At 35.8% G+C, this 72089-nt stretch overlaps 5 protein-coding genes across 10 annotated transcripts; 3 read left to right on the forward strand and 2 right to left on the reverse strand.

Annotated features, from left to right (window-relative positions):
• Window positions 1-7758: 7758 nt before the first annotated feature.
• Window positions 7759-14486, forward strand: LOC121255540 (30S ribosomal protein S21). Of its 3 annotated transcripts, XR_005938792.1 has the most exons (4): window positions 7759-8070; window positions 9936-9987; window positions 12167-12506; window positions 14051-14079. XR_005938792.1 is itself a non-coding variant. In XM_041155900.1 (3 exons), exon 3 carries the CDS (start codon window positions 12175-12177, stop codon window positions 12508-12510), a length of 336 nt encoding a protein of 111 aa, XP_041011834.1. In that variant the 5' UTR covers window positions 7760-8070; window positions 9936-9987; window positions 12167-12174. The 3 variants fall into 3 exon arrangements, 2 of the variants coding, with proteins under 2 accessions (XP_041011834.1, XP_041011833.1); XM_041155900.1 differs by lacking the exon at window positions 14051-14079 and having other exon boundaries at window positions 7760-8070; window positions 12167-12510; XM_041155899.1 differs by lacking the exons at window positions 7759-8070; window positions 9936-9987 and adding an exon at window positions 14165-14486 and having other exon boundaries at window positions 12145-12506; window positions 14051-14073.
• Window positions 14487-16083: 1597 nt separating this feature from the next.
• On the forward strand, window positions 16084-20625 carry LOC121255538 (transmembrane protein 53). Of its 4 annotated transcripts, none has more exons than XM_041155896.1 (6): window positions 16084-16248; window positions 17355-17480; window positions 17693-18564; window positions 18671-18776; window positions 19266-19471; window positions 20232-20625. In XM_041155896.1, the coding sequence occupies exons 3-6, from the start codon at window positions 17813-17815 to the stop codon at window positions 20500-20502; spliced, it is 1335 nt and encodes a 444-aa protein (XP_041011830.1). In that variant the 5' UTR covers window positions 16084-16248; window positions 17355-17480; window positions 17693-17812; the 3' UTR covers window positions 20503-20625. The 4 variants fall into 4 exon arrangements, with proteins under 4 accessions (XP_041011830.1, XP_041011829.1, XP_041011832.1 ...); XM_041155895.1 differs by having other exon boundaries at window positions 16094-16248; window positions 17352-17480; XM_041155898.1 differs by lacking the exon at window positions 16084-16248 and adding an exon at window positions 16657-16675.
• A 562-nt stretch (window positions 20626-21187) lies between these two features.
• On the forward strand, window positions 21188-24515 carry LOC121255560 (F-box/LRR-repeat protein 2). Its single transcript, XM_041155930.1, has 2 exons — window positions 21188-21815; window positions 23328-24515. Exons 1-2 carry the CDS (start codon window positions 21485-21487, stop codon window positions 24233-24235), a joined length of 1239 nt encoding a protein of 412 aa, XP_041011864.1. The 5' UTR covers window positions 21188-21484; the 3' UTR covers window positions 24236-24515.
• Window positions 24516-26713: 2198 nt separating this feature from the next.
• Window positions 26714-28081, reverse strand: LOC121255561 (GEM-like protein 4). The gene is made up of 4 exons (XM_041155931.1): window positions 27716-28081; window positions 27551-27640; window positions 27143-27417; window positions 26714-27055 (listed from the first exon to the last, which is right to left on the reverse strand). The coding sequence occupies exons 1-4, from the start codon at window positions 27807-27809 to the stop codon at window positions 26876-26878; spliced, it is 639 nt and encodes a 212-aa protein (XP_041011865.1). The 5' UTR covers window positions 27810-28081; the 3' UTR covers window positions 26714-26875.
• A 15277-nt stretch (window positions 28082-43358) lies between these two features.
• Window positions 43359-44868, reverse strand: LOC121256334 (protein MIZU-KUSSEI 1-like). Its single transcript, XM_041157102.1, has one exon. It carries the CDS (start codon window positions 44212-44214, stop codon window positions 43438-43440), a length of 777 nt encoding a protein of 258 aa, XP_041013036.1. The 5' UTR covers window positions 44215-44868; the 3' UTR covers window positions 43359-43437.
• Between the last annotated feature and the right edge of the window lie 27221 nt (window positions 44869-72089).

Below are 72089 nucleotides of genomic sequence, written 5' to 3' on the forward strand. Positions count from 1 at the left end.
CAGAGCCACCAAATTAACCACAAATAGATCTCAGCCACCAACTTGTATGGTAGCAACATATGGCCAATCAACCATTTCATGTAGTCAAATCATTATTTGGAAATGATGTACAAGAGAATCGATCAAAGAATCGATCCAAATTCAAAGCCCAACTTTTGGAAATCTTCATTGTTTTTAAAATCTAGTAGAATGGAGAAACAATTATAGTCAAAGAAGACATAAAAACAGTTACTCCCAAACAGGTTGTGTCCCACAGGTCAACAAGTTTCTAATGATATGAATCCAACATTACCATATCAGAGTAAGATATGACATGTTTGTTGACATGCATTTCTATTATGATTTGTTGAACATCATATTAATGGTTCAGTCTAGCATCTTAACATATATGCCCTACCAATATTGAGAATGGAAAGAACGAGTTGTTCTAGCACCAAGAAGGATCAACTATACATGGCCAGAAATTTAGACTATCAACTAAAATAAAAGTATGCTTGTAACAAAGGTCATACTTCAGATGCTTACTAGTTACTACAAAATAAAAAACCAAAAGAAAAAGATTTGCTTTCCTATCTGTAAGAAAGGGGCACCCATAGTGGGCACCCCTTCCCATTCTCTTGGTATTATGAAGTGGCTCTTAAACCACTTCATAAGCCTTGATAGCTGGACCTTAATAGCCAGTCTGAGGTTACACTTAGATGACTTACTTGCATCACAAACAACTTCTCTCTCTCAAATGGTTCTCTATAGTCCCGGCATCTACCCCATGAAATATGTCGGTGCTGCTCTGGTATATTACCACATAGCACACTCTACCATTGCTGGAAGGATTTCAGATAAACAATAATGACGACAGAGAATATATGAAACAACTGCACTAGATCTACAATTTGACAAATAGGTAATATCGCTTCCACTACGTATTCTGATCTAGTATTTCTAACATAGATATCATAACGTGATTGGTTGGTCTTGATTTATATTTTGTCGTGCATGTGGTGATTTCTTTTACGGAATATTTTTCTGTGATGAGAAATTTTTTTTTCCCGTAACCATGGTTGGCTGCAGCCGGAATAATGAACTAGTCGAGCTTGCAAAATCTTGATTATGAGACATCAACATGCATAACACCCAGGTGCTGCAAGCACTACAAGAGGCAGCAACGCACACCACATGGGTGTTGTGTTGTGTCTACTGTCTCTGTGTAGCAACCACTCCAAAGAGTAGCGCCCTGTGCCTGAGGGGCTACGATAGATTCGTGTATTAGGCCACACAAAGAGCTACATGCTCTACCGTTGGTGGCTGCCGAGCATCGTTAATGCAACCACAAGACCGCTGCACAGGTTGCGGTTGTGGCCACATATAGAGCAGTGCGGGGACTTGTGTACTTGAAGATGTTGCACACATCAACGTCGGGAGCGCCTTAGGCAGAAGATTGTACTAGTGGTGCAGTGCTTGCCTCAGTGATGCTCTCTGTTTTTTTAGAGTTGCACAATCAGTGATGCCCTATCGAACCAGGGTAGTGGTGCACCATCAGCACTGTTGCGCAAGGAGCTACACGTACTACAGCCGCTGCTCACAATCCATTGCGAACCCATGAGAGTGTAGCGAGCACTGTAGCATGGGCATACCAGCTGGGTGTTGCGCTGCCCATGGTGTTGTGCACACCAACTGGGTCGTCGCCCATGGAGCTGCCTACATGATGCATCTCACTCAGATGCCTGTGTAATACTGCCAAGGGTGCAACGCTGACTGTTAGGGAGAGGCGGTGCCAGCGTGGATCACCTAGCACTAGCTGGGTGTATCGTCTGGTGTATCGCGTTGCGATTGTGTGCAATGTAGCCTATGACGCAATCGTTGGATACTACGTGCCCATGGTGTTGCACGCACAAGCAGCTCAAGTGCAACGGTGCTCCCTGTGCTACGTTGAGCTTCATGCACTAGGTTGGTGCCGTGTGCTCTATTGCTGAGCTGCACGCACTAGGCTGGTGTAGTGAGGTAGCGTCGCCATGCTGCTCTGTTTTCGCTAGGAGGTGCAGCCATGACTTAGAATTTTTTTTTCTCTTCCGTTATGTTGAACAATAACTAAACAGATGAGGAAGAAGAATAGTTTTTTTTCTCTTGTGATGAATTAAGATGAATTGGGCTGTGGGTTACAAAACGATTTGGGCTGACATTTTCTTTTTGGCTAAGATGGATTTGGGCCATTGTTTTTGGTTGATGGGAGCCGAGACTGTGTATTTGTTGGGAATCTAGTTGGGCAGCCCGTGGGCTTTCTGGTTTGGCGCAGTGTGCTATATTTAAAAAAAAAAAAAAGTCTTGAGGCAAACTGGGTTGCAAGCTTAGTCATCGGCCTGTTGGCTGTGAGAGAGTCCACACAGCCCATCCAAAAGTTTTGTGTTCTTTTTGGGTCATTAAGGGAAAAAAAGTTCTATGTGGTATTTTGAACCTAAGATTTCACACATAAGGGCAATGAGTTCAACCATTGGGCTAGAGTTTATTGTTGGGTTAATTTTATTTAAATCAGTTAAAATTGTGGCACATGAATATTTTTTCATAGAAACCTTTAAAAGATCTAAAGTAAAATTGGAAGTGTGCATAGGACGCGTGCAATACAATTTTTCATAGAAGTTGATGGGATCAACTATCAGATAGAACTAAACCATTATTATGCATTTGAGAATTTTGTGGGTAATAACGAAAGTTGCGCATTTTTTTTTTTTTTTTTTTGTAACGCAAAGATTAATGACTCCTAGATTTAAGGTTGATCACTATAATCTTGAAACAACTTAGATTAACTCACAGATAAGCACATACTCTCTAAAACTTGCTAGTATGTCTAGTAAGTAAGGACATTAAAATATGAGTGTGCAAGAGTGTTGGAGACATTCTTGATTGACACATTCATTTTAAGTTTTCTTTTTCTAAAGCGAGAACAAATGTGTTCTTGCAGATATATAAACTTTGGAGCACCTCTTGAAAGTAATGTAATAGCAAGTACCTTGGAGGTTTGCATGATAACTGTGGTAAAAGTCTGAATAATTAGGTATGCTAAGATTAAGCTTAAAAATCGCTCATGGTTGCACTAATGCAAGATAGATTTTAGGCTAAGATAATTTCTTACAATTTTTTTTCCTCTCCTATAGGGAAAATATTAATATGAAAAATATTGAGTAAGTGAGAAATAGAGATATCGCTAGTTAGTTGCTAAAACATAATATACTGCATTTATTGCACAAGAAGATTTTTTTGTACTTTTAATGTGATATTGGTGAAATCTAGTCCTAATTTGATTTAAGACTCATTAAAAATAGTGGTGTTATTGAGAATTTCTAGAGGTTTAGGAGTTGGATAGTCACTTAGTGACTCAGTGATATTATTTCTCAGATAGAGAGATGGTATACTAAAATCTACCGTTGAGGCATAGGATGGTGGGAGTGAAGCTTGAGAAATTGATTGTTTTCTCGCTAATGAGATTCCTCTACTTTATTTAGAAGAGTAAAAGAAAAAAGGAAATATGAGCATTTTTTATGTGAAAGTTCCTATACATGCACACTAAAGACATGAAATAATAAAAAATATTGTTTCATCATATAAATATGATTCTTTTTTTTTTAAGAAAAATATATTTCTCAGTTAAAATATTTTTTCCAAATCGGAATTGTATAAGTTATATGATGAGAACAATTATCTCGCAGTTTAATGACTTGTTGAGAATGGAGTTATAAATGAATTATGGCACAAAAGCAGTTATTGCATCGCACTTGGGCTGATGTAATATGGAGTTGCGACCTTAATTCTGACTTGTCATTCTTAGATAAAATTCATTCGCCTTTTAAGAAAGGCTGAGTGACTATTTTGTACAAACGTAAATTCTATTAAAAATCTAGAGGATCTAAGTTTGATAATTTTTTGGTTGAGTCAAGAAAACTACTAGTATTTTCGGCGAGGGTGGGGAATCTTGGATTTTTTTGCAACACTTGTTTTTTAGGAAAAAACGTTTCATTACGTTTAATTCCACATTACCTTAGCCTTAATATTTTCAATTTTTTTTTTCTATAAAAGTTTGCCGAAAATAGTGAGCGTAATTCAACAACTAGTGTGAGCATATCTTTGAGTGATGGTGTACTACTAGTAATAGTGACTCCCAAAATTCATAGAATATAAAGATCCTCATAAATAGTGTGATAATTTTATATCAGTATTCTCTCTTCGTTTAAAGACTAGAAGAGAATATTTGTAATATGACTCCGTTAAAGGTATTGAATTAACATAGTAGGAATCCCAACATAAAATTTTAAATTTACTTCACTTAAATGATCCAACCTAGGGTTGTTGATCTAATTGATAAAAGAAAAGTGGAGTTGATAGAGGTATAGATCCACCTCTTAGCACTCATTGAGTTGCATTTAGATAACCATTGATCTCACATTTATTTGAACTTTTCTTGAAAGATTCAAATAGTTGATTCTCACAGGAGAATTAGATGCTTAGATTTTTGTGATGTTTATGCATAAAGTACTGGAGCGCGTGATTGTTGCTTGTACCTTTTTTTGTTTACATGCGGCCTAAACGAACCATTTATTCAAAGATACCCAATGTACCTAGTTCTTTTTTTATTAACGACCTAATGAATAAAATGGGGTTCTTTGAACGCTATTGACCAATTCTATGACTTCACGTCTTTTAAGACTGTGTATAAGAAAACAGTTTCTATGAGCTCTTATTCAAATTTATAGACAATTAATGAGATTGAAAATAACAAAGAATCTAATTTTTCCTATACTATTTGATGTTTCCATTATAGTTTGCTCATGGGAGTTAAAGGTTGAGAATTTGTTAAAGGATAAATATGGCTTACTTTATTAAGTGAGTTTGTGATGTGATTTGAAAAAGTCATTAACAGTAATGATTAGACTGTTCTGATTGTCCTTAGGGGCAAAATGCCCTAATTGTTTTACCCTTAATGAAAAAGTTATCTCACATGTTGTTGAGTACAAGAGATACTTATGAAACCTTGAAGTCATAAATTAAGTTTGCTGAATGAGATTTGTGGTCATCTTGTAGATTCTTAAAAGTCATAGTTGGACTTGCTGACTAGAATCTAAAGTTTATATTGTGAGTTTGATCTTAAATGATATTCACAGTGAGTTGTCGTTGACTTCGTGATTGTGCAAAGGACTTTTATATATAAAAGTAGAATCTCTTAGTAGGAGCATTTTTATAAAGTTACTACACATGAGAATGTACATAAAGAGAAATGGTTCTAAAACATGACTTGAGAATTGTGGTTAGATTATTTTTAGTTGACCATGTGATTTCTCTCAGTCATGGTATTGTTTGTCGTGCACATGATAATGATGTGTTCTATGATCATGTGGCGCAGTTTAGAAATACACACATTCACCATAAATTTGGTAGTTATAGTGAAAAAGGTATGTTGATAGGTTTAGATCGGCTCACTCACACGAGCGATCACCTTTGGTGCTACAAAGGGTAGTGAGCAAAGATGAGACAATGTGTCACTTAGTACTTGTCTAAATAAGGATAAGTTGTAACACACAAAAGATATGTTGCCTTAGTGGGATTTAAAATGAGGTCCATCATGTTTAAAAGGACCGTGCATGATTACCCACAATCTATGTAGTCTATAGTTTAGCCAAATGTGAGATTATCTGTGCCGTTTTGGATGGCGAGCAAATGGAGGGACTCGGGTTAGGCATTAAGATAACGACTAGACTAAAATCTATATAGTGAATTGAGATTAGATATACGTTCTTTCTTTGGAAAGGGAATTCACTGTAACATGTATTTCATACTACATGTGCTCTTACAACAAATAGTAGAGGTGAGTGAATGGAACCCTGTTTTCTCACCGTGTGAGTCCTGTTGGTCATAATTAATGACCTTAATTTAGTTATACCCTTAGGAGACTTTTGACTATGTCACGAAGTTAACACATCGATAATGATGTGTACTTACTGCCGACGAGTTATGTTGCTTCTTGAGAGTTGCAACATAGTTGTAAGTACATTATGTATTATGGAGATTGAGAATTGCTTTGAGTCATTTAGATTCGAGAGGGATTAGGGATGCTTATTCTAATGTGACTTAATGAGTTTGGGCATAACGAGACATTTTTAGGGATGTTGCTATGTTAGTCTTTTCTTAGAGAGATTTGGTATAATGCTCCTATTTTTCTTTTACAGTTGTGCTCAATGGTCGCACGACCTATTTGCCAAGTGTGAACAAGATTGAGAACATATTGAGAAATGCAGGCCTGGGGTTTTGCTCACTATGTGCAAGTGTGAGATGTAAGAAAGGGGCATCTTAAATTAATTTTTAGTTTTTGGATTGGACTATGGAGGATTAGATTCATGAATGGGTTTGGAGGATGGGGTTGTGATTTGTTTGCTGTGGGAATATTTGTGTGAATTTGTGATGATATTTGGTGGTATTTGTGATGTAAAATTGTAAATCTAGGGTTTTAATCTGAAATCCTAAATTAGTTTAGGGGTTTCAATATCAGGTTGTCGCTCTCGCCAACCTTAAATATTTTATTTAGGGTTTCAATCCAAAACCCTAAATATTTTAAATTGAAATCTCTAATTTAATTTAACAATCTGTTTTGGGGGTTTCAATATTGAAAGCCCCAAAATGTATTTAGGGATTTCTAATTGGTTTTCTTGTATTCTTTTCAGTTTTTATAGTCTCATTGGCATATGTCCAATCCTAGTGATCTCATCTTCAATATCAATCTCATCTCGGTTTGTAATTTTAATTTTATTACTTTATCACATATCTATATAATGTTTATATTTATGATTTTTTTCTTATTTTGTTTTTGAGGTTTCATAGTCTCACACCCTCACTTGCCTAAGTTTCAATCCTAATCTCAAATTTCTAATGATCTAATCTAGAATCCTTGATGGTCTCATTTGGTTTGAACTTGTAGATTATGTTTTTAACTTTTTTACATATGTATATATCATTATATTGTTTGTAATTCTAATTTATTTTTTTATTAATGTTTTAGGTTTATAATCTCACAGTCTCATTTGCTCATCACCCCCAAATTCCACTCTCAGGACTCAAAGTCATCTTGCTAGTCTGCTAGATACAATTTCTAATATTGTAATATTATTCATTTCAATTATTTGACAATTTGTAATATTTTTAGATTAATTTGTAATAGTTTTAGATTAATTTGTATTATTGTAATAGCTTAGATTATTTAGATTTTTATGTTTTATGCTCTAAACAACCTTTTTTTATTTTTATGTTATATGTAAGTTGTAAAATATAAATTTTCTTTTATTTTAAGACTTTTTTTTAAAAACAATCTGGATCGAAAATGGCCTAAGAAGAGGTTTTGGGCCCATTTGCCTTGGACGGGGGTTGAACGAACCATGGCTCGAAATCTGCCCCTTGTCACCTAGAAGGGAGGCCCCAACCTTGGGATGAATGGTCGGATCTCGCAGGAAAAACCCACCCCTGTTAAGGCGGGAGTAGGGTATGGGGTGTGGTCTACCCTGTCCGAGAGGATGCAGGTAGCACTCTTATCTAAGTCTTATATTTATTCATTTTTTTAAAAAATATGTGACGTTTACACACTTTATAACTATAAATAACATTTTTCATTCATTTTCAACCCACCTTTCTATTTTCCATGGCGGTCATTTCATTCTTTCTATTTAATTTGAATTTAAATTTTCCTTTTTTTTCCTCTCTTTTTGCGGAGCAGTTCGAGTCCACTCTTTGTTCCGGTCCATTCCGGCCCAATTTGGTATTTCGGTCCGGACTTAAGATGTCTGACAATTTGGTAAATTGTCTGAAATGGTAGGATGAACTTGTAATTTTGAATTCTTTTTCTCCTTCCTTGTGAGCCTGCGATGAAGCAAATCAGTTTCACTTTCCCTCAATTTCCTAATCCCTAATTTCTCTCCTACCCTACGCCAGACACCTTCCGGCCTCCAGCCTTCCGCCACAAGCAGCAGCTCGTTTACTCAGTCTACTCCGCCGCAGCTCCTCTTGTTCCACCGCAGGTCGTCGTTGATCTCCATTCCGCCGGTTCTTCCCGACTTCTCTCTCTCTCTCTCTCTCTCTCTCTGTGATGGCTTATAAATCATTGGTTCTGTTTTGGATTTGTAAAAACTGTATGAGATGCTTGAAATTTCTTCAATTACGCCTCCATAGTTCATACTTCATTACGTCCCCTAAATTCCTAATAGTTCATTACGTCTACAACTGTACAACTTCAACCTCGTTAATTCAGAGAGCATACTGCCAAAGAATTTGTTATTTCTATTTTTTTTTTTTTATTTTGTAGTATAACTCTAATCTGTGCTATTTGATTCTCTTTTAATAACAGCATAGCCTTCCTATTTAATCATTATTCTATCATCATTCCAGTTTTAATAGTGATATTTTAGGATTATGTAATTTGATGACAATGTGGATGGTTGTTGACACGCATAATTAAGTTGAGACATTAAAATTACAAGATGTAGAGATTACCTGCAAACAACAAAGGCTGTGAAAAGCCAATTGTTTCGAGGAGTGGCAGCAGCAGCACTAGTTTTCTTGGGTTTTACATATTTATCTCACCAACTCCATCGGAACCTTTAGAGTTGAAAAAAAGCAACCCCTGCCATGTCGATACAAGTTTAATCCCCTTGAAAACATCCCAAGTACAATCTTTGAAGAAAAACATTATTTTTGCTTCTTCTACCCAAAAACCCTAACATCTTCAGCTACATTTTCAAATGTGATACCTTTAGAAAGATGCACTTTCAGCGCTTACAATTAGAGACACCATGTAAGTTATTTTCAAATAGTTCTTTCAATTCGTGGGGAGATAATGAGAAGGCTTTGAAGAGTTAATGGCCATGTTTACAGCCATTGAAGCAAGCCATTCCCCAGGGAAGATGTTCCTAGCCTAAATCAAGTGCTAACTTGTATTGATGTTATTTTGGAATATAGTTTATATATATATATATATGTAATTATTTATATATATATATAATTTATCCATATAACAACTATCCCGAAATGGTACACCGAAATGTACTGGTATCGAAATATTCCGTTCTAGTACCTCAACCAGAATCGAATTCAAAACTTTGGTTTATATTGCTGGAATTTCTTTTGTAAAATATTGCTGGATGCTTGAAGCATTATATTGCTGGAAAAAGCTTGGTTGGACAATCTCCTCTGTTTGAACAAGAAAAAGAGACATGTAATTTAGGTTTTAGATATGATAGTTGGATACAAGAAAAGTTTGTACAAAGTTAAATTAATAACTTCTTAAAATCTGAGATATTTACCGTTAGATGCTCACTTGCAAATGATAATCATTGAAAATATAAGCAAAAAACAATAATTTAGTTATAATGAATAATTTAATTATTATGATATAATAATATACTGTCACATCTACTACCACTTCATTTCACCATTTACAATGCAACACATTGAACCGGCTGACTTGTTGTTCAACTGATATGCCCTCCCTTTGTAGTAAGTTAGTAACAAATGGGGAGTGTGAGGTTGTGGGTTCTAACCCCCACAGAGGAGTCCTCTCTTTTTAGAAATAAAAAAAGAGAGATATAGTTTATGGATCTACTCACCACAGATGGAGTCGTGGTTCTAATTGCCATGGTGACGCCTATGTGCTATGGAAAGGATACAAAGTGATGGAGATAAGAGGAATTTTTGTCTTTAATATGTTCTCATGAGTTTGTAAGTGCCGTTTGGAAAATTCAAAAAGAAAAAAAATGCAACATATTGAAGTGTCTAGGAAAATAGCACCGTTGGCAATTTTGGTGTTTATTTGCTTCTCTAGCTTGAATTTATCTCTCTGTATGAATCTTCATTTGCAACTTCTTTCTAACATATTAAATAGTTGATTAAGGAGATATTCCTTTGAATTGCAGGATAATTTGAGTAGGAATCCTATTTGGTATCTTTCTTGGTGTTATAGAAAAGGTAAGAGACCATCCCTTTCGACTTTACAATGTGTATCTTTGTCCTTCTCAGAAACTTTTCCCTCCAAATTACTTGTATTCTTTGTGCTCATTGTGTACATATGGTTCTTTTGAGATGGTGTTGTTAGTCTGTCTGGGATCAGGGATGTACATGTCTCTGCACCTATAAAAATGCAAAGCCTTTTGTTTCTGTAATGATACTTAAGTACCATTGTGTCATGTGTGAGATAGCGTTTCTCTGTAGAAACATTTCTAATGTACCCATTTTTTCCCCAATAATTTTGCCACGTCTAATTCTCTACAGATTTTTTTTTTTTTTGTTGGTCCTCGTAATTGACTGAATGTTTTTGTGGTCCAATTAACTTTGATATACCTGACAAGGTTGAATAATTTAGTGGGGCATGTCTTACATTCTGAACTTCTTGCACCTTACCTTGGATGGTGGTGGGTTTGTGAAAAACCAACCAATAAATATATATTGAATAACAAGGATGCTTATTGTCACGTAACCAAAAAGTTTTTAAATCTTTTCAAAATATGGACACCATTGTCGTGTAATAAGAAATTTATTAAATCTTTTTAAAATGAGGACATGTATTATAGAATCACCTAATAATCGCTCCCATATTGATTATCTACTTCTGTTTATATTTATTTTGGCGAAAAAATTAGGGGTAGATTAAAAACAGCATTACCGTAAGTACAAGTGATATATTTATAATCAAAGTCCCAACACTGCCCTTTTCAATATGATAAATTCCAAGCCAAAATACAAGGAGGCCTAAAACAACTATACAGCCCAAAATCCTCAGCCCTAAAGAATTCTCCAAAACCTCTCTCCTCTTTCTATTTCCTCCATTTCCTTAAAAATCATAGGGATCTCATTCCGCCATAGCTAGTGATTCCCTTTCTCTCTTTTGGCTGGTAAATTCCTCATTTATTTGTGAACCTTTTTTTCAGGGTTTTTTTCTCTTCAAACCTTTCTCAAGGAAAAGGTGATCATGAAGTTAGTGATTTTGATTACACAAGTGATTTTCTCGTGAGCCTCGGTTTTCCAAACCGCTTCTCTTAACTGAATCTTTCTTCGGTTGGGTATCCGGATTCATATCCGCATCTTCTGGATGCGGGTACTGTTATATAATGCAGCTACCAAGATTAATACTTGGTAACTGACTACCGTAACCGGGTTGAACTTTTAAAAAAAAAAAAAACTGACTTACGATCATTTTGATGTTCCAAAACAAGAGAGATTCTTCCACAGAGGAAAATAAAAAATAAACCCTAAGGAGTGAAAGCTAGCTATGATTTCATTCCGACATCCCTTTCCGCATATTCAATTTGAGATCTCAATCCTTCGTTCTAAGGTAAGCCTTTTATATTTTAAGGAAAAAAAATGCATTCCTTAGTTATAAAAAAATAAAAAAAAAAATAAAAAAAAGAAGAAGAAGAAGAAGTAAAAAAACACATTCCTTGAATCCTTTTATGCTTTCGAAACCCGAATCCGTTTCCAGTTCTATTGAATCAGTTCTAGTTATCTTTCATTTGGTTTTTAATCTCATACATTGTGACATTTCGTTTTGCTAAGTCTTTAAATTTTGGAGCTGTGTCATTGTCTATTTCTCTACTTGTGCTCTGTTTGTTTGCCAAGGAAATGTTAGAAAGCACAAGAAACTTAGTTTTTTACTTTTTAGATTCCTAATTGTTTTACATGTTTTAACCCCTAGTGGTTGGCTCAAGTGGTAAACGCCTTGGTTTTGGTGGTATGCTCCCTCTCGGTCAAAGGCTCAAATCCTCTTGGGTGCAAACAATTTCTAGGGTCCATCAGACTGGGGGAACTTCCCCTTGAATTACCCGAGGTGCACTTGCAGGAAACTCCTTGTAGAGGACCTATGCACCCCCAGGATTAGTCGGGACTTTGTTCTTGGACATCCGGTGCCAATAAAAAAAAAAAAAAAATTGTTTGGGACCTGATAAAGAAAGCAAAATCTCAACTGAACTGAGCCTGGCGCAGTTGGTTTGTTTAGCTAAGGATATAGTATCCAACAATTATTACTTATCAAAAAAAAAGTATCCAACAATTATTTTTCGTCTTTTCCTGTTTTATTGTCTGCCAAACAGAAAACTGCTTTATCATTCAGTTAGTGGCACACATGTTGTCTGAAGATTTGTAACCTGTACAGCCCTAGAAATGAACTCAGTGAGAACGCTTGCGTCGAGCCTCTTACGGTGGCCGAGTCAGACCATTGAGTGGTGCAGTTGTGCGCCTCATTACCAACCGCTGCAGCTACAGCAGTGGAGGGGGATCCGGGTGAAGGTCCGGGACGGGAACCTGGAGCAAGCGCTGACTTTGTTGCAGCGGAGGATGCAGTCAAGTGGGATTGAGCGGCTTATAAAGCGCCAGCAGACTCGCCACCTCAAGAACTCTGAGAAGCGTGTCTTGGCCCGCAAGAACCTTGAGCGCAAGATCCGATCCCAGGACCTCGCACGCAAGCTCAAAGCCATTCTTGTCAAGAAAGTCAGGTAAATTAATTTTGGACGCCTAGATTCTTTAATGTTTTTCACTACTATTTTTCCCCCCAAAACCCCTGTAAATTGTAGTTGAGGAATGCGCACAGGGTTTTTCTTGAATTTTATTCTTAAAGTGATTTGATCTGTTCATAGGCACTTGATATTAGTCAATTTTTAGTAATTTGAGTATTCATTCAATTTTAAAATGTAATTTGAGTTTGAACATTTGCAAAACTTCCCTGGAATGGTGTAAAACTGATAAAACCTATGGTGCTTCATTGTTCTCTAATCACATAGGTCCCATGCAGAGGGATAGATATGGCTTACACATCTAGTAGTTTTGTTTTGTGTTGCTACATGCTGTTTTTTAGTTTTTATGCCTTTTTTCCAGTTTATAATGTCTAAAAAATCTACCTAGACTGCATCTTAGTCATCTATATTGTTAAAGGGATTCTTTCTGTCTTTTGTTTTTTTTGGAGATAGAGAGCTTTTGTTGATACTGAAGTTTTTATTATGTGAACCTGCGAGAATGTAAATTTTGCATACGTGCTACTTGAGGGTAAGGCTTTGGAATCCACTCAGGACAGATAATATTTGAGATAGTCAAATGGGCAACTTCCAATAATATCCATGGAAGCATTCCCTTCCAAACCATCCTCAGACACCTGTTTGTAACTTGCCCTGTTTGCTAGATTTTAGTCGTAGAAAAAAAAAAAAAAAAAAAAAAAGAAGATAATGTTTGAGCTAGTTGATGCTAGTCCCATGTGAAATCACTATTACGTGAATATACTGTTTAATGGGCGTTATATAAAAATCCATTTTTTTATTGTTGATGGGTTATCACCAATATTGCATATTGGTTATAAAAAGTTGATGATGATGGGTTTATTGTATCGATCTAGGAAAAATTAAGCTTCTGGCCTCTCCTTGGGCTCGCTTTAGCTGTAATTTCGGAGGCATTTTTTGTCCTGGTACTTTAGGGTTATGATGCCTGAGATAGATGCTAATTGGGCACTCCTCTTTTAGTTTGGCCTGATAATTATTTCCTAATATCTGGGTTTGGGTATTTAAATAATTGGTTATCATTGCTTGAGCCAAAGCATATTTGAGCAGTTTGAGACAATTTTTTTTTTTTTTTTCCTTCTCTTAGTTTTTTGGAGAGGTAATAAAGAATGCAATTCTTGTAATCTTCCCCAATTGGAGTTAAAAAGGTGATAGTTTCATAGGTTACCTGTGTACAGCAGGTCCTTGGTGTTTTCTTTCTTTTTACTTGGACTTGGAGAGGTAGGCAATGGGCTCTGGAGTTTGACTGTTTTGTTTATTCACTCAAATCCTGGAACTGGTAATTTGGATAGGGATTTCCTTCCAAGAGGGCTGCCATCTATGTGATGTATTGTGGTGGGATTTCCACATTCATATTTTTGTCCGTTTTATCTTCTTATGTTTTCTTTCCTCTCTTTCTTGAGGACTCTTCTCTTTCCAACAAATCAATTCTCTAAAATATGTTAATTTCTTCATTTATTTCTGCTCATATGTGCTTGATTGGTTTTTTGCAGGGGTCTCTAAGGACAGCTTCGGAGTAGTTTCTTCATAGGAAATGGATAACACAAGTACCCTGTTAATTTTGCTGGCGTGTTCTTTTTTTTTTTTCTTTTTTTTTTTTTGTGGAAGTCAGGGGTTATGCAAATCTGCAAACTCTCTTCCCCACTCACTACAATCAAATAAATAGGGATTAAATTGGCTTTCTTTTCAGTTGTTCACAAATTCATGCAGTTTGACACTTGATGCTGAACATGCATTGAGATTTTTGAACGGTTCATCACTTGGCAATCTTAGCGCAATGTGCTCAAGGTGGAAACATTTGTATGTGTTTCTAAATTTTCATGTGTTTTAGCTAAACTTTCATTCATGAGGGGGAAGTTACTAAATATAGTGATTTCCCCCTCAAGTTCAATCAACCTATTATTTCCTATTTTGGGATTTTTAAATTAATTTTTGGCCTTTTAAAATGCCACGTCATTCTTCTCCCTCAGAAAAATTATGAGATGGATAGAATTGCACACACCAGTAGAATTGGTGAAGAGCGAGAACCTAATTAGTAAAATGTGAAAATTAAAATTTGAGAGTATTTTATAAAACTTGTGGAATTAGGGGTTAATTTTCCTTATCTTTATAAACTGCGCGAGACTTGCTGTCTTATATACTACCTTAGGACCATATAAATCATTTTCCAACAAAGAATCATTTCCCTTTACCCCTTGTCTTGTCTTTGCTTTATTTATAATAATCCATGTATAAGGTGGCTTTACTTTTGACATGCCGATTGAGTTGAGTTTTTCACTTACCCAAAGCTTAGTGGAAATATTTGGCTTAAATGATCATAGAACTGATTTTAGCATTGGTGGAGGTGGAGTTTCTGCACCATGAACTACACTACTTATTTAGTTATTCCCAAGGAGGCTGACCTGGTTCTTGCACAGCCTCAAGTCAGCCATTTTCCACTTGCAGCCAGGATGATAAACAGTAAGATAAGGAATACCATGATATAGTGACAATTGACAAATATAGCTTGCATGTATTATCCCTGTTTTTATGCCATGCCAAGAACTTGCTCAAGAAATAGAAGAACTGTCATAAGTTGGAGGAGGCAGAGGGCTACAGTTGCACATTATCAGAAAGAATCTTGGAATATATATAATCGGTACTATGTCTAGATAATCTCATCAATAAAAGTTTGTGCTTTTTTAGGCAATTTTAATACCATGAATTTTATGATAAATTGGGAGTACAAGCCATATTCATTTATATATAGGAAAATTATTTTTATTATAAAATATATGTAATATATCATATGAATTTACATCAATTTGTAATTTTTTTTATATATATAAAATTTCTTTGTGGTTGATGTACTTGTCGAAAATAATTTTCCAAAATAACGATATTTTTATATAATTTTTACAAATTTCAACTTCTTGAAGAAATGATTTGTAGAAATCTCAAATAAACAAGTTCTGTATAAGTCTTTATAAAAAAAAGTATATTCTACCTAAAAAAAAGTGTTAAAAAAATTAAAAATGATCTTTTATTAGTGAGATTTTTTTTTTTTTTTTATAAAAAATTTATATAAAATTTATTTATTTAAAACTTATAGAACAGCTCAACTCATTGCGTATAAATCCAAAATTTTTGAAAAAGTACAAAACAGATCAACAGAATTGACAGGACATGAGAGAGAATATCATGGGCATGGATGGATGAGACTTTCACTACTGTCAGCGATTTCATTCCATGAAATATCTTTAGAGAATATCCAATTAGAATGCTATTGGAGTGTAGGAAAGGAACTCTTCAGCTCTCCATATTATCAACACGGTAGACAACAAAATCATTGGCTACTGTTTGAAACAATAATGAATTTTGATTCGCTTTTAACCATTGGATTTTATTTGTTTAACAGTTTTTGAGTTTCATACCACTACTACTTGTTTTAAAAGTTGACAGTTATGGTCTAATAAGGTGGGACAAATTGTTTAGAATGGGCTAATATCTTAAAACTACAACCCATTACAGTTAGAAGCCCAACCCACTTTCCTTAGTCATTGACCCCTTTACAACTACGATGCTCCCTCTCTCGCGCTCGCTCGCTCGCTCCCAGCAATCTCCGATATATAGAGTACTTCTAACTCTTTCCCATTCATTCGTTCTATTTTCCAAGGAAAAGAAGACATAAGACGAATCCCTCTTATCGCAGGTCAGTTTCTTTTCTCTCTGTTTGATTTGTGTACGACCTCTCTCTCTCTCTCTCTCTCAGTTGGCTTTCCAACCACCTTTCTATTGTCCATGGCGTATTTTCTTCCTTTCCATTTAATATGAATTCTATAGATCCCCTTTTTCCACTCTTTTGCGGAGGAGTTCGAGTCCCTTCCGCATTCCAAATTCAAAGATATTTTTTTCTTAGTTATGAAAATAAATAAAAAAACAATGCAGGAAATTGGCAGCATATTGTGATTCGAATCGAATTGAATCCCTTTCCTGTTCTCTCTTGGAGATGGAAGCGAAAGAAGATTAAAGTCTGAAGGAAAAAAAGGGAGAGGGGGGGGGGGGGGCGGAGTGCAAAACGTGTTTTCCGTGGTAACGTTTACAGAATCATTCACGCGTCCCCAATGCGTCCTGGTAAAGTTAAGTTTCGTAGGGGCAAAACAGTCTTTGCATCTCACCCTTCCCGTTTAGTACACGGGTCTCCCAAATTACCGGAGGGGACATCATCGTCATGGTCATGTCCCTTACTTTTCACATAAAAAAGCTAGAAAATGACAGTGACAACCCACGTTCTTCATTAATTCGTTTCTCTTCTTTTTAGTTTTGCACATCGATTTATAGAAAATTTTTATTTATCATACTCACGCGCTGAACACCATACATTTTTATAATTTATTTTTAATTTTTTTTCTTACTAAATATGTGATATATGAATAATAAATAGAGGAATTCAATAAGTTTAAGAAAAAAAAAATTAAAAAAGTGTAGTATATGGTGTGTGAAGATGATGAGTAGCAAAACTCCGATTTATATACGAATTAGGCATCGTTTATTTTCGCAGATGAGTTGCGATTAAAGTTAAAAGTTAAATAAAATATTGTTAGAATATATTTTTTTAATATTATTTTTATTTTTTAATTTGAAAAAATTGAATTGTTTATTTTATTTTGTGTGTGAATTTAAAAAAATTGAAATGATTAAATGTGATGAAATGTATTATCAGTAATTATGAAAACAAACTTGGCCGGTGTGTGATTAATGTTAGTTTTATGCATTGAAATTATGTGACTGCTAAATGAGACTTTTCGTCAACAGCAGGAGCAGCGTGGTTGGCAAGCAGTGCTTTGACCCAAAAAGGAAGCTTCTTGGCCGGTGTGTGAATAGAGAACCGGGCTGTTAAACACGGTTGGCAGCCCGATTTTCTTAAATAGATTCCACACCCAGGTAAGATAACTCATCGCCCTAAACGAATATGCCCACTTTTGCTATGTTCTCGCGTTGTTCTTAATCGAATATACCAGTTGCTACATTCTTGTTTGATTTCCTTCTATTGTGGCTCACTCTTTCTGAGTCAAATCTGTTACAACGCATATTATTTGTTGATATTGTCAGTGGTTGATCTTTATAGACCAACTCATTCTTATTAACTTGCGCAGGTCGGATTTTTGTTTGTCTGCGTCTTCACCTATCCAATTGAGTCAGCAGTATCGTAGCTTATGATGTGACAAAAGGTTTCATTAGTATTGGTATGAGAGATTTTGAGTTGCGTTACCAAAATGGGTTCCTTGTCAGGAATCCTTCAACGACCTCTAGTTGCGGCTGCTGCGGTCACTGTAGCATCTGTTTCTGCTGATCTTTCTGATAAACTGCCATTACACAAATCCTCAGATACTTGTGCTGCCTCGGATTTAGCAAATTCATCGGTTTACAATTCCTTGCAAGGATCAAAGCCATCATGGGTTTCTCATATCTCAGTTTCTAAGCTAGCCAACTTGTCATTTGTGACTAGAATTCGAGTGCCTGTTCCTAACATTAACTTCCCGGTTCCTGATTCAGGCCGCAATTTTGTACCCAGTTTGTTCTCTTCTTCTGTTGCATCTTCTCCGCTTCTTCTTAATTTGTATCAGTCCGCAGACTTGGCCAAAGCTCCAAAGCCAACTGCACATGGGCATAGTATATCTAACTCGCCTTCTGAGGTTATGTATCGATGGCATTTACCTGAGCCAAATGCCATAGATGTATCAGGTGTTTCTGATTGTTCATCTGCAAAGTCTAGAACGGTGGTGGTTTTGCTTGGATGGTTGGGAGCAAAGCAGAAACATCTTAATAGATATGCAGAATGGTATACTTCGAGGGGGTTTCATGCCATTACCTTTACTTTTCCAATGGCTGAGATTCTTAGTTACCAGTTTGGTGGGAACGCTGAAGAGCATATAGACTTGCTTGTGAACCACTTGGCTGGTTGGTTAGAAGAGGAGCATGGAAAGAACCTTGTATTTCATACCTTCAGCAACACTGGATGGTTAACGTGAGTTTACTCTCTTGAATACACACAGTGTGACAATTTTCTTATTTTCTTACTTTGTGGAATCAAGTTGCTCTATTGGTTATTTGGATTTTTATTTTGTAAGCAGGTATGGGGTTATTTTGGAGAAGTTGAAGAAACAGGATGCTTCTTTGATGGGAAGGATTAGGGGTTGCATTGTAGATTCTGCACCAGTTGCAGCACCTGATCCACAGGTAAATGATACTTTCAGCTCTATGAGAGGCTTTTATTTACATGTTTTTTTATTATAAGTGGTTTTTGTTCACATGATGAAGGAAACTGCTCTTATGTTGGAGAGTAAACTTTTGTCATTAACATTCCTATGTCTGATAAACATAGACCTTTGTGACCTTTGTTTCAGTCCAAAGAGTTGGCCAAAGCTTCAAAAACCTTTTAACTTTAGTATGTCTGAAATTATCTGCTACGACCAAAATAATAATTGGATGTCCATAAAAATCTAAAACTATAGGCCAGCTGTGTGGGACTTTTTTGTGCACCCTCAATTTCAATAAATGTTTTATGTCTCGTGCACTTTCTCACGAGTAACTGTGTTAATGCTGTTTGTTTTATCTTGCATCTGTTGCTCTTGTTGCTGCCAATTCTATGTTGCCACTGCTTTTTTAAAGTTGACTGGATGAATATGGTGAACAATGGTTAATGGATCCTCCATTTCTTCTGTGTAGGTCTGGGCTTCAGGTTTCTCTGCAGCTTTTCTAAAAAAGCGTAGTGTTGCAACAAAGGGAACTATTAGTCCCAAGGAATCTGGCATGGAGGTATTGGTTGGCAATAATCAAGCTGCGGAACCTAAACCTGCAGTGACTGAAGCAGCATTGCTTTTACTTCTCGAGAAGTTCTTTGAGGTGGTCTTGAATCTCCCTGCAATTAACAGGTAGTTATCCTTTACTGAAATTTCACTGCTGGATCATTTAATAAGCTTGTAGCCTTGTAATGCCTCATAAGCTTGAAAATATGTTAAATAATTTACGAGTTAGGAATTACTTTTTTGTTCGAAGGTATTCAATTGAATGCAAGGGCAGGGGAAAGGGTTATGTATCTTAAATAAGAAAGCATCATATGCAAATTTCTTTAATTTTTTTAGAGAGATACTTATTGTGTACTTGGGTTACGCCTTTGAAAAATTATATTCTTAAGCTGGTATGTAGAGCACACCTATAGTAAAGTGCTTACATGGCATAATTTGATTTGGAAGATAAATTCTAAAATTTGAATTTTACAAATCAAATCTTACTATTTAAGTGATGTAGATGGTATACTCTACACACCGGCTTGATAATAGAATAACTTTACGCCTTTTGGGCTTTTCAATAGAGATTATTTAACTTGTTGCAAAATCCCCCCTCCCCCCTCCCCAATAGAAGTTACTTTTATTTTTCTGCTCATTTCATATGACATGTCTAGGCATTTTATTGAAACTTTGCCCGTGGGGTTATTGCATTTATTTTAGGGTTATCTAGTTCCAAGATGGCTCTTAAACATTATCCTACTCATTGACACCATTTTGCAGCATAGATTACATTGCTGCGATGGTAAACTAATTAAGTAGCAGCATTTGATTAGTATAATTAATATACTAATCATCTGGACCTTACTGTCTCTCAACTCCTTAAAATGATTTCGTTGGATTACAGGAGGCTTTCTGATGTATTGAGGCTGTTATCATCTGGGCAACCAAGCTGTCCACAATTATACATATATAGCTCTGCGGACAGAGTTATTCCTTCAGGTTCGGTGGAATCATTCATAAAGAAGCAGCAGAAGGCAGGGCATGAGGTCCGGGCCTGCAACTTTGTGTCCACACCTCATGTTGATCATTTTAGAAATGATCCAAAACTGTATAGTCTGCAGCTGACCCAGTTTTTAGAGGACTGCGTGCTTACATGTTGCAAACGTTCGGTATAGTCAAGCTCATGAGTCGCTAACCGACTCTTTCTTACAACATTTATATTTATTTATATAACTCATAACTGATTCATTGATCTAGAGGTTGTTGAATGCAATAAAAGAGTTTTAGCTATCTATTCATATTACTTTGTTCTTTACATGTAAAAAATAAATAAATACATGAACAGGATATATCCGATTCAATACAGGCCAGGGTTTCTTTGATACTAAGAAGCTATAATCTTTATTGAATAATTCGTGGCCGGCAACTCAACATGTTTTATTTAATTTTACTGGTACAAGTCTGTGTGATGTTGGTGCATCTTTGACTTCAATAACAGTTGGTATGGAGCATCCTCCCTGGAGTTTGTGATTTTCTTACGAAGATTGGGTATCCGGGAAAATAGTATAATTCTTCTCGAAGTTAAACTAGGAAATAAGACATTTTTTCCGTTTGGAGACGTCGATGGATGCTATCTTAATTCAACTCATTTCATTTTTATAATTTTTTTAAATTTTTATACAAAATATAATAAATAATTAAATTTTTTTTAAATTATAAAATAATAATAATATTAAAATATAATATTTTATTTAATTCATTTTAAATTATCTTATCTCCTCTCATCTTATCTTATTTCACTAATTAAACGAGCTTACAGAATGAGAAGAAAAAATATTAAAAAAAATAAATATGGCAATTTGGGGCCACCAACAACAATGATTGAGACTTGAGAGACTTTGAGAGTGATAATGACCCTCAACCGGTCTATGCGAAACTACGAAATGCCCTTGCCGAAGAAACACAATGGTAACCATCTACCGAGGATATTGATGTAACTTCATCAACAAGAACGTTATTTGTACTCTACTCTCACTCTTCGCGCAAAACACACACCCACGCACTCCTACCACCGACTCGAGTAATTAACGAAACCCCTAATCCTAATCTCCCCAAATCAGTGTTAGGTTTAGGGATTTGTGACTCTGCAAGCAAGCCATGGCTTCCAGCGTCTGCATAAACGAAATCCTGACGGACGACGAGATACGATTGATTCTGGCGAAGCTTGGGAGCGACAAGGACATGGAGGCGTTCGGCTTGGTCTGTAAGAAATGGCTGTATCTGCAGAGCACGGAGAGGAAGAGGCTAGCCGCACGGGCCGGAATCCACATGCTCCGCAAGATGGCCGCGAGGTTCTCCCGGGTCGTGGAGCTCGACCTCTCTCAGTCCGCTTCCCGCTCCTTTTTTCCCGGTGTTATCGACTCCGATCTCTTTGTTATTGCCGATGGGTTTAGGTGCCTCAGAGTGCTCAATTTGCAGAACTGCAAAGGTATATTCTTCTGTTTTTTGTTTTTTCCGAGAAAGTGAACTAAATTTGTTTATCTGACTGTGTTTTGTGCCCAATTTGCAAAGTTCTTTTTTGGATTGGTTTAGTGAGCTTTTGGAATTTGAGTGCTTGGTTGTGTTTGTTTGACTGTTCTGTTTGTTTCTGGGAAGGATTGTTTATTTCTCTGAGAAAATGTGTGGATGGGATGGAAGTATAGGAGGTGTATTAGAATGCTCAATTGGAGAATGATGGCAACTGCAAATTTGGATGGTTTGCTGTCTCTCATGAAAGTTCTATTTACTAGTGAGAAAGATATGAGACCTGGGAGATCTTTTTGGGTATTTGTGCTAAATTTACTGAAAATTTTATCATTTAGTTTTTTTTTTTTACTGGTTTTGGTATTATGAGGGTAACGAACTTGTTGAATTGAAGTTATTTTGGTTTGTTAGTTGCTTTAAGAAATTGAGGAAAAATTCTAAATTACATTAAGACTACTCAAAGTTACAAATGGAACTCTTGAAATTGTTGTAAACTGCAAGAACTTCCCCCTCTCAGGCAACACGGGAACCCATTCACTCCCCTATCATGCTAAATATGTTGGAATAGGTATTTCAGTTAGTTTGATGGGTTTTCGTATGTTTCTAGGGAAAATATCCAATTTTACTGAAGGAAAAAAATGTGGAATTTAGATTAAAGGTAGATATCCGATGGTGCTCTATTTGCAGAATGTACATTTTGATTGTCTAAGTTGTTGGATGGTTGTTTGTTTCTTGGAAGAATTCTTGTTTTACTGAGGAAGAGAAAGTACATAAGTTGGGTGTAAGAGGTGTTTGCCATTGTAACACTTCAATGGGAAATGTTTTGCTGCTTGATTTGATGGGATATGTTTCTTTTAGATATTTGTACTGTCAGTTTCATCCTGTGAGATCATTAAATTTACATATACATGGTTGATATGGTTCGGTGGATGGAACAAATACAGGACCAAAACTTGGAGCAGAATCGGGGATATATATATATATATATATATATATATAATTGATAGTGACATTTAGAGGTGAAAGTAAGATTAGACTTTGATGGTTGTCAGAGAAACTTGCATTGAAACATATCTTCAACCTCTCCTATCTTGTTACTGGTTGGGTGGGCTTGAGGTTCCAAACTTTTACTTGAGGTCACCAGTTAACTTTGAACTTTAGTTAAATACAATTTGTGATTGATATGCATCAATTGAATAAAATGCTGTTTTATTTTCTAATACCCATAAAATGTTCATATGGTTTGCTGGTTTTTTTTGCTTACTGAAACAGTTGATTGCAGTTTGTAATTTATTCCCAGGTTTTATTTTGGATGTTCTTTTACTATGCCATTCCATCTGGAGTTCCTGTTTTGTTTTTTCTTTATATTATTTTTACTTGATGAAATCGGTTTTTTACTTTCCCTTATAGTTTCTTTTGGAGTTGAATCTAACATGCCTAACATGGTTTCCTTTGTTATTGTTTTCTTGTTTTGCAGGAATCACCGATGCTGGCATGGTGGAAATTGGGCATGGTCTTTCTTCACTACAATGCTTAGATGTATCCTATTGCAGGAAGCTAACTGACAAGGGATTATCAGCTGTTGCTGAGGGTTGTTGTGAACTGAAAAGCCTACATCTTACTGGCTGTAGATTTGTTACAGACAAATTATTACATGCTCTTTCCAAAAACTGTCACAATTTAGAAGAGTTGGGGCTGCAAGGATGCACCAATATAAGTGATTCTGGACTCACGAATCTTGTAAACGGTTGCCAACGTATTAAGTTTTTAGATATCAATAAATGCAGCAATGTTGGGGATGGTGGGGTTTTAAGTGTGTCTGAGGCCTGCGCATCTTCTCTCAGGACACTCAAGTTGTTGGATTGCTACAAAATTGGAGACGCCTCTATATTTTCCTTGGTCAGATTCTGCAAAAATCTAGAGACTCTTATTGTTGGTGGCTGCCGGAACATCTCTGATGAATCTTTAAAATCACTTGCTGATTCTTGTAAAAATAGTCTGAAGAACTTACGGATGGATTGGTGTTCAAATATCTCCGACTCTGCATTGAGCTGTATCCTCAATCAGTGCATAAACCTAGAGGCTCTCGACATTGGGTGCTGTGAGGAGGTGACAGATGCTGCTTTCCAAGGTTTAGGTACTAGGGAAATTGAATTGAGTTTGAAGGTTTTGAAGGTTAGCAACTGTCCAAAGATAACAATTGCGGCGATTGGTCTGCTTTTTGACAAATGCAACTCTCTGGAATATCTGGATGTGAGGTCATGCCCACTTATCACAAAGGCCGGATTCGATGAGGCTGGATTGCAGTTTCCCACACGCTGCATGGTGAACTTTGCAGGGAGTTTATCCGAGTCTGATGTTTTGTGTTTAAAACCCTTGATTTGAACAGTCTGGCACTACTGGAAGAAAGTTCTTCCCTTCAGAGTTATCATACCTTTGAAAGCCTGACAGATTACTGCAACTGGTGAGAGTTAATCCGACTAGCAGCCCTGTTCATATTCATTTTATTCTGGGGTTAGAATTTGCCTTCTTGTTGTTGGAGTTGGATACTTGTCACTCATATTTTACATGTATATGTTGCATGTGCATTGTATTTCGGTTGCCTCGTAATCTATTCCTTGTTTCTTTGGATTGAAAAATATTGTATTTAGCCCCCTGGTCTGCATTTTGAACTCTGCCTCATAATTTAGTTTTGTACCTGTTGCAATCGACTTTTCATACTTAACGTCGTCCCGCAGAGATTGTTGCACCATAGAGATTAGGAGGATGTATGGGAGGATCTCGAAGATAGCTGATTGCGTTTAAAATAAAACAAATAAGGTGGAGTGGTTTTCTTTTGTGAGAAATGTGAAAAGGTTTTGGGGTATCAGTGTATAATATACCGAGAGGGCTTGATGTGTTCGCCAGTCAGATGATGGATTTCAATTGGAAGCATATCTTCTGATACCAACTATAGATACGTTGAAAAGAGTTTAGCCATTTTATCGATGGTTCCAAATGGCAGCATTGTATTACCAATTTCTTAATGAACTACCATCCAACTAGTCAGGCAATGGGAGATAGTCTCCGAGGGATTGATTGGTGGATGAAAATGAAATCAATAATAATGGTCACTAATATGTTCATGATGTCTGCCCGGGAAATGCTCATTATGTAATCAATCACCTGTGGGATATGCTTTATTCACAATTCTGAAGTTCATTGATTTGCCTGTTTCAATGCTTTTTGGGGATTGTTCCATTCTGTGAAGGTATCAGATATGTAGTTCGAGCCTACGTCCAACTTGCTTTTAGTCTTTTTCAAACGATCTCATTGCATCTATGCAATTATTATGTAGGAAAAAGTTGACGCGGTTGAACTTAGGCTAGCTAGCTGTTCAGCGTACCATATTTGAGTTGTAAGTAGCACAGACATTGTCTCTTGTAGCCTCCCTTTTCCTTCTACCACGTGCATCTTAGCTTTCTGGTGTCAACTTTCTTCCAATAGTAAGGAAAAGGGACGGAAGAAAGAAAGAAAAAGAGAGAAATGTTTAAATTAACCAAATCTCATGTAGAAAGAAATGATAATGTATAATGTATAAATAGCAAAGGATTGGAAGTTTAGTCTTAAATTATAATTGGAACTAAGCAATGGAGTTAGGTTATTGGATGTTGATGTGGGTGTTTGTATACCAGTGTGTGATGATTAGTGAGTTCCTATGTAGAATTTGGAATTCAAACTAATAAACTTCAATATTTTTTATGAAGTGGCACTATCACATTAGTTGGTTTTAAAGATATAGTTGTGTGAATATGTTGATTTCTTGGAATATATTAACAGAAAAGTTAATAGAAACTTAACACCTGAGATTTTATTGCAAAAAGTATGAAACTTTTGATTTTGAAGTGGTGCAGAAAAGAAGATGCCCTTGATTCGTCTTGTTTGGATAGTGAGATGTAATGAGATGTTTTATATGAGTTGAATAAAATATTATTAGAATATTATTTTTTAATATTATTATTGTTTGGAGATTCGAAAAAGTTGAATTGTTTATTATATTTTATATGAGAATTTAGATAAGTTATAATGATGAGATGAGATGAGATGGATTGAGAGTGTTTCTATATCCAAATGGGGATAGTCTTTTGTTTTTCACTGGATAAAAATAGTTTTGAGGTATAAAACTTGGTTGCATTCTTCTTGTCAATCTTTTATATTAATCCTGAGCTGTGTCTTTCAAAAAAAAAAAAAAATTCCTGAGCTGTGAATGAATGAGAAATAGCAGTGAAGTCTGTAATATGGTGGCCTACAAGAAATAAGTTCGACTGTTTTGAGTGTCATTCTAGAAGGTTGCTACCTTGGTTACACAAAACCATCTCATCAAATCTCATATAATCATTACAATTTTTTCAAACTATCACACAAAATATAATAAACAATTCAACTTTTTCAAATCCCAAAACAACAATAATATTAAAAAAAATTATATTATAACAATATTTTATTCAACTTTCAACAAAACATCTCATCTCATCTCATCTTAACTGCATAACCAAACAAGATTTTCGTTTTAACTTACATTACTGTTGACAATCAGTATTTTTTTTTTAATGGTCTAAGAACCAATCTCTTGATTAATTTGTAAACTCATTGCCTGGTTGCTCAATTTGGGTCTTTGAATGCTGTCCTTACTCTCCTTTTAGTAGTTTTACTTGGCAACTATTCCACATTTAGTTGAGTTGAGAGGCATGTTTCCTGTCTCAATGACACAGTGCGTGATGTTCCGTTCCGAACAAGATGTATTTTTGTTTTGAATATTGCTTTCTATGTCAGAATTTATTGGTTGTTGTTGAAGCAGGGGAGAATCATTCTGCTCATCAACTGTCAAAATGGGACATAGCCAATACCAGTATTGATATCAGTAGCCAACATTGGTTGAGGCACTAAAAGACCACCTTTTATGTATATACACGTTATAAATGGCTTGTATTACAGTAGCTGGAGCAAGAGGAGAAGGTACTTGTATTTTAAGGCTACGAGTTATATTCACTCTGAAGATTGAGAGACAGCCTGCTGAAGAAGTTTGAAGGCATTCTGATTATTTACGAAACCCATGAACCAGAAGTCAAAACTATCCACAGTTAATATTTCTATGTACTTTTGTGAAGGCCTCTTTACATTCTCACTCTGATTGACTCTCTTTATCTTCTTAATTGGGATCATGACCTGCACAAAATAGATGCCACTTAAGAGAGAGAGAGAGAGAGAGAGAGAGAGAGAGAGAGAGAGAGTCAATATCTTGTGAATACTTACCTTGTAATGGGCTCTAACCGTTTCACCTTTTGCAGAAGAGATTTTGATAGATCTCTCGCTACAAAAGGCAACCTTGTCGGTTGAGATGAAGAGAAGGCCTGCTATAGGACCTGCTGTTGTTGATATATAGCACTGAGAAGCCTTGAATAGTTTTTCTCCTTCTCTAACTCCAAATATCTGTTTGAAGATCTTATCCACTCCACCTACTTGAAGAACTCTAGCCCCCAACCTCAACTTTCCCTTCACGGTTTCAGTGATCTTTGGCCCCAATCTCACTGCAATTTCATAACTTTCGAAAATTAGAATTTCTAATTGGTGAAACCCCATAGCTTGAATCACGAAAACTAGTATGGAATCCACGAAAGGCAATGAAAATTCAGGAACTAGAAACAGCAATGAAATGTTTACCATGCTCTCGAACTCCATATGCAGCATGTGCTATATTGTCTGCCTTCTTTGCAAGTTTATTCATCATATTAAGCACAGAATCTGCTCTACCTGCAACGTGAAGACCATTTCATTAGGAACAAAACCTTCATTGAGAGAGAGAGAGAGAGAGAGAGAGAGTCATACCATGTTTCAAAGTGGGAGGCTCATTTGAGGAACCCTCAACGGCTGCCGAGCTGATTGGAATTCCAATAACAGGTTCAGGAATCTGGGATGTCATGTTTCAGTAAATGGCAAAGATTCCCTGTGGCGTTCTTGAATCTGTTTTTCTGCAACGCCTTGTGCCGATGAATTAAAGTTCTTTCCTATCAGGGATCAAGCGAGAGAGAGAGAGAGAGAGAGGGGGAGAGGGAGCTTGCTAAGGTTGATCAAGCCTTGTATTTAAAGGCCCAAGACATGGTCGAGGATTCTTAACTTTATGTTGCATGAGTCATCTATTGCTCATCCAACAAGAATAAAGGCAGAGACACCGACAAGTAAAGATTGATAATTCCTTCACAAAGAAGACATTAAGTAGATGGTGCCTTTGGTTGCTACTTGCTTTCCAAGTCTTCAGTCATGTTCTTCCCTAGTATTAGCTGCATTTTCCATTTTCCATTACTTTTTCTACTTTATTTTATTAAAATATATAATTCCAAAAGCTTTGTTCCCTTCATTCAGATCATTCATTTTCTCCCCATAAATTTGGATATTTGAAAGTTGAAAGAACTGCAACTTAAACCCATTTCCTCGTAAATTTGGCCATTCCCTATGAACAATAAAACAAGGCAATGAAGAGACTATCCACGGAATACCAATCTAACAGTATTTGATCTCCAAAAGTGATACTCTTTGAAGGGTTTGGACTCTAAGGTCCTGTTTGGATAGTGAAAGTATTTTATCTACTCTCATCTCATCATTACAACTTTTCTAAATTTTCACACAAAATATAATAAACAATTCAACTTTTTCAAATCTCAAAACAATAATAATATTAACAAATAATATTCTAACAATATTTTATTCAACTTTTAACTTTCATCTAAAATCATCTTATCTCATCTCATTATCCAAATTGCACCTAAAGGTGCAAACTTTGTGGATGAATCTATGTGGGAATGTCTCTACCTTTTTTTTCATGTTATTTTTATATAATAACCTAACTATATCCACACATCGTGCGAGTTTACGGCTAATTAACTAATAAAAAAGAAAAAAAAAATGAAATTAGAACCTTGCATTGCGATTAATGATCAGTTCTATATAGAACTCAAATATATATAGTATGGTAGATAACTCTTTTGTTTATAGTTCTGATTATGAATGAAAAGGTTTGTTTGTGTTATTATTTTCCGAATAAATTAAGGTCTTTTGCATGTGTAATAATCCTCTTATTGCCTTGAATTGATAGATAAACAGTGGGCCAATCCTTCTAGGTGAACGTTCTTGTATATCATGACTTGGTCAGTTAATGACAGAAAGTGACTTACATTATCTTACGTACAACGATTTCACAAGTTGTCTTGTTGCATGATCTGGATTCGACCAAGGAGATATTGTATTATAAGGAAGTCATGTTGATTTTAAGGAAATTTTTAGCTAATTCGAGAGACAGACGTATCACTGTCATCTTATTATAAGTAATATTATCATATAATTTCCGAAACATTTCTGTTGCTCCTATCGAGCTACCTCAGCTTTTCCACTTCATCTGTTGTGATCATTCACTTATCTAGCTATCTCTTATACTATATTTTCGAACTCCAAACCTCTATTTTGAAGGCAGGGGTTATGCCAATCATTTCCATACTATTTAAATGAACATGGGTTGCATAAAAGGCCCATTAACTTCCATTTTTCAATCATTCACTAGTAACAACGTACATGCATCATATGTCATGGTTGCCCCTTCTTTTTCCTCCTGATGACTGTGTGAGGGTGTGGCATTGGAGCTTTATGAGTTGGCATAATAATAACTTTGTGATGCTAACCACATGATTTATGGACTGAAATTCATAACAACTTTATATTAATACACATCTTGTTGTCAATATTAATGTATCTTTCAATCTGAGGTGTGAATGACTGGACAGTAGGCCATAACATATTAAAGATGTATTGCTTCTTTGACAAATGCATGCCTCTTCCAATTACATTAAACATCAATTAATATCAGTAGGTTCAATTAAACAAATTGGAGTACTATTGGAGAAGACTTTTAAGGCCACAGCCTGCCTTTGGTCACACATAAATGGCCAGGCTGATCACCTGTGTGTATATTTTGTGTTTATGGGGAAAGTGACTTGCCACATCGTTGCTGCATCAGCTCGTCCCCACTTCTATAAATTTATCTTTTCCAATCATTTCATGACATATTAACGATGATGAAAAAGATAAATTACATTACTCTTTCACATATTTTTCATTTGTTTTAATAACTGAAATTGGACAATGAAGTTATATATATATATATATATATATATATATATATATATTAGTTTTTAGAAAAATTCTATTTACAATTCTGAGTGGGTGACTGCGTGTACAGTCTCATTGATGAATGAGGGTAAAAAGAGAAAAAATAAATTTTTAAAAGGGATATTATTATGATTTTAATTTTTTTTAAATATAACTGTAAGGACTTACATGAGTAGTCTCTATTTGAGAATTGTATATAGACTAGCTCTAGTTTTTAGTAGTTATAATCTATAATGAGTTATAATTGATAACTTGGCTCGTAGAATATTGTAACACTCTTACAACTGATTAAGCATGTTTGGTAAATAAAAGACTTTTATTATTTCTTTTAAGATTCTTGATGGAAAATCTGGTGGGTGAGTTTTGTATTAGGAAAAATGATAACTTGTTTGGATAGGAAGTTGAATGGAAAATTGTCAGGACAACAACTTTTTTTTTTTTTTAGACCTGTTAGGAATTGTATTAATGAAAGTTGTTTTGAATTTTATGTTATCGACGCGTCACAACTTAAAAGATCTTTGGATTGAAATAATAATAGTTCCTTGAGAAAGACTGTCTACAACTTTAATGCCATTGATGTTGAACTTTTCACTTGATTGTGAATGGTAGTTGGATGGCCGGAGATGACATTTAAGAAGGATTGGATAGTGAGGTGAGTTGAGATCAGATCAGATCAGATCAGATCAAAATTGAATAAAATATTATTAGAATATTATTTTTGTTTTGAGATTTCAAAAAATTGAATTATTTATTATATTTTATTTATAAATTTGAAAAAATTGTAATAATTAAATAAGATGAGATAGAATGAGTTGATATGATTTCTGGATCCAAATAAGAAAATTTACTTCCTCAGACAATTTGGTCAAGAAAAACATGGTGAGAATGAAGATATTAGAAATTTAGAAGTTTTAAGATATTATGTGGTGGTCCGTAATTAGGCTAGCCGACATATCCTCCCAACCCATGAGGGTAAGGAGGGCTGCCATATCCTTTCAAAATTTAGCCTAATATGGGTGGAGTGTGGATTAAATACAATCCTCCTGCCTATACTTACCTGATCTCTTAACTGGCCAAGACTAAAATCTCATTTGGTTATACAGATGAGATGTAATGCGATGAGATGAGAATATATAAGAAATCTGTGAATAGTAATGAGACAATTTGTGAATAGAAGTGAAAATGGTTTGAGTTAAGATTATTGTGGATTTTTGGGAAATGATAGAAAAAAAGTTGAATAAAAAAATTATAAAGTTAAGTGGTGGAATGGATATTTCCCTCTGGCCCACTAGGTTGGGCATGGGCCTGGGCCTGGGCCTGTGCTAGATGCTAAGGTCCATCTCGGACTAGAACCTGCCCTCCCACGACCCAGAAATCATCAAAAGAGCCCGGCCCATGAACTGTGTTAGCAGAGATGGAATACATCGCCTGGGAAACAAGTCGAGGGGAACAGACGGGGCGCGCCAACCTTGACACTCACCTACGATGCCCAACATTAAAGGATCTGCGAAAGGAAAGCACAGGCCACCCTCTATACTCTGACAATGGGGACAAGAAGTGACCGTGCCAATCGCTAACTGTAGAGACGGTACTTGAGGAGCCAAGCCACATTAATGGCGCCATCTCAAGCACCATGCCACATTAAAGACCATGACCTAGACGATTATGGCCATGACACTGACCCCTAACACAAGGTATGTGAATGTTCTCCCGAAACCTCGTATAAAAACCATACTCCAGGTACGAATGAATCTCTCTAAACTATATTATTCTCCTACAATTCTCTCAGATGAAGTATTAACTTTAGTTTCGAAGGCTCTCCGGACCACCACCAAGCCCACCTTTGTCTTTGTGATCGCAGGTAGAAACATCTCAGCTAGGGTTGTAAGAACTTAGCCTAGGCTTATGAAACACAATCTTAATAGTGGCATCATCTGTGAGATCTCTATAAACGTAACGTGTCCTTTGTATGCCGGCTACTACACGCTCATAGGCAACCCGTGAACAAGAAGCAACGTTGAAGAACATGGAAGGACGTTTCGTAGAGATGGAGAAACGTATGAGAAAGATGGCGGAGGAAGTTGGGAACCTTCGTAGAATCTCGATGCGCTGGCCAAGTAGACGCCGGCGAAGAAGAAAGAAGGAAGATGCATCACGAGCTGCGAAGCCTTATGGACAAGTACGAGGAGATGGCAAGGAGGATAGATGCCTCCTCATCAGTTGCTCACTAGCACGGACTTGCCTTATAGTGCTAAGGTAATGGCTGCACCGTTACCACCAAAGATCAGGGTCCTTCAAATGGAAATGTACGATGGGTCTAGGGACCCTCTTGATCACCTAGAAACTTTCAAGGCTCACATGACCCTACACAACTTCCCTGTGGAGACTGCTTGTAGAGATTGCACGAGAGTGTGGTTCGGGTCGTTGGCACTCGGATTAGTCAATAGCTTTGGATAATTGGCCCGCTTGTTCCTCACACAGTTCATGGCTATTAGGAGGAGAAGGCGCCCAGCAGCGTACCTCCTAACTGTCAAACAAAGTGAGGATGAAAGCCTAAACTTATACCTATCTACATTCAACAAGGAGCGGATGACGACGATGACCAAGATGAAAAAATAAACATGGCAGAGCTCTTGGGAGGTGTATGGCCCCGAAACCAGTTCATGGTGGAGTTGGCTAGGAGAACCCCCACCATGTTTCGGGAATTCATAGATCAGGCTGATGGCTTTATCAATGCCGAAGACACACTCCAGGCCTTGACCAAACCCAGAAAGACGGAGCTGGAGTAGGCAGACAGGAAAGCCAAGGCTAGGGCTAAGCACCGACCAATTCGGAGTTGGTATGGCCAACCTCCGACTCTGACTCCGACTTTGTCGGAGGCTGAATTCGACTTCGACAGGCACATCCTCCCCTTCGACTCTGATCCGACTTGTCGGAGCAGAGTCAGATTTTGGACTTTTTTTGCTTTTCTTTTTTAACATCATGTTTGACCAGCTTTTTTTTTAAAAAAATTCTGCTTTCAAATTTCTTGTTTCACAAATTACAATCTAAACTAAATAATTCACTTTTGATTACAACAAAAAATACACCTAACTAAAAACTAGTACTAACGTCTACCGTGCTTTCAAAAATTAAAAATTAAAAATAAATTAAATTTTAAACTTCTAAATCCCAACAAATGAACCAAAATAAAATAAGTAAACGTTACAAACTTCCAAATGTTCCAACTTCCAAATTGTGCCTGAAACAAATATGAAAAGATTAGTAAAGAAAACATAAAGGAGCATAGGAAATGCTTGGTTGCAAGATACGTATTTTGGCACTAGATTAATGTGGTTTCTGACTCCAGAAATGGAATTTGGGTCCTAATTTAATACATGAGATCAATAAAAATATGTTTATAAGATTAGATATGGATAAGTATACGTATATATGTATGTATACAAAAATATGTATTCTCTCACACTTAATAATTAATTATTTTTATTCCTTGCCAATAATAAATCAAATTCCAACCTTCCAGACACCAGCTTGCTCTGCTCCAATTTCAACCCGCCCAACAAAACCCAGCTTGCTCCCCATTTCCTCACCCACTCATTCTCACTTCTATACCAAAATCCACATGATTATTATTAAAAATAATAACATTAATAATATAAATAAAAGATAGATTCATATAAAAGAAATAATATAACAAACACATATCATAAACCTACTATACAAATCAAATCACCGACACTCATGATTGAAAGGTAATATTGCGTACATGCTGGCCAATTTTAAACATCACAACAAGCATTAAAATATATATTACGGGTATTAGCAGTACTCTTAAAACTTGAAAACTTTCAGTCTTTACACTTGTGCACAACTAACAAATGCAACAGCATACTTAAATTTCTAAATCATCAACAAAACCATCTTTATAAGTTATAAAATAGAACCATCAAAATTAACAGAATCATCAACATAATATGTTCATCCCAGGCACATTTTTTAACAAAAGGGATATCAATTCCAGGCAAACTAGGCAACTCATAACTGCATGCTTATTTACATACAATATGGATAATGCACAAAAATAATTCATTGCCTAATCTACACAGCAAATGTTCAAAAGTCTGAAATTCGAGAAGATCAAATGGTGTTTACTTCTGTGCCACTAAAAGAAAAGTACATAAAAAATACGGGTGGATTTGAAAAATGAGAAAGTTATGGATGAAAACACTACTGAAACAACATCAAAAATTACATATTTTTGGGTAACAGATTCCCTAAACATAATCAGCAAAATAAACCCAAATTACCAATCAACAAATTAAAACCCAATTATTTGATCGTATAAATCAATACACAACAGGGGCAGTCTAGGAGCTTACTGTGGTGAACCAAGATCTGGAAGAAGCACTATCAAGAGCCAAATCTAGAAATAACCATAGAAAAAATTAACATTACCAACCTCAAAGATTTGATTAAAGAACAGAGACATGGGTTTGGGTAACTTACTGACTTCGAATCTTCGATGGGCAGTGATTAATCTACAGTTGAGAGTGTAAGAGATCAATAGGCGATGGGGATTCGAGGGACGACGTTTGCACAACTGCAGTACACCTCAAAAGGCCATCGACGGTGACAATGGGACCTAAGGTTTCAAGGGAAACTTGAGAGAACGAAGGAATTTCGGGAGTGAGGGACCGAGGGTGAATAGCGACTCAGGGGGGGATCAGGGGCATTACAATCACCGGTGGGGACTGTCGCAAAGTTGTTGACGGCTGTGTGAGGGAGGGCTACAAGAGGGAGTGAGATGGCTGTGAAGAATCTGAAAAATCAAGATTGAAGACGAAATGGGGAGAGGGGAGAACTTGGGAACCCTAAGGGCCTAATTCCTAAACAATTAAGTTATTAACAAATAGAAACAACATCGTATGGTAGTATACTAATTACTATGAATCTATGATATATATTAATATATATGAATATTACTAATACTAATTATACTATTACTAATCCACACCATTATGGCCTATTTTATATATAATATAGTATTACTATAATATACTATTAGTCTATTACTATATTTTATAGTATAATTACTAATACTATAGTATCATACTATTAGTATGTTAGTGATTTAGTATATTAAATCTCTAATCTCTTATACTTGATATATATTCATATATATAAATATTAGTAATACACTAATAGTATTAGTATATAGTAATACTATTGGTATAGTACTAGTACTATATGTTAGCGATAATATTATCACTAATACTATAGTAATATTAATACTATATATAGTTATAGTGATTAGTATAACTATATCAGTATTAGTTATAGTGATTTAGTATAGGTATAAGTTATAACTATAGTCTATATTAGTATTAGTATAAATATTAGTATTAGTTATAGTGATTAGCATAACTATAATTAATATTTGCTATAGTGATTTTAATTTAGTATAACCATATAATAGTATTAGTATAAATATTAATATAACTATATCACTGATAGTATTAGTATACTAATACTAGTAGTATTAGTATTACTATATCACTATATTTAATAGTATCATATATAGTAACTAATACTATAGTGATTTAGATATGGACTTAAAGTGGTTTACTAATAGTATTAGTATTAGGCCATAAATCTAATTAATATACTAATGTATATTAGTATTACTAATGTATTTATCAAAATGAATATGTTGAGAACTTATTAGGCCAAAAAATATAATTAATATAAGATATTGTTTTATAAAATTTATATGATTAATACTTTAGTTATTATACATTAGTATTATATGTTATTATAAATTTATAGATTAGTGTTTATCCATTAGTATTACATGTTATTATATTTATACATTAGTAATTTAGTGTTACATGGTAGTAATATTGTAAATTTGTAATAGTATGATGTTTACATATAGTCATGACTCATATACTAAACTATTATTAGTCAATTTAGTCTATATATATTATAGTATAAATATATTATTTAACTAGTATATTATTGAGTTTAACTAACTATATAAGATATAGTTGTATAAAATTTAAATGATTAATATATATAAAAATACATATATTTTTATAAAATATGTATAAAATCAAAGGCGGAGGCGAAGGCGGAGTCGGAGTCGGAGTCGGAGGGCCAAGTCGAAGTTGGAGGCAGAGTGTCGGAGTTGGATCGGAGCGGAGCGGAGCTGGAGTCGGTTTATCAATGTGGCGCCCCCAATCCCCCTTACATAAATACACAGTGATCGAGATGCCAGGATGATGACAACACGGTCACACATCCTAACGAAGTACCAGTGTGTGTACATGCAACAGTGTACAAATAAAATAACACAGCGGATAGTCAACTAAGTACTAGAATTTATTTACAATCAAACATCAGTAAAAATTTAAATAGCAGTTATACAGTCATCCATAAAATATATTGCAATAGTTTCAAATAAACAAACGAGTGATCCCAGATCACTCCTCAGGCGGAGCCGTCTCCTCAGGTTCGCCCTCCTCCTCCTCATCTGCATCAAAATCTGCGTTACCACAAAATGGTATCGCAGGTAAGTATGACCCCAAATAACAACGTAATATAAAATGCATTAAATGCAACTAACATGCATGCACATGATGAAATATGCATTTTTCTACAAGACATCATTTTTCCCGAAAATGATAATTTTCCAACACACGCCAAATTTCCATTTTGGCCCAAAATATCCGTAAAACATTTTCCCAGAAAATGATTTACCCAAAAATCCAACTCGCACTATTTTTCCAAAAAATAGTGAAATAATTCCAAATGCACCATGCATTAATTCCATATGCACCACGGCCTCCCCTATGGACCATCCGCACGTCCTGGCTTCGTAGCGGTGCTCAGTTCTGCGCCCAGAGCGTACATGGCCAAGCACCCACACTACGCAACGAGCGATTCCCAGTTCCGCGCCTAGCGCGTACGTGGCCAGACATCCTCTAGTCCCCGCCAGCAAAAGGACCACGGAGTCGGCACGAGACCATCTCGTCCGATCCCATTGTCGCCCGGTGACAATCCAGGGGACGTTACTCAGTATATTCCGCTCCCGAGTAACCAGAGGAGCTCCACCGAGTTAATGCCCCATCTCGGCTTGGGGTCGTGATACACACGCACCCAAAATCCATTCTCACATGAAAACCCAGTTTTCATAAACACATGAACATGAATGCAATACACGAAAACCCAGTTTTCTTTACAAACATGATCATGCATGAAATAATGAAATGCACATGTACCAACACCAATCCAACGTCCATCAATAACCAGTCCCAACAAATCCAATCAAAACAACTCATCAACAACCAAACCAAATAAATCAAACCAACCAAACAACTCCAATCACAAATCCATCCGACCCTCGAACTCCTCGGACTCAGTCCGGCATGCCAAAAATACAGTGAAATGGGTTAGTGCAAAAATACATTTAAATTACGAAAGTTCTTTGGAGAAATACTTACAATGCTATATAATAATTTTTCGAGGATCACGGGTGCGCTCGAAGTGGAAAAATAGCTGTCGAACAGTGTAAAATACACTATGGCCGTGGGTCACAAATACCCACTTTTCAACGGTGACAAACGAAGACTCAAATTTGATAGAGTAGGGCCTAGGGAGGTCGGTGAAGCTAGTGGTGGTGAAGGTTGGCCGTGGGTGGCGGCGCAATGGGTGGTAGAAGATCAAAATACCCAAATCAGAAATATAGATGGTGGAGCTTCACCGGTGGCGGATCGAAGCTGGGGTTGGGTCCAATGGGTTGCTGAGAGGTCGAGGATGAAGTGGTAGGAAGATGGTGGCCAATGGTGGTGCGAAGGCGGCGCAGCGGCGGAAAGAGTGCCGTGGCTTAGAGAGGCTCGTGGTGGCTAACGGCGGCGCGAATGGAGCTGGAAACGGAGGGGTAGCGTCGCCAGTGGCTGGGGAAGCTAGGGAGCAGGGCGGTGTCGACCACCACCACCAGACCTGCAATCGCGGCTATCTGCCCGTGGTGAGTTTTAGAATGAAAATAGGGGAGTTTCACTGCACTTTCGAAATAAGCAGTGAACAGATTCGTCCGTCTAGCATAGCTCACGGCGGCGCTGGGTGGAGAAGAGGCAAACGGACAGAGAGAGAGAGAGAGGCTGGGTCGCGCGGGAGATGGGGAAATAAGGAGGAAAAAAGAAAAAAAAAAGAAAAGAAAGAAAAGAAAAGGAGAGGAAAGAAAAATAGAGGGAAAAGAAATGAGGTACAATCCTCATAACTCGGGTCACAAAAATGATCCAACGGAGATGATTTTAAAACCACAAGTTAAATAAAATAATTTAAACGTAATGGTAAAGTCAAATTGAAATAATTAAATCCCATAGTAATTAATTAAATATGAAAAATAATTTAAATGCACAACAATAAATAAATATTAAGAAAGCACATAAAAATTAATTTTCACCAATTAAAAAAAATAATCCAATTAAAATCCAATAATTTTAAAACAAGAGAATAATTTTTGAATAAAATAAAAATAATACTTCAATAAAAATACACTAAAATACGGGGTGTTACAATCAACGACTCCAACTCCGACTCCGACTTCGACTTATCGGAGTCAGAGCGAAGTCGGATTCGGAGTTAGATTTTTAGATTTTTGCTCAGCCCTAGCCAAAGCGTCAAGCAAAGCTAAAGCCCCCGAGAAGGCCAAGAGGAGCCAACAAGACATGAAGTAGGATGAGGCACCCCTCCCAAGAGGCCTAGGACCTCGATACGACCGAGTTACACTGACTGTATAAGATGAAGGTAGATCGACCACCCAGGAAGTTGACAACCAGAACAGGGGCCGTTGCTATTACACCTACCATTGAATGATGTCTCACCAAACCGCAGAGTTTACCTTCCTCAAAGCAAGAAGGGGAGTGCCAGAGTACCACCCCCTCAACACCTTATCAACTGGAAAGGGGAATGGGAACGAAGTAGAGGGAGGCATGATAGGCCAAGGAGTGAGAGCCCAAGAAGATGGCGGGTGGAGCAAGAGATCCCATAGAACCACCCTCAGAAGCTACCTCGCTAGGGCCCCCCCTTAGGCAACTATCGCCGAGGGGTTTGCTGGTAGTGGCTCGACCTCATCCAGTAGGAAGGCACATGCCAAGAGGGGCAAGGTTCAAGGAAGTATACTTAACCGACAACCGCCCAGCCAAGCAAAGAAGAAGCACGACCGCACCGGTCATGTCTTTCGGGGAAGCTGACGAAGAAGGGATTCTCGACCCCCTACGATAATGCCCTAGTGGTGACCATAATTGTGGCCAACATCACCTCTAGAATGATCATTGTTGATAACGACAGCTCCTCGAACAATCTATTTTGGGATTCCTTCACCTAGATGGGGGATTGATCCTACCCGCTTACAACTGGCTCCCATGTTGTTGAAAGGATTCTCGGGAGACATGGTTCAACTAGTGGGAACCATTACCCTTTCAGTCCTAGCCAGTAACGCCTTTAACACGACCTCCACCATGTTCGAATTCATGGTGGTAAAGGCTGTCTCGTCGTACAACGCCATACTGGGGCGACTCACCCTCAAAAACCTAAAGGTAGTAATTTCAACCTACCACCTGAAAATGAAGTTCCCAACAACCACGAGAGTGGGAGAGATCCAGGGCCAGCAGGTGTTGGCACGCGAGTGCTATGTGCAAGAGCTGAAGCCGCCGAAGGGGGAGCTCCACATGGTAGAAGTCTTAGGTGGCAACAACATCCTGCCACCTCCCCGAGTTCGTCACAAGAGAAGAAGAGGTTAGGGATGAGCAAGCCCATCGACAAGTGGAGCCAAACGAGCCACTTGAGTTGGCTCCCTAGACCGAAGCAGCCCCTGTAGCCATAGACAGGATTGGTAGCAGAATGGGACTATATATACGACAGGCCATGAAGTAGCTCCTTGCATAACATCGAGTGCATGGGTCATGAGGACATGCTCAGGATCGATCCTGGCATAATCCAACACCATATGTGCATAGACCCCAAGGCCAAGAAGGTTAGGCAGAAGCGCCGAAGTTTCAGCGTTGAAAAATGCATCACCATCACCGAGGAGGTTGATAGCCTCTTAGCAGCAGGGTTCATCTGAGAGGCACACTACCCGGACTAGTTATCCAATGTCGTGCTGGTGAAGAAGGTCAACGACAAATGGAGAATGTGTGTTGACTTCACCGATCTAAATAAGGTTTGCCTGAAAGACAGCTTCCATCTTCCTTGGATTGACTTGAGTAGTGTTTTTATATTGAGATGAGATAAAATGGGATAAAGCTAGAAGAGACCAACACATATCCAAACGAGGCCAAGCGGATGCTTGGGAAATGGGATGAGTCAAAAAATCTGTAAATAATAGTGAAATGGTTTGAGTTATGATATTTTATTTAGTTTTGAAAAATGAGAGAAAAAGTTGAATAAAATTATTATAAAATTAAAATATTTTTATAATATAATATTTTAATATTATATTTATTTTGAGATTTGAAAAAGTTGATTTTTTTTTTTTTTTTTTGTAAAAGTTTGGAAAAGTTGTAATAGTTAGATAATGATTAGATGAAAAATATTGAATATTTGAAATTGAAAATTATTTGTATTTGAGTGATATTTGAGAATGAGATGAGATGAGATGGGATGAGATGAAACTTCTTCCAAACAACCTAGACTCTTATATCCCTAATCCCATATTGCTCCTTAAGACATGGTTTGGTTTCACAAATGTTTCAAACAATCTCATCTCATCTCAACATCTAAACACTATTCAAATACAATTATTTTGCAATTTTAAATTTTCAAAATTTTTATTTAATCATTACAACTTTCTCAAACTTTCAAACAAAACACAAAAAATAATTTAAAATTTTCAAATCACAAAACAAAATTAATATTAAAATATATATTCTAACCTTCTTTTAATTTTATAATTTATTTTATTCAATTTTTTTCTCTATCATTTCCCAAGGGCCAAAACCCTATAAAATTTTAACTCAAGTCATTTTCACTACTATTCACAAATTATCTCACTACTATTATTCATAGATTTATCATTTCATCTGTGTAATCAAGCGAAACCTTAGTCTTGACCAGTTAGAAGATAGGTAAGTATAGGCAGGAGGATTCTATTTAATCCACACTCCACCCATATTAGGTTAAATTTTGAAGGAAAATGCTAGTTTGCCTTCTTACTTTACCTACTCATTTTGACTGCTTGTGTATTCAATTTTTTTTACTTAATGATTAAGAACGTGATTTTTAATGCATTGGTGTATTTTTTTATTTTTTAAAAAATTTAAATATGTTAAAAAATATGAAAAAAAAATCTGAAAAAAAAATGTCAAAATGGCCTAACTGTCAAATGGAGCATTGCTACTCAAGCGACAGAGTAGCACCGCTTAATTTTGAAAGGATATTGCAACCCTCCTTGCCCTTATGGGCTGGAAGGATATGTCGGCTGATCTAATTACAGACAACCACATAATACTTGAAACATCTGAGTTTCTAATATCTTCATGCTCATGATGTTTTTCTAGACCAAATTGATTGAGGAAGTAAATTTTCTTATTTTTATTCAGAAATCATCTCAACTCATCTCATTTAATCATTACAACTTTTTCAAATTCCTAAACAAAATACAATAAACAATTCAATTTTTTCAAATTCCAAAATAAAAATAATATTCTATTAATATTTTATTTAACTTTCATTTCATTTTATCTTATATTATTTTAACTCACTATTCAAACCTCCCTAAATGTCAAGCCATGCAAATATTATGTTTTTAATCTTCTTTTATTTCTTCACCATGAAGGCACAATTGTCATCTATCTTTCATCTCTGTCCATCCAACCACCATTCACAATCAAGTGAAAATTTCAACATCAACGGTAGAAAAATTCTTCTCATTAATTACTATTCATCACCCCACACCCCATACCTCTTATACTTCACGAAAAACACATTCACATCTTATAAAAAATACCTCCACATGCTATAAAAAACCTATAAGTATACGATATGAAAGTAAATAGTGACTGACGCATCACATTCAACTTATTGTCCAAAGTTTTTTTTAGCTGTAAGTCTTTCTCAAGGGCGCCCATTATTAATTCCCGCAAGGAGAGAGAGAGAGAGAGGGGGAGGGAGAAACCCGTACGTGTTTGCAAGTGAGTGGTGAAGACTGTGATCGGGCCACTGTTTTTACACGCATTTGGCCAAGTAGCAAAGGATATTATGATATTATTGTAGCGTCATAAATACGAAAAGTACTAACTTAATTGGTAAGCAAAGCATTTCTTCACGTAATCATCTCTGTCTAATTGCCTTTCTCAGCAAATTGACATTATACCAACACCGCATTCATGTGTCCTAATCCTTTACTTATCTTAACACGAACATGTTTGATGCCTAACATGACCCAAAACCCTCGCTTCCAATCTCCATATAAGTTGAATCATCCTAAAATTCTCAATTCACATGTGCTATGGTTGATTTCTGGTATCCCTTTCTCACCTACCCTTTGTCGCCATTGGGTAGGCCCCAAAACCAGAGATTTGAGGTAAGAAACTTATGGGATATTGAAGCGTTTTGTGGGTGTAATTTCACAAAGGAAGTAAATGATTTAAGGGCTAATGGAATTTGAATTAGAGGTCACCTTCATCCTGTGAAGAATAGGCCATCGATCATCCCTTATCTTCATGTTTTCTTCTCCAATATTATTGAATTCTTGCACCGGCGACTTGAAACACACATGAAGTATTTGAGATCGGAAGTTTTTGTACAGATAAAGGAGTGATACTTGAGATTTGGTGCTCATTATGCTTGTAAAAACCAGATCAGTGGTTTTCAACGGCAGCATCTAAATGCATGGAAATGGAATAATTTGATTTATAATTAGGATGTTGAAGAAGTACATTGAAATGATTCCTACCTCTGAGGACACTGCAGTTACCGTAGTTCAAGATAGTTGAAACAAAAAATGAAAATAAGGACAAAGGTTGGTAAGTTTTCATTCATTTCCTCAAGAGCTGAGATGGCATATTCAATGGCCGTGCCAACGCCCGTAATGGCACAACTCAACATTAATATTATGTCATCGAATGTGAAGATCTAATCTGGATAAAACAAAGATGGTTTTTGCATTGGCATTTGCATCAAACTCCCACGTCCCAAACCAAAAAACAAATGAACCTGTACATGGAAATAGGAGGAGCCTGCATGTCCAGGTAGACCGTAGGAATAAAGAAGCATCATCATATGTGTTTATTAAAACAAGACACCATTCCAAAAAAAAAAAAAAAAAACCTTCCTTGTTTATAATATCTTAATTAGTGAGTACAAGTAGAACATGTAATCCATGGACAAAGCTAAACTCTAAGCAAATAAACACTGAGTTCAGGACCTCCAGCACCGTCGGGGTTCATCATGTAAAAGGCCTCCGAGTCTCTAGACCCAACAACTCGCTCGTACCTTGCTCTCATATACATGAGCTCGCCTTCGGACCCAGCACCTCCATTCCCTGGTAAAACTCCAGCGCCCATTGAAATTGGCTCCACCGCTTTCAACACCTTCCACTCCTCAGGCCCGCATCCCCTCCTCATCGCATACCCACATTTCTTGCCATTACAGTATGTCCTCCAAAGCGGCTCCTCCAGCAACTTCTTCCCTTTCTTGTCCGTTTTCTTTTCGCACTCCAAGGCAATGCGGACCAGCCCCGACGCCATTTCTCGGACTAAAACGCTTGTTGGCGTTGCGAGTTCTATTAAAAACGCCGGGTTCAGCCTTGCATCCTCTTGAAATGCAATGTGGACGTGTCCTCTGCGATGCCCGAAAAGCGTACCTATCACTCGGGTGCCAAGGCCTGCTTGAGAGTGTGACCGGCTCTTGCTGAAAACTGTGAAAGCCAACCGGAGAATAGAAACTGACAATCTTTTCCTTGGTGCCGGCACTGAGGTGGTTGCTGCAGGTATGGGGATTCTGAAATCCTCATCTTTGACCCCTTCCTCACAAAAATGAGAGGATGAGCCTAAGTTCAAAACTTCTTCCTCATTATCCTCGTCCTCGAGCTTCTTTTTCCAGTGAAAGTACCTCCTGGAGAAAGAGAAAGAAGAGTCGTGGGGGGTCTTGGCCGTGATAGCCTTCATCTGGATAAGTTAATAAAAGAACACAAAACAAGAAAGTCCTCGAAGGTGGGTAGGACTAAGGAGTAAGGACCATGGAGACTTCGAAAATGAGTAGAAGAAAAGAAATAGATTTGGTTGGGTTTTTAGCATCCAGCGGGGTGGTTTTATTCTCTCTTTCTACCCTCCATTTAGACAGGAGTGGCAGTACTGAGGGAGACTGGCAAGAGAATCCTGCCAGAAGGAAGGTGACCAGTCTTACCTAACAGGCTAACAGTGACAGGAACGAAGCCTTGGAATTGGGGAGATAAAAGAGACAAGAACAGAGTAAAAGAGGCGATAGAAATAGACAACAGAAGGAGATTTTGTGATGGGAATGCAGAGAATAGTGTTAGCATAGGAGACAAAAGCCTCAAGAGTGTAAGCTACTTTATATATATTAGGTTTGGGGGCTGAGCGGAAAACATGGAGAGTGTGGGGTACAGAGAGGGCCAAGCTTGAGTGCAAAAAAGTCAAGCTTTGCATTGGAAAGGATGTTAAGGACAGGTAAAAACACACCAAACATTACCCACTGGAGAGGGCAGAGAGGCTTCCAGCGCTGCCCGTGAGTGCTTTCATGCTCCCTCCACTTCCACCAAAGGCACAGAACCGCACAGGGAATCTTGAGCCACGACTTGAGCGGCCTCCATTGTGCTTTGTACCCTTTTTGTCTCTTTGTGATTTGAGAAAATGGGGGAATGATTAGTCTGATATTCGCGGCTAATAGTGTACACGCACACACCAGTTAATGTTAATAGCCTTTTGACAGATTTCAGAGGGTTCTCACAGTGGAAGCTGGCTTCCTTAGAGGAGTCTCTTTAAGGGTTACGGCTTTTCAATATTTACTAGCTTTCAAGGGACTAGGGAGTGTTCCCATTTATTCATTATTTATAGTGGGGTCTCTCTCTCTCTGTTTTCTGTCTTTTCGTTTGCTGAAATGCTTTGGATTTGAATTTAGTTTCCGAGTTTGTGTCTGGAATGAGATTTTTTTTATTTATTTAATAATTAAAAAAGTATTTTTTAATAATATTGTGAATTTTTTATTTTTTTTAAAAAATATTTATGATGATTAAAAATATATATATAAAAAGAAATAAATAAATTCATTCGCATCACTTTTTCAATGCTCTAGCAGGGCTCCTTTCGTTTCATTTTCAAGGACTCGGTTCTAGGAGGTTCCTTCGGATCTCTCTCGCTTTTTTGTCCCTTTGATTTTAGGTAAATGTTTTGTCCACCGTTTTACTTATCTTTTCCATCCTGCTATTCAAACTAGATATTTTAATATTGATATTATTTTGGATATTATTTTAAAATAATTTATATATTAATAAATTATATATATAAATTATATATATATTAATTATAAATAGTCTAATCTGAGTTAAAAATTTAAAAATGAAATTGCAATTTGAAGAAATGAAAAAAAAAAAGAAAAAAAAAGTCTAAAATTTATATATCGGCTGATATGGGTTGAAATGGATGAAATTCTAACGAGTATGAAATTATATCATTCTCTGTATCAATTATCCGACTGATACGACATATTTCAACCGTAACAGTAGGTATGAAACGAAATTGAAAATCTTGTTTTAAGGTATGAAATAGATGGATAAATGGTTTAACTAAAATAAAAAGGAAAATGATTTATTTATAATATTTTGTACAACACATTATATAATAATATATTAAATAAAGAATATTTTTATAAAATATTTAATAAAAATAACATAATTTTATAAAAATATTTATCATTTAACACATTATACAAAATGTTATAGATATATTATAATTAAAATAAAAAAGCCAATCTCCAGTAGTCAATAGGTTCCTTCACAATTTCTTGACAAAGACCTATCAGAGACTGTACTTCGGAAGGTAGTGAAATAAAATTAATAAGGTCTACTTATTTATTTATTTTATAAATTTGCGGAATAACTATTGTAAAACTCATATATATATATATATATATATATATATATCTCACAGGCTAGATATAGATACATTTATGATCCCTGCACGCTACCTTCTTTAATATAATTAGTGAGGAGATGTTGACGTGTCCTATTTATAGGTAATAACCAATGACAATCCATCATGTGTCCACAATGATCACATCAACTATTTAAAAGGAAAAAAAAAAATATATAAAAAAAATACAAATATAGTGAAATAATGGATCAAATAAGAAAAATAAATAATTAATTACACAAAATAATGAGAGTACTGCAAGCATCATTTTGGTAAGGTTTAATTTTTATTTAGATGTTGAAATGAGTTAAATTAAATTAAATAAAAATAATAAAAAATTATTAAAATATTATTTTTTAATATTATTATTATTATTTTAATATTTAAAAAAATTGAATTATTTATTATATTTTATGTTAAAAATTAAAAAAATTATAATGATAAATTGAGAAGAGTTAAGATGAATTAATCATCTAAAGGAAACCTTAATTGATACAAAAAATATTAATAAATAATTTAAAAATAACTGTGAAGTAGTCTAAATTATTGTTTGGATATTAAAAATATTTTATTGTATTATTATAATTCTTTTAAATTTTTAAATAAAAATAATATTTTAATAATAATTTATTTTTAATTTTATTTTTATTTAAAACAATCGCAATTCATCTCAATATATCAACCGCATGCTGAAAACAGTTATGTTCTCAAGGCGTAAAAACAGTTGATTGGGTCGAGACATAGCAAAATCAACAGATACCAATGGAAAGCATAATTGTCAACAAATGATGGATGATGATAATGTCGTAACCATTGAGCCCCTAAATTTCTTTGGCTGATTTTTATGTGATTTGTAGATCCCTAGGAAGGGACCTCTTAAGAAAATTAATTGTCCTACAAATGTGCTGCAGACCATCCTTTAAAGTCAAAACTAGTTGAAATTTTGGGTCACAAAGCAATATCAACCCATCAATCCATAACTAGCAACTTTTTTTTTTTTTTTTCCTCCTTCTTAAGCAAGCTTGCATCTATTATAAAATAATAATAATAATAATGATAATACAAATTTAAGATAGATCATTTTCACTATCAAAAAATAATAGACATCTAGATAATAAATAGAGGATATGCAACAAAAAATAAGATTGGTTACTACCCATTACGTCATAGAGTGCGTACATCGATTTACAGATCAATAAATTTTTACAAATTTCCAAGACCTTTGAAGAGCAAAGATATGTTTGATGTCTTTAATAATGAGTTGAATGTGCTAGTGAGGGACATTTTCTTTGTTATCAATAGCTTCTATTACCAACTTCGAGTCACCTTCTAAGATTACCATTTCTTATTACCTTTGAAAGGCCATCTTCGTAGCTGGAAGAGATGACTTAGCTTCAGCTACTAGGGGATTGGAAGTGTGGAGCTTTTTTATTTAAATTTTTAAAATTTTTTCACTATGATCTATGCAGACTACCGAGGCCACTGAGAAAGAAAATCTGACAGCTGCATCAAATGAGAAGCTTTGAAAGTTTTCAAGAGGAGTCTTCTAACTTTCTACTTGTCTTTATTTACTTTCTTGCCATGCTGTTTTCTTTCTTAGATTAACCTACCATGCATGCACTAGGATGACCTACCAATATAAAAGTAAAACATGTCAAATTCTTAGGGCATTTCTGTTGCTTTGAATTTTTTGTCTTATTATCGATCTCTCTCTGTTTCTTCTTCTTCTTCTTCTTCTTCTTCTTTTTTTTTTTTTTTTTTTTTTTTTTTTTTTTTTTTCCAGGACTTGCTTTCTTAAATCCTTTGTTTTTTCCTTTAATTTTCTTTTGTTATATCTGAGCTCATGTTTGGAAATATTTTTTCAATCTAATCCTTTGACGCCAATATCGTTACCTTATTTGAATTTTAAGGTTTCTTCCAACATATCAATCGTATCCTTTATTTAATATTAGTGAAATTCCAACAATACGCATGCTCTTGTAGAAGTTTGTAACTTTCTTATTATTAGATTTTCTTTAGTGCAAAGGCGTGTTACAATATCGCTTTCACTAAGATAGTATTCACCCTTACTAGTAATGTTACAAGCGAATTTACTTTCAAGATACAATGAAGCATAAAACAAGTCTGTTTGTCTAACTATATTATGTACAAACGAAATTAGACCTAAATACCCTCAGATTTTGCTATCCAATTAAGAGATTAAAAACCTGTTCTCTGTAGAATGAATAGATCCTAATGACAAGTTTTAAATGAATGATTTTTATTTTATTTTTTTTAGTGAGAGAATTTCAAAATCGGCTTTTAAGATAATAAATCTACAGGCCAGGAAATTTATTTATAGATAACCAAATGATGCCAACAAAAAGTTATAACTTTTCGTTCTAACTAAAATCAGTTTCATCTATGTATATAAATTGCATTTGTTGCTAAATGGCACCGTGGTTAGACTTAGTCCAAGAGTCACCTTGCTTCCTTGCCAACCAAGTCGCACGAGTTTGAACCCCAATTGTGCTACTTTTGTATTTTATTTTTCAACTACCTTTTCACTAGTTTGTATTGTGCTGATGTGAGGACCATACCAATACAAGGGGACAGACAACCACCTTCCTAGGACAAGTGGTAGGTAAAGAAGAGAGCCTTTTCATGGAAAGATTGAAGACGAGGCAACAGTGATTTGCAGAGTGCAGCTAGTCCTAATAGGGCAAGCAACACCATGTGGAAGGCCGGGTTGGCACACCTCCACACATGGTGAAACAAATGATTTTTCATTGGGAACCAATCAAGCAAGAAGTGGCACTAACCGTACGAAGGCGAGAAAGGCACAAAAGGCAACTTACGGGCATAAAACAAGCAAAGGTCAAGGACAAGATCGATACAGATTTAAGGGCTTTTCGGGATAACACGAAAATGCTCAGAAGGCAGTAGTGTCATACGCAGAGACCCATATTCACAAGAAAGGTCATATCTGGAATGAGTTTGTGGAAAAACGATTACGACTATGTAGGCCACATCATCTAAACTCAAAGGTATGGTCTAGCGCCACATGGGAGACTCTTATTTGGGGAGGGACTGCGAAACAGACGCAAGACAAGCCGTTGGAACATGCATGCCTTGTCCCATCAGTCCGTTCCGTCATCCTGTGCTGGAGTGGATGATAGTAGTAGAGGCTCGAGGAGTATGGCAACAAGAAGGAAGAGGAAAATGAAGCATTGTCAATTTTATATGTTATTGGAATGGTGTCGTTTATTGTAGTTGTCATTGATAATAAGTAGCACGGCATCATTTTGTTTAAAGAAATGTTGATTGAAATAAGGGAAGTTGCATCATTGTGTAGTGTTGTGTTTTGATATTGTGTGAATATGGTACCATATTGATAGAAGCTAATGAAGTATAAGGGGATGATTGATGAATAAAATGAGATGAAAATTTTGTGAATAATAGTAAGATGGTTTGTGAATAATAGTGTGAGATAGTTTGAGTTAATGTTTTATGGGGTTTTGAGAAATGAGAGAGAAAAATTGAATAAAAAATATTATAAAATTAAAATATTGTTAGAATATAATTTTTATTTTGGGATTTGAAAAAGTTTGATTTCTTTTTTGTTTGAAAGTCTCAAAGAGTCGTAATGATTATTTTGAAAAAGTTGTATTGCTAGTTTGAAAATATTTGTGTTTGAGTGATGTTTGAGAAATAAATGAGATGAGATGAGGCCAAAACTATTTCCAAACATCCCCTAAATAGATTACGATTTGGAGGAAAATTACTCTTTGGGAAATTCATACAACAGATTCTCGCTTTCTCTCTCTAATTCTTTTTCTTCTTCTTGGAGATTGATTGTCTCGAACAAGTCACTAGCAGGGCCCATTACAATTGGTGTTAGTTGTCATGGCGGAAGGAACTCAATCCTATGCTCAAATTGTTGATTCAATGAACCACCTCCGGCAACAGCAGGAATGACAACAGAAATAGATAGACAATGCAATTGCTCTTTTGGTACAACAACTGGAGCCTGCTAAGATTGACATGGAAACCCAAAATAAGAGATTCAATGACATATTGCAACAAATTTCGACAATTTCCTACAATGGTGTAGAAGGTAATGTAGCAGCAACACGAAATTTTCAAGATGCTCAAAATTTTGTTAGAAATGGTGATCTTAACGAAGGTGTGAGTGAGGTGCATCATAGAGAAACCTATGACAGAGGTTTTATCAAGGGTATTAAGTTGGAATTCCCAAGATTTACAGGCTATAATCCATCTGCATGGGAGTATAGAGCCAACCAATACTTTTTATACCACTAGGTTCCTCCTGTTCTGAGGATCTTCAATGCCTCTTTTCATAGGGATGAAGAGGCATTAATCTGGCTTCAAGATGCTAGTGAGGCAGAAGCATTTCATTCGTGGGAAGAATTTATACATGCTGTACAAACTAGATTTGGGTAATCTCTTTATGATGATCCTATGGACGCTCTTACACGGCTTAAATAGGTTAGTACAATTACTACCTTTAAAGCTGAAATTGAAGTCCTTTCTAATAGAATTAGAGGAATCTCTAAAAAAAAAATAAACTTAGCTGTTTCTTGAGTGGGCTAAGAGATGAAGTAAGGTTGCATGTTAGGATGTAAATCCTACTACTTTGAATGATGCATTTGGATTGAAAAAAATCAAAGAACAATATGTGTTGAGTGCTAGAAGACCTTGAATGAACGGATCTATGGATTATAGCCAGTTAGATCTAAGGTCTGGATAGACTGGTTCCATTTTGGGAACACCTAAAACTCAACTTGCAGCAAAGATGCCTTTTAAAAAAGTATTTGAGGCTCAGATGCAAGAAAGAAGGAATAAGGGCCTTTGCTACTTTTGTGATGACAAGTGGCATCAAACTCATAGATGCCTTAAGCCAAAACTTTTTTAGTTGAAAGGAATGGAGTTACTGGATAATTCTGATAGTCTTATCGGTTGGGAGCAGGAAAGAGTGACATCTAGAGGAACAAACTGATGTCTGTGGGAAAAGAATGGTAATTTTGATAGATGCTGGCAGTACCCACAATTTTGTGGATACTACAGTAGCTTCTAAGTGTAATTTGCCTATACAGCAAGACCAGTCCAGACAAGTAAGGGTAGCCAATGGACTAGTAGTTAACAGTGAAGAGAGTTAGAAGGGTTGTAGATGCAAGGCACAACCTTCACCATCAATTTTTTTTTTGGTTGGTTGTGATGCAGTTTTTGGAGTGCAATGATTATTGTCACTTGGCTCTATCCCTTGGGACATTGTAGAATTGAAGATGCAGTTTACTTACAAGAGAAGAGTCATGTGTCTTTAGGGCATTACAGTTTCACAAAATGGGATGGTGGATGATAAAGAGATTTCAATAATCTCTAAGTTAGGGCAAAAGGGATTATTGCTATAGTTGGTTATGATGTTACAAAATCTGTGTCTAATGAGGTTGAAAATGTTCTTGAGTTGTTAGGGCAATTTGGCAAGATTTTTTAGGAACCTAAGGGTTTACTAGGGGTGAAAAAAAAAAGAAAGAAAGCCGGTTAAACTGGACCGGACTTCCTATTTATAAGTAGTCCGGTACGGTACCCGTCCTTAAGAACCGAAACCAGTCCTAAACCGATGTGGTAGTAGTTTTCAAAACCGGATCGGTATATATATTTATAATTTTTTATATTATATTATATGCTAAATTGATAATTAATATAACATATGATATAACATAAAATTAATGTTATAATTGTTACTATAACATTTGATATAAAATATAAATTTTAATCTTATAATATTAAATTAATAAAAAATTTAATCTTAAATATAAATGTTAATATTAAGTTATTAATATATATATATATATATATCAATGATAAATACATTTTTGGTATAATAAATTATAATATATATTCTTTTTGTAAATACATTTTTACACATTTGATCATATATACTCATATAAAAAGTCTAAAACTTATATAGACTATAGTTAAATTCAATACTATACTAGTATGAGTTAATTATTATAAAATAATTTGCTGATACTATAATATAAATAGACTAATAGTTTAGTATATGTAAACATCATATTATTACTAACATAGACAATTTGTAAAACTAGAAAAATCGGACCGGATCGAAATATAAAAAACCAGAAGTTTCGATTTCGGTAGTGAATTGATCTGGTATCAGTTTTAAAATTTTCAAAATTGGTATATACCGGTTCGGTTATAAAAAAAAATGTACAAAATCAGACTGAACCGGACCGGTTACACCCCTAGAGTTTACCGCCCCAAAGGTCTCATGGCCATCAAATTAATTTGAAACATGAATCATCACCAGTTAGTGTGAGGCCTTATAGATACCCTTATAATAAAAAAACTGAGATAGATAAGATTGTCAAAGAATTGTTAGAATTAGGTATGATTCGACCAAATCAATCCCCATTCTCATGTCCTATTTTGTTGGTCAAAAAATCTAATGGCACGTGGAGGATGTGCATTGATTATAGGGCATTGAATGAAGCTATTATCAAATACAAGTATCCAATTCCTGTAGTGGATGACTGCTTGATGAGATTTTTGGCTCAGACATTTTCTCTAAGGTGGATTCGTGGGCAAGATATCATCAAATTCGAATGAGAACTGAAGACATTAACAAGAAAGCTTTCAGAACACATGAAGGACATTACGAGTTCCTTGTAATGCCTTTTGGACTCACTAATGCACCCTCAATATTTCAAGGACTCGTGAATGAGGTGCTCAAGCCTTTGTTAAGAAAATTTCTCATTTTATTTTTTGATGATATCCTTATTTATAGCAAGGATTTACAGTCACATTTGATACATCTGAGTTCAGTTTTACAAACTCAGCAGCAACATCAGTTGTATGCCAAGAAATCCAAGTGCAAGTTTTCACGTGGTGAGATAGAATATTTGGGCCATTTGATTTCTAAAGATAGGGTTAGAGCAGATCATAAGAAGCTGGAATCCATGTTCGGTGGTCAATACCAAAAAACCTGAAGTCATTAAGAGGTTTTTGGGAATTGACAGGTTACTACAGGAAGTTTATCAAAGGGTATGGGCATATAGTTGCTCATTTGACAACTTTGCTAAAGAAATATGCATTTCTTTGGAATGAGGGAGCTGCACAGTCATTCAACCAACTCAGGGCAGCAATTACAAATCCTCCTGTACTCTCCTTACAAGATTTTTCTAAAATTTTTGTAATAGAATGTGATGCTTGTGGAACTAGTACTGGTGTTGTGTTGATGCAAGAGCAGAGGCCATTGGCCTTCCTCAATTAGGCTCTCAAGGGTAAGACTTTGCAACTCTCTACTTATGAGAAAGAACTACTAGCCTTGGTTTTAGCAGTCAAAAAGTGGAGACCATATCTTTTTGGAGGCTCGTTTATAGTCAGAACTGATCACCACAACCTGAAATATTTGTTAAAACAAAAGGTTGTCATAGCTTCACAACAGAAATGGCTCTCTAAGTTGCTTGGCTATGAATTTTGCAAAGAACAAAAATGGGGTACAGAACAAGGTAGCTTATGCCTTCTCCAGAAGAGATCAAGATGAAGAATCAATAGTTGGCTGCTATATCTTTCCTAACTCGAACCTGGTTAGCAAAATTGAAGGCTGCTTATGTAGAAGATCAGATAATGCAGCAGTTGATCACCTCATTGCAACTAGATCCTTCTTCTCATCAGTCCTTTAGTTTTAAACATGGTATTTTGTTTTAAAAAGGAAGAATTTATGTTCCAAACAGATTTTATACATTATTCATGCCAGTCCCTTTGTAGGTCATTCTGGTCTTCACAAGTCTTTACAACGTGCTAGAACTTAATTTTATTGGCCTAGTTTGAAGTTTGAAGTTAAGCGATTTATTTGTGAATGTGAGGTGTCTCAAAGGAACAAGGTGGAGACAATGCATCCTGCTGGGTTGCTACAGCCCTTGCCTATACCACATCAAATATGGACTAATGTTTTTATAGATTTTGTAAAGGGTCTACCCATTTCCAAGTGGTATTCAGTTATTATGGTTGTTATGGATAGATTGAGTATGCTCATTTTATGGCCTTAAAACATCATTTTACAGCAACTAAGATAACATCTCTATTTCTGAACAATGTTTTTAAGTTACATTGTATGCCTAAAAAAGCATTGTTTCAGATAGAGGTTCAACTTTTACAAGCTCATTTTGGAAGGAATTGTTCAAGTTACCAGGATTAAGCTTGTCTTACTCTTATGTTTATCACCCTCAAAGTGATGGTTAAATTGAAGCTGTTAATAAATGTTTAAAACACTTTCTAAGGTGTTTCACTGGAGATAAATTGAGATTTTGGTTTGAGTAGTTCTCCTTGGCTAAGTGATGGTATAATATCACCTTCCACTCCTCAATCAAGCTTACGCCTATGAAATTGAGTTTATCTCACAATTTGGCCCTAGAGACAACAATCACTAGCAATAAGGAGGAACTTGAAACTTGGGTTTTTAGGCCCATTTCAGATCACACATCGAGTGGGGACAGTGACTCAATTATCTTCCATCAAATACTCTTCTCCATCTTGTTTTTCATGTTTCTTGTTTAGAGAAGAAGATAGGAGAACATGTGTCACCCCTTTCTACACTACCACCAGCTGATTTGCAAGGGAATTGATCCCTAAGCCTGAGAGCATTTTGTTGTGCCACAATAGGAAGGTAAACAATAGAGTTGTGGTGGAAATATTGGTTCAATGAAAGTGTGCTGGAGTGGAAGATGCAACTTGGGAATCTTACTGGTAGCTCCATGAGAAGTTTTCTCAACTTGTGGGCAGGTTGCTTTAAAGGGGGAGGATGTGTTATGGGTCGAGAAGGTGCTTGAGTGGATGATAGAAACAAAAGGCTCGAGGAGTATGGAAGTGGGAATGAAGAGGAAAGTGAAGCATTCACAGTTTTATTTGTTATTGGGATGGTGCCATTTATTGTAGTTGTCATTGATAATAAATAGTACGACGTCTTTTTGTTTAGTGAAATGCTTATAGAAATAAGGGAAGTGGCGTCGTTTTGTAGTGTTGTGTTTTGATATTGTGTGAATACGGTACCGCATCAATGGAAAATAATGAAGTATAAATAGATCACGAACTGAAGGGAAAATTACTCTCTGGGAAATTCATAAAATAGATTCTCTCTTTCTCTCTCCTCTCTCTAATTCTTGTTCTTCTTTTTGGAGATTGACTGTCTCAAACAAGTCACTAGTAGGACCCATTACATCTTGCAAATGGACGATTGAGACTAAAGGGCTCCTATTCAAGCATGTTTGGAGTCAAAAGTTAGTCAAAATGACACTTGACGGCCCCGCCCTATAAAAGGGATTGGATAAAGGACAAAATCTCATCATAAGTATTTGAGCTTCTTTGGAGTTGGAGTTTGCAAAGAAAGCAAGTGGATTCAAAGGGAGCAACGAGAGGAGCAGCGTCAGTGTCGCAATAGTATTTTAAATAATGTTAGCGTATGTTAGCTTCTAAGACAATACTGTAAATGTGGGGTAAATGTGGGATATTCTATAACTTTCCCATTTCTTTTCATGAAAATATTATACATCTTCTTCATTATGTTTATGGATTATTTTTGACATTGTGATTTTTAGATGTTAACTTTAAATGGTTTGGGTTGATGATGTTGTGGATTTTCGGGTACGTGAGTCCTACAATGTGTCAAACATCATTGACAGGTAGAGGATCATTCTTACGACACGTTGCCACGAGTCTCATACAGAGAGGGGTCCTCGTGATGATAGGGGTGGAACGGTTTCGTATTGGCCTCACTTGATAAACATGTTGAGAGATTTTCCGGGCGTATCATGTGTGATGTTTTCAAGTAGGTTGACTGGGTAGAAAGTGTCCCCAGGTTGTTCATGTATATCTCGATATGTGTTGAATGATTTGAAATATGCGAATCAGCATGCACTTTGGCCGAGTGGGAGTGAGTCCTCGAGTCAAACGATAAAGTGATTCGATGCAAGATTTTATATGATTAGATATGATGAGTTTTATGTGCTTGAGAAGAGAGTGGTTCCTAGCCTCAGAGATAAATATGTATATTGGAGATTTGCACAGAGGGTGATTCTTAAGTAGGTAATTTCTCACCATGCTTATCTTCTTGTGTTTTATTCTAAGAATTGTTCATCGCCATAACTAGGAATGCATACGTTATTTTGTAACACCTATTTCTCGTAAGCTAGAAGTGTCACGTGTTTTTCATAAAATAAACCTGGTAAGAGATTTCATATTTAATAAATGAAATTAGGATTTATTTTGTAGAAAAATATCTAATAAAATGTCTTCCAAAAATATTAAATGAATAAACTGAATAAATTTATGTCATAAAAGTAAATTTTATTTTAGAAAGTCGAAACTAAATCAACTACTTATTCTAATCCTGACCTGCCTGCTCGTATTCATCATTCTCACCTGAGTGGTTAAAAACATAAAAAACAAACTAAAATGAATAGAAGATTCAGTAAGAAATCCATCACAACATAAATATAATAAATATAAGGTTTTCATAAAAGTTTTCATGCTGAGAGCTTAAAATTCATGAATGTTCATATTGATGTTTATGCTATACACGACTGATTTATCTGAATTAACTGACCGATCTGATTGGCCAACACACTTAACCCTGTGTGCGAGGTTGTGATCGAGGGGAGCCATTGATAGTATTCTGGCATACTATGGTTGACCACGCTTGAGTCCGTGACTTGCACATCCACTTTGATCTGAACTGCATTGGTACCATGCATCTGAATGACCATTTGATTAACTGATATGATCTTATCTTGCACTTGAACTTAAGATAACTTACACGTCTTATACATATGAGATGCATGAAATAATACATACATAATTATAATTTCTAAATTTGAACATGATACGGAATGACATGATCGTATGCTATGCTGGATGACATGTTTGCATATGACATGAGTGGTGCATAAATAATGGTTGTCAATGAACTGACTTGAATAATACTTATATATAAGCTGAACTGTGATGATCCTAATTTGTGATCAAATTACTTACCTCGTTGTGCTTCTTCTTGAATCTCACTTTATAGCTCGTCAACTATACACAGTATTAACTATCACTAAATTTGTCTAGGAACATATGTACTAATATCCTACTTAATTAAATTCATAATCTAGAAGATAGTTAAATAAATCTTTTGTTTAACACCATAATCAATAAATCCGGATATTCAAATTACTTAAATACTAATAACATATTATAATTTAGTAGACTACTTGGGCTATTTTAAAATAAGTTATAAAATTTAAATTCTTAAAATAGATCTACTTTCCCATCATTAACAAAATTATTTAATTTAACAAGAGATCTAATAAATACTAATATCATTTTAATGCTCTTAACATATTTCTTTATTTTAAAATTACAACTTAATAGCATAAATACATCAAAATCTATCATAATAACATTAGAGGTTCATCTCATACTAGGGGTGCTACCTGCCCCTGCATGCGGGGACGGGGTACCCCGTCTGTTGCACGGGGTGTGGCGGTGGATCTCAATCCATCCGCCCCCCGCCACCCTCGGCTCCCCCAATCGATTACAACAAATCCAAACCCAAGAGAGATTCATATCCGTGTCTTTTACAACAATAAACAAACCCAAGAGAGATTCATTTACCTCGGCGTCTGCTACTTTCATGGCAAACGAAATCGATTCCTCTTAGTCTTAGCGACGCCTGTTACAATAAACCCAATCGAGTCCTCTCTGCCGATGTCTGTTACTTTCATGGAAAATGAGATCGAGAGAGTTAGATCAAGATGAGAGAGATCGAGAGAGATTGAGAGAGATCGAGAGAGATTGGGAGTCTGGGTCTAGGATGAGAGAGTTCGAGAAACTGAGGAATCGGGGAGGGGGGGTTTGCCTCAGCCTTAGACATGCGGGAGCGGGGCGGGGGATTTACAGAGAGGGGCTGAGCCCCCTCCGTCCCCAGCCTTCACAACGCCCCTTTCATACCAGCGGGGGGCCCCGCCCCTCATCTGTGCAGAGCAGATCCCCCACCCCACCCAGGCGGGGGATGAGCGAATGGGGCGGTGCAGCGGGTGGCGGGCACCCGCTACCCACCCCTATTTCATACCATAGATTTAAAGTATTTAAAATAAACTATTAAGCACTTGCTATTTACTATTGAAATTTAATTGTAAAATTAATAACAAATAGTTTAAGATTCCTTAATTGTTTTCTATAGGGAAATAAGGTTTCATGAGAGGAAACCCTACTCAAGAACTAGATGTTCTTGGCCAAATGGGCTTAAGGCCCATAGGCCCATCATGATATAAAAGGGTGGCTACCCTTCGTGGAACACACACGGACAACACGGTTTGAAAGGAAATCGTGCAATAATGGGGGACTCAACGAGGGTAGCGACATAGTTTGGCGGCTCTGGAATAGTGCGAGGTGGAGGGAGGTGTTGGCGACACGACTAGGTTCCTCTGGGCAGGGTGGTGCGATGTCGAGAGAGAGAGAGAGAACGAGAGTCAGAGATAGGGTACGATGCTTACTGAGAGGAATAGAGGGAGGAGAGGGTGGCAGACGACAGTGGGCTTACTGGAAAGGAGCAGGCTTGATGGGGTTAAGCTGGTAGGCAATTTCTGTGGCCGTGGAGAGGTAGTTTGTCTCGATGGTTGTTGGGAGGGAGGCTGCAGTGGTTTTGGGCAGAGTATATACGGCTTATGTGAAAGTGAGCTTTTCGTATTTTTGTGTGTTTAAAACAGAGGGTTTTCGTGGGATTTTATAGACGATGGGGAAGATATATGGTAGGGGTTTCTGATATGAGTTAGTCTCCTATTAAGATTTGGATTTACCAATTAGGGGATGAGGATGAGTATGCGGTTAGGATTCTAAAATCAAGAGATGAGGTTTACGGGTGGAGATAGGAAGAAATAAGATTTAATTTCAAAACAAAACTCTAGTGGCTATTGCAAAATTGGGTCATAGTAAAATACAAATAACAAAATGATAATAATCCTATTAAAATTAACAAATGTAAAATTTGATAATAATAATAATAATAATAAAAATAAAATATTTATAGTTATATGAAAAATACATAAAACTTATTTTATGTTCTAATCTTAGGATCGGGTTGTTACATATTTCCTAGAAGGTGATTCCTCGCCACATAAATATGTGTTGACAGTTCTTTTACATGTAACTGTTCATTACATCTTCACGTACATTGTCTCTCATTATGAGTTTTTTCATAGCTGTTTATCCTACTTATGGTTTCGTTTATCATGACTGTAGACTTTGATGAAGAGGTAGCCGTATGAGAGGTTCCTGAGGAAGAAGGATTGTCCCCGCACGAGTGATAGTAATAGAGGTTTATCTCTATTAATAGTTGTTTGTATTTTTGAAGATGTACTATTTAGCTAGGCGACAAATTATGTTTGGTCTGTCATACCTTGACGTAGAAAATGAACAAATGGTACTGTGTAATATTATTTAGGATGTGACAGTGACATATGTATATTTGTGTGTTAATGGATGAACCTATTTCGGATTTAGACCTTTGGTATAAATAACATTATCTAACAAAACCTTTACTTAGTCCGCTACGATATACATATACATGTCTATTTTGCTTACACGCGGACTTCCTTATAAAAATTATAGGCCTATTCACAATCTAAATTTAGGGTGTTGCCGACCAGCTAGTATCCTACCACGGATCTTCACTAGGTCTTTTACCGAGGAATAGGGTTCCACAACTGGGTTGTAGTTCTTGTGCACCATGTGCCTTGGGCTGCTAGGCCGCACACCCAAACCTGTGTGGAGCCCATTCTCTCATGGTTCGAAGTCCCACCATCAGGGTCAATAGTTGTGCTTAATACCATTGAGTCATTCAACAACTATATATCATAAAGTTGACCCAAGTTATTAAAACCATAAATATAAACTTGTAAACTTTTCATAATTTCTCTCTTTTTAAAAATAAATCATAACTTTCAAAATAAATCTTAAAATAATATTAATCATAAATATAACACAATTATTTTGAAAATATTTTAAACGTCTTCGACATGCATTAGGATCTTATAGATTAGGCATTAATTCTTCAAGTACGGAATAATTATACATTTTCAAAGATGAGAATTTTTATTTGAGTGGAAAATTACCTTTATACACTATTCCCTTCTAGTTTTTACAAGTTCAAAGAATACCTGTAGAAAGATTTTCTATAGTTTTCGTCTCTTCTCTCAGTTTTCCCCAATTTGATAATTATACTAATGATTGTTCTATGAAAATGTTGCTCATTTTATAAATTCTCAAATTTTTGTTTTCAACATTATTTATTTTATGAATCCTCATTTTTTTAGAAAAATTTTATTCACCATATTATCATTTTATTTTTATCCTATTATATAAGATATGATACATTTATAACCATTAAATGATCTGTTATTGTTGATTCTTTATTATTCAATAGTAATAATGTGCCACATTTTAAATAATAAAATAAAAATGAGATAAGAATGTGGTCTATAATTTTATTTATTTATTTTTTAAGTGTAATAATCTCTAAAATAAATACCCATACACAGATATCGAAATATTTCATTCTAATTTTTAAACCAAACAAACTTCAAAGCTGTGGCTCTGAATAATAGCCACACAAGACTAATGTCTTCGTTCCGATCAAAACACCAACTTTTCCTTAATATTATTTAACTAGTAATTGGGGTGGGTACGGGTCATCCACTACCTCTAGGCCAACGCATCTTGCCGACCGCTTGGCCAACAGATGGGCAATACTATAAGTTATGAAGTAGCAGGTAGGTCTTACTCACCTGCCTGCTCGATTAATTACATCCTAATAGGTATAAATATTTTTTTTAATAAAAAATCTATACGGTTCTAATCTTCAGTTGCACACCCCCCTCCCCTACTCCTCTCTCTCCTTCAATCTTAGAGACCCATGATCGTGGATTTGAAGAGGACAAGAGACATGATCATGAGTCTCATGAGGAGAAAAGACCTACAAGAACTCTAGTTTGTTTAGATTTGTTTGAAAGTCTTTGCACTGGGACCTATCATATCGATATTTCTAACCAATTCACAAGGTTTAATAGTACAGACTATGGAGTGGTCTTGGACAGGATGATGATGTGACATGGGAATCTTATGAACAATTGAAGCCCTCTTATCTGCACCTTGTGGGCAAGGTGCTCTAAAGGGGAAGACTTTGCAAACTTTGTTTCGAAGTATATGCAGTTTGGAGACTATCGGAAGTGGGAAAAGCGTATGTTTCTTCCTTAGTTGCGTGTCTTTAACTTGGGAGTCTATTAGACCGAGCCTTATATTGCGTTGATCGATTCACGAGAGGGCAAACCAGTATGGGTACACTTAAGTTGGACCGCTATTTATTTTACCCAAGACTTAATTTGATTCCAGGATATGGAAGAGTCAAAATCTTTAAGGGATTGGGAGGGGTTCATAAAAGCCCTATTGATGAGACTTGGGCCTTGCTCTTAGGATGATCCTATGGAATTTTTAACTAGGTTTAAGCAAAATGGTTCAGTTGAGGAGTACAAGTATAATTTTGAAGCTTTGTCAAATCTGCTAAGGGTGCTCTCAAATTTCTACAATTTAAGTTGTTTCTTTAGTAGATTGAAAGATGATATTAGGCTACTTGTGCGAATTTTTAACCTTAAGAACTTTCTGACAGCCTTCAGCCTTCCCAAACCTAGGAAGAACATTTAAGGGTTAGCAGGAAGAGGAAGGGTACTCAAGGCTTGGCTTCCCATAGTGAGGCTGGGATTCTTGGACACCCCTACAGCTATTGCACCTAACCACGAAGGTATATCCAGATCCAAGCTTCAAATGCTCAACAACCCGAGTTATTTCAAATTGAAGTAGTTGATGAGGAGGATGTGTTTGAGGAAACCTTGGACTTTGTCACTAATTCTAGCCATCCCGAGATCTCTTTTCATTCACTTATAGGTCAAGGGCAAGGCTTGAAGAATCGGAATTGGATTCGAAATCTGATAAGGACCAATTCAATGAATTGGGCACATCATGAAAATTTGGGTTAATTATACTTTGCTCTCTCGAATTTTCACTCAATTCTCAATGTACCTCTGAAACTACTAATTGCATCAAAGTGGACCCTCAAACTTTTAAAACTTCTCAATCCTTCCATCCATTTCGTCTACCAACAACGTTAAATCTAACAGAAATTCATTGCAAAGATGTGATTTTCATCTAATTTGTTATCATTGACCATATAAAATATAAAATAATATATGCTATTAATTAATAATAAATCATTAATTATTAACTATATATAAAATTATTTTATACCTAAGTTGCAAGCAAGTATGAATAATCTATGTACACAATGAAATTATTTGATATCCGTTAACCATATATAAATTATTAAAAAAATTATTTAATGATTTACGATTTATTATTTACTGATAGTATATATTATTTTATATTTTATATAGTTAATGATAATAAATTAGATGAAAATTACATCTTTGCAGTGAATGTTATGCACATGAGCAGCATGTGCAGTGAATTTCCATTAGATTTAACGTTGTTGGTAGACTGAAGGGGGGGATTGAGAAGTTTTGAAAGTTCGAGAGTCCACTTTGATGCAATTAGTAGTTTCTGAGGCACATTGTAAATTAAGTGAAAGTTCGATGGGGCAAAGTGTAATTAATCCTAAAAATTTTGAATCGGTTATTTTAATATTGATAAAAGTATTAAAAATCATATCTAATGCAATTCAAGCATTTAAAATCATGTATAAAATATAAATTTATTGATTAGTTTCAATAAAAACATGATACGAATCTAAATAGCTTTAAGGAACATGTAATTTATGTATTTAACCTAGATCGTCAACATTTTTTGCCTCATATATGAAGAAAATAAAGACCATTAAGTTATAATCACGTAGCAAATATAGTATTTTATGTACAACTACAAATTTAACACAAAACACTAATTCATCTACTAATATGTTATTCAACCAAAGAAATAAAGAACTATATGTTTTATCCTCAATCTTTATGTGATTCTTATTGAATACGATGATGAAAAAATTAACATATATTTGGTTCGATCATATTTTTGTACAAGAAACTAAAAAAAAAACCTAGTTTTTAGATAACTTAAAAATAAATATAGTTTTGAGTTGGTTCAAATCGGTCTAAAATTGACTAAAATCGATATGAATTGACCTAAATCAGTCAATTTCAATAAACCATTCAAAAAGTACAGTAAAATTGGTTTGGTGTCTAACCAATTCAATTGGAATCAGCTAAATTGAACTTTTTTTTTTTTTTTTTTTTAGACTTGGTTAAGGGCAAGGTTGATGCATAATAAGTGGTGGTATTGATAGACATGGGCATTACTAGAGGACCTCCATCGTGAGAGAGAGAGAGAGAATTTCCAATAAACACAAATGAGAAAGATAGGTTGAAAGTGGAGAATGGGGAACAAGTGGTAAGTGAAGGAAGGTGTGCAGGGATTAGAGTCAAGCTATACGTTAATGTTTTTATTACAAATGTCTATGTTTTAGGCCTTGTTTGGATAATGAGTTGTTCTCAACCCATCTCATCTCATCTAATCATTACCACTTTTCCAAACTTTCAAATTATAATAAATACTTCAACTTTTTCAAATCTCAAAGTAAAAATAATATTCTAACAATATTTTATTCCACTTTCAACTCTTATTTCAACTTAACTCACTATCCAAAAATAATATTACTTCTTAGTGCTTGTAGGTTGTGACATGGTGATGGAGGTCTAGTGTCTACAAGAATTGTGGCATATTATATGAAGTTTCAGTGACCATTCTATAGAATTCCAGCATAGAAACCAAAAAGTAAACTTGCAAGGTTTATCTCCTTCCACTCTCTTTGAGAAAGGAAGTCGTAATAAACATAACAAGGTGGAGAAAAGGGAGCTGTTACTGCACTTGATTGAAGAAACACATAACCCTTAACCAAAAAAAATCCCCTAACCTATCCAGGATTTACTAAACCAATATACAAATGTCTATGAAAAACCCAAAGGCATCTCCCTCATAGATTCAATGACCACTCCATTAAAATCTACCTGTGCGTATGTTGACTATAGTGCTTTCAACAATGTGACCAATGTGACAATTAAAGCAATTTTCTCATACCGTAGTTGACGCACTATTAGATAAGCTTAGTGGGGCAAAGCTTTTCTCAAAATTGGATTTACGCTTAGGTGGTTAAACCTGAGGATATGAATAAGACTATTTTTAGAACTCATGATGGGCAAAATCAGTTCCTAGTTATTCCCTTTGGGCTATAAATAATGCTACATTAACTTCCCAAGACTTAATGAATTAAACTTTTTGGTCATATTTGAGAAAGTTTATTCTTGTATTTTTTTATGATATTTTGGTATATATCAAGTCAACAAAAGAGCATCTTAAACATCTATAACTAACCCTAGAGGTCCTCAGGCAACACTCTTTGCTGCCCAAATTATCTACATACAAGTTTGCTAGCACTAAGGTGGCATACTAAGGTGGCATACTTGGGCCATCTGATCTCAGCTCAAGGAGTAAGAGTAGATCCTGATAAGTTGAGATCTATGCTGGAATGGACTTAAGTCCCAACATCCCTTAAGTCTCTTAGAGCATTGGCATTGGCTTAGCCAAATGCCTGTGAAGCCCTTAAAATAGCTAATGTGGCCTAAACTCGGGCTACATTGAATTAGGCAACATAAACCCAACCAACCTTTGAGCTACAATAACACATTGTGATAAACAAATATGATCTTCACTATAGTAAGACCATTTCATTTTTATGATTATTTCCTACTGAACCCTACTTTTTCCTCTATGCATTTTCAATTTCTTTCGTGCAATGTTCATTCCCAAGCAAAAGTTTATGACACTCGGTCTCCTCACCTTCACCAGAGGCAAAAGTTCTCCACCATCAACGTCGATCATCTTCCATCATTGTTTCAACTCCAATTAGCCCGTGTCACCTCCATCACCGACATATCCTGAATTGGCAACATTCAAAAAATTAGTCCACCTTCGTGAAATCAGACCATTGAGCCCCTTCTCTGCCTTCATTTCAGGCAATGGGTTCGTGATGCTACATCAAAATCGTTTGGTCTTCTTGATCCCACTACTGAGTAGGTATGACTTTCAATGATGCCTGGCTTGTCCTCTACGTAATTGATTTTTTAGTATTTTTTCGCTCTCGCTCCCTATCTCTCTCTCTCTCTCTCTATTTGTTTTTCTCTTATCCTTCATAGAATCGATAAACACAGGAACTGAACTCAACGAATCACTCTTTACCTTGAAGTCAAGCTATGTAATGTCCGATCCCAACCTGCTTTATGATTTTGAACATTGGTGTTTGAATCAGGGTTGTGTTTGATTTTGCATTTGACTTATTAAATAGAATGGTTGTATTTATGATTTGATTTAGGGTTTTCTAATGAGGGTCATTATTTGGTTAACAATTTTTATCTTTCTTAAAATCACTGTTGTAACTATTGTTGTTAGAGTTTTCAGTTTGGTTTGTACATAGGGTAGTGATAAGGTTACTACCCATTTACTACTCATAGTTCATTTCAAGTTTTTTTTTTTTATCATTTTCTTTTAAATATTTTTTAAACATCCTTAACCATTAAAAAAAATTAAAAAAATATATAATTTTACTAATAGTTACTTCCTTAACCATTAAGTAAAATTAAAAAAATTAAAAAAATCAAATATAAAATGAATAGTAGGAGGGTAGTAACCCTATCATTTTCCTTGTACATAAAGCTTGGTGTCTCTATTTCTATTTGGTCTTGTTTTGTGTATGGTTTTGGTGTTTGGAACCATTTCAAACAACATGCTCGAATACTTTAAGTTGTGAATAAACTACATGTTGCTGTTTTGAGTCCATAGTTTGCTACATGAAAGTTCTTGTAAAATTATGATGTGATGTTAAAAATGGTTGTCAAGTAGTGCACTAGAAGTTATTCAAAATAATGGACACTTGTGCATTTGTCCAAAAGGCTAGCTTTGTATCATTCAAGGTATGAAACTAGTATTGAATTCTAGTTTGAGCTATGTATATGACTAATTTGAATGGCCTTACAAAGTCTTTGATCATTTATAAAGCTGCTTCAGAGCAACTTTAACTATACTAGGATTTTTTTCCACTCACTTTTTATTTTTTTCTTTCTATGTTGTAAATAAAACTAGTACTATAAACCTAGATTGAAGAAAAATATAATTATCCAGAAGCAGACTTATGAAATTGCTGCTGGAATTGTTGTAATTTAATCTCACATTTTGCTGCAACTTGCTAAAATGAAAAGACATTTTTTGGAATGTTTTTAGAAGTATTGCTTTATAGTTTTCATTTTTCTAATTGTTCAGATTGTCCATTCAGCTGTAGTTTGCTGGAAATAACTCATTTAACGGTTTTCATATAGTGAAAGTAATTTTGTATGGTTGTTTGTTTGATTTTGTAAAGTTATACTCTCTTCAAGGATGGACACAAAATTTAACAAAAATAATTTCTTTACCTGTAACAACCTGGTTCAATATTTCTAAGGTCAATACAAGAATAATTTTACTGAGTCTAAATTATGTTTAATTGGCCATTTTGGATAAGCACACAAGTTATTAATTTATTGCGTTTGGTTAAAAATCTTAATTAGGCCCATAGGCCCAAATGTTTATTTTAAGGCTCTTACATTTATTTCAATGTCTGTTAAGGTTTAGTGGATGATTTTGGGAGGTATTAATGGACCAATATCTTGGAAAAACCAATTGAAATTTATTGGAAATTTTGAATAGGCCACGAACCCAAAATTTATTAAGATGGACTAATAGTTTTTATTGAGCTCAATAATTAGGTTAAAACCCCTTTAATATTTATTGGATGATTATGGCTCATATTAGAAGTTAAGATTGCCCGCTAGCGTTACTAAGAGCACTGGCATTGAATTATCCAAATGCCAATGAAATGCAAAATTTGACTTATTTTACATAAGATTACCTACATTGAATTATCCAAATGGAAAAATATATGACTTTTAGCTACAGTGTGTTAGTGTTGTGGGGCATATATGACTATCTACTGTACAATGACCAAAGCTTATTTTTATTCAATAAACGTCAGACGCCGGTTCCTTTTTGTACACTTCTTGCATCCATATCTCAAATAATTGGCGAGATTCAGATAATTGCTGTACTTGATTGCTGATTTTTGTGGTGGGCAGATTTCTGCACTCTAGTTTGGTTTGTAACTAAAAACAAATTGTGGGTAATTGTGTGGGCAGTTTGGTTTCAATTAATAGAACAAAAAAATTGAAAAAAATATTATTGAATTTATAATATTTTATTATTATTTTGACTAATAGATGGATAATCTAGTGTGGGAATAAGTTTTAAATAGAATAGCCAAATGCAAAATCATGTCATATTATGCAAATTTTACATTTGCATTTATATAATCCAATGCTAATGTTCTAAGCGACTAAGACAATAAAATTATAAGCAAGCCCATTAAAATTAGACCTAGCCCACGTATGTGTGTGATGGGCCAGTCCAAGACCCAAAACCATTGAAAAAGCCCAAACTCAATTTCAAATACCCATGAGACCGTGTATATATATAGCCATTCTCCATGCATAATGTATCATTCAACCTAGGGCTAGGGTTGCCACACTAGTCAAGAACTTCAATGCCCAGCGGCAACTTCCTCCCTGAAAACCTAGCCACGTTGAAGTCCCATGTCTCCTCCATGCCCCTTCTTTATTTGTTATCCAAGGTTTGCATCGCACGAAATCGAAAAGTCACAACTGTCCCTTGCTTCTCCACAACAAGCCACACACAACAACCACTACATGGCAAACACTGTTCCCACATCCATCTTTCCTTGACCCTAAGTTTCTCTTTCACCAACCCTTCACGTCACCCATTGCACAAGAACGACACAAGAAAACCAAGAGCAGTTATCATGAAGCAAAGCCAACCAAAGGCAATTTAGATAACCTAGAACAGAGCACATGCCGCCTCTCATACACAACACCGTGAGCCTCCCCCTCCCCCTACCACTCCACCCTTGTACCACCCACCATGGTTGCATCGCACGACACGAAGCCCTTTGTTTTCTAATCTCAAGACAGAGCGATCACGTGGACCACGTAAGGCTTCCTGCACCATCGTGAAGGACCCAAAACTATCACGGGAACCACCACCCCTAGTTGCACTGAAAAATAGCGCTATGTTCCTCTCCTCTCCTCTATGAACATGAATTGTGAAGCAGCTCAATCCCACGTCTCACAGCTTCAGAACAACCCATGACAACAAACACAACACCGAACATGCCCCCCACAACAGTTTTGAAGAACCACATGCCACCAACAACCAAGAGAGGAAGCATCACCCTACGTGGGAGATGATTAGGACAACTGCAAAAGCAACTAACCAGTTGATGTTGTTCCTCCTCACCGTTTACATAGCTACATCCCACGTCGCGTGAATATTTTGCCCGTAAGACTTCTCTACTCCTCTCAGTGGTTAAAACTGTATATGGCCGAACTTCATCTCTAGGAATAAAGTTACATAAATGCCCATGCCTAGTGAGTGTTTATTACATAACTAATTATATAGGATGAAATTTTATGATAAAATCGATAGAAAATAGACGTTTGGAAGTGGAAATATTTTAGGGTTTAATCGTATAGTTGTTTGGAGAAATTATGTGGGAATCAATTATTTGGATAGTGATGATATGTAGGGTTATGAGAATTTTACATTTTAGGAAATTTGGGTTATTTTAGAATTTCTTTTTTTGAAAAGGAAGTAATTTTATTGATCAGATAAAATTACATCATACAAATTGAATCCACCAGGACATAGTTTAAAACCTCAAGAGGGTCATCCTCTAACTAAACTTTTCCGCTAACATCCCTAATTGCTAACTTGGCTGCCGCGTGAGCAACTTTGTTAGCTGACCTGTGTACAAAATTCAGGCGCCATGCTTGGTTACACTTCATCCATTGCTGCAGATCCTCTATTACATGTCCAAACCATGAATTATCTTCTTTTTTAGAGTTAACCGCATCTACAACAACCTGAGCATCCCCTTCAAAACATACTTGGTTTAAGCCTAGCTCAATGCAAAAGTCCATAGCTCTGTGAAGAGCAGCACTTTCTGCTTGGAAAACTGATGAAATATGATCCTTAAAAGTTGTCAAAACAGCTTGCAAGCTGCCTTCCGAGTCTCTTATGATTATTCCCAATCCTATATTGCCTTTTACTTTGTCAAAAGCTGCATCGAAATTTACTTTGAAATAGGGCCACATAGGTGGCTTCCACTTTTGAGTTGATCCTCTCCCATGAGTCCCTTCAACTCTATTGAAATTAATTTGATTGGTCTCTTTAAACAGAGATAGGTTAGCTTGAGCCCTTGTACCAACTGTACTAGATTGCATAAACTGATTTTGAAAACTAAAAGCATTTCTCCTGGCCCACAGATGATAGAATATGACTAAGGCCAATTCGAGACTCTCCTTACTTAGCTTAACACTCATCTCAGACCACAACATCTAAAATCATAGGGATTCCTTTTCCATTTACTAAAAATGCTAGGCTCTCCCCCCAAACATCTGTTGCAGTAGAGCAATCTCACAAAACGTGCACTGGTGTCTCCAATTCTCTTGTACATATTGGACAAAAATTGCTCTCAATAGTGTTCTTCCTATAAAGATTGCCTTTTGTAGGAAGAATATTATTAATACATTTCCAGATGAACAGTTTGACCTTACCTGGTACCTCTAGGTGGCATTCATCTTTCCACATCACATTATCACCCCCTCCCCTTGTCGAGGCTTCACCTGAATTTCTATTCAATATCAAAATTTCTAGATAGTAGGCACTTTTAATAGAGAAAATTCCTTTTTCTGAGCCTATCCATATCAGCTTATCACTGAATCATTTATTGCTAATAGGTATAGAACATATAAGCTTGGCTTCATCCTCTTTGAAAACTGCTGCCACCAATTCTTTCTTCCAAGCATTGCTGCCCTCTTCTATCAATTTATCTACTCTGGACTTATGATCAAGTGTATTCATGGGAGTCTGAATCTAGTAGGTCACAGGACAGGGTAACCATTTATCCTTCTAGATTTTTATGTTATTTCCATTACATTCCCTCCATACAGATCCCTCTTTAATCAGGCCCACGTTGGACCAGAGGCTTCTCCAAATACTAGAGGGAGTACCTCTCAGTTTAGCCTCCATTAGGTCACAATTATGGAAGTACTTCTGTTTAAAAACTTGAGAGACCAGTGAGTTAGGTTCTTTGATTATTCTCCAGATTTGCTTGGCAAGAAGAGCTTTGATGAAACTACTGAGGTCCCTGAAGCCCAGGTCACCTTGATTCTGGACTACCCCCATTGACCTCCACGATTTCCAGTGGATGCCTTTCCCCTCACGTTTATGACACCACCAGAATCTAGCCAAGAGGGATTCAATTTCTTTGAGAAGCAGCCTAGGCAGTTTGAACACACTCATGGTGTAAGTTAGGATAGCCTGAAACACACTCTTTAATTATAGAATTTCTGGTTTTAATTATACATTTTTTGTTCAATTAGAAATTTACATAGGTTACTTGCCTATTTTATAGGTAATCAACATTGCCTTAAGAATATTGGATTATTAGATTAACGCTATGAGGTAAGTCAATTGGTTAGAAAATTAGGATTAACACACTTTAGCTAGTTAGAATATTAGTACAGTCAGTTATTTGGAAGCCAATGTTTATATACCACGCATGTTATGATATCTGCAAACATGACATTCATAATACTACATGATCATGTTTAATTCTACATATTATAGTTATGTATATATTATGTATGTCATACATTTCAATTATATTAGATATGTAAGTTTTCATAAAATCAAGTGTAAGATAACGATCAAATTAATAAGATGACCATTTAAGTGCATGGTACCAATGTGATTCATGGGTAGATGTGCAAGTCAAGGAGTCCACTATAGTATTCTAGAATACTATCAACGGCTCCCCTTGATTCCATAGGATGTGGGATCGGTGCACAATCTTTCGCATATGATTAATGTGTTGGCCAGTCGGATCAGTCAGATAAATTATGTAATGCAATGTACAAGAAATATCTTAAGTCTTGCATGTCATAAGTACAGGAATAGTTATGATTTTAATTCTCTCAAGCATGACAAATTTTATGAAAAACTTTAGTTTATTATGTTTATATTATAATGGGTTTCTTACTGAGTCTTTAACTCATTTTAGGTTTACTTTATGTTTTTAACCACCCCAGGTAAGCATCTTTTTTATAATGGAGTTGCAAGACAGGACTTGGCCTAAGGAGTCATGCCAGAGGCCTAAATCATGTACAAAGATTTTAAGTTATGATTTTTATAGTACAAAATTCGAAAAATTTTAAAAAGCTCTTTTGCATATTTTCTTTTATGATTTCAGTATTTTGAACCTTTTTAATCGTTATAAAAAATCATTGTACCTAGTGTTTCCTTTAGATTAAAAGAAAATATTTAAGTCAAGATCAATAGTAGCACATTGGTTTCCTAAAATTTCTAAAAATGACAGCATTCTTAAACCTAGGAGCTGTGAGTAACATCACCACTCTTTTAAGAAGTGGTGACTAAGATATTAATAGCACCACAATGGCTAGCATACATGACAATATTGTACTCCAAGCAACACAACTCGAAGGTGAAAAAATGCCACCTACTCTCAACTTGATAATCTCAACAATGTGTTTTTTACCATAGAGGAGGACAATGTCCTCATCTCGACTTGACTCAACATTAACATGGATGTG

Source organism: Juglans microcarpa x Juglans regia, chromosome 3D, assembly GCF_004785595.1.
Source record: "Juglans microcarpa x Juglans regia isolate MS1-56 chromosome 3D, Jm3101_v1.0, whole genome shotgun sequence".
NCBI classification, from domain to species: Eukaryota; Viridiplantae; Streptophyta; class Magnoliopsida; order Fagales; family Juglandaceae; genus Juglans; species Juglans microcarpa x Juglans regia.

What these genes read in the sequence shown, in the direction of transcription:
- LOC121255560 (XM_041155930.1), top strand. Translation starts at nt 21,485, where the DNA reads ATGGCTTCCAGCGTCTGCATAAACGAAATCCTGACGGACGACGAGATA. An exon ending in CAATTTGCAGAACTGCAAAG is followed by an intron (nt 21,816 to 23,327) that starts GTATATTCTTCT and finishes CTTGTTTTGCAG; the next exon opens with GAATCACCGATGCTGGCATG.
- LOC121255540 (XM_041155899.1), top strand. Translation starts at nt 12,175, where the DNA reads ATGAACTCAGTGAGAACGCTTGCGTCGAGCCTCTTACGGTGGCCGAGT.
- LOC121255538 (XM_041155896.1), top strand. Translation starts at nt 17,813, where the DNA reads ATGGGTTCCTTGTCAGGAATCCTTCAACGACCTCTAGTTGCGGCTGCT. An exon ending in AGCAACACTGGATGGTTAAC is followed by an intron (nt 18,565 to 18,670) that starts GTGAGTTTACTC and finishes TTTTGTAAGCAG; the next exon opens with GTATGGGGTTATTTTGGAGA. An exon ending in TTGCAGCACCTGATCCACAG is followed by an intron (nt 18,777 to 19,265) that starts GTAAATGATACT and finishes TCTTCTGTGTAG; the next exon opens with GTCTGGGCTTCAGGTTTCTC.
- LOC121256334 (XM_041157102.1), bottom strand. Translation starts at nt 44,214, where the DNA reads ATGAAGGCTATCACGGCCAAGACCCCCCACGACTCTTCTTTCTCTTTC.
- LOC121255561 (XM_041155931.1), bottom strand. Translation starts at nt 27,809, where the DNA reads ATGACATCCCAGATTCCTGAACCTGTTATTGGAATTCCAATCAGCTCG. An exon ending in GCCTCCCACTTTGAAACATG is followed by an intron (nt 27,641 to 27,715) that starts GTATGACTCTCT and finishes TTCACGTTGCAG; the next exon opens with GTAGAGCAGATTCTGTGCTT. An exon ending in ATATGGAGTTCGAGAGCATG is followed by an intron (nt 27,418 to 27,550) that starts GTAAACATTTCA and finishes ATGAAATTGCAG; the next exon opens with TGAGATTGGGGCCAAAGATC.